The sequence below is a fragment of the Bufo gargarizans genome, chromosome 1 (assembly GCF_014858855.1).
Source record: "Bufo gargarizans isolate SCDJY-AF-19 chromosome 1, ASM1485885v1, whole genome shotgun sequence".
NCBI lineage: Eukaryota > Metazoa > Chordata > Amphibia > Anura > Bufonidae > Bufo > Bufo gargarizans.
Window position 1 is genome coordinate 408,873,049 of NC_058080.1, and position 72,089 is coordinate 408,945,137.

Below are 72,089 nucleotides of genomic sequence, written 5' to 3' on the forward strand. Positions count from 1 at the left end.
TTCCTTGAAACTGACTTTTTGTTGTCACTTTCCTTATGTGTGAATAAAACACTGAACTGTTAAAGTTAAAAACGTTGTCATTGCCTCTATACTTCGTCTACCAGAGCAAATCCCCACAATAGTTTCACGATAATAGTGCCATAGACTGCTCTAACAATGCCTGTTTAATAATGATGAAGATATCCCAAACAACAATGGCAAAGACCATCATACACTATGTTAGTGCTAAAGAATATTCAACTAATATTGTCAAATAATGCCCAAATAGCATTCCTGTATGGTGCTCGATATAACACTTTATCATTATCATCCATGATGCCAATTCATACAATTACCAGCCATAGTCGTTATACATTGGCCATACAGAAAGCATTATCTTACTGCCCACATAAAAATGTGCTCCTCTAGCAGAAGCAGAAAACTCCTACAAGTGGCTGGGGTAACCCCATGATTAATGTAAAAAATGAAAATCAGACAACATGTAGTACTCGACAATACCTTTCTAACCAACCCTGTACCTCATATGGACACAGAGATCTCCACATTCATTGCTCCAAGTGTTCTGCTAGATTTATTTTAGCTGTCTGTGTGCCCTTTCTCAGGATGTGTCCTTTCTGCAGCAGCGGGTGGCAGTTGGAGGATAGAACTGAGCATGTGCCTCTATCTTAGCGAGCAGGGCAGAGAAATTAGAAAAAGAGCAAACAGCAGGTGGCGCTATACAGAGAGATTTTATTGAATGACTCAGTGGCTATAATACATTTTTAATTACATGCAATTACAAAAGTATTCCGATCCAGGTGCTGGTTGGAAAAACATACTGTAGAATATTATTAGTGGCACAACCTCTTTGAACTTCATGTCACAATCCCTGTACTGAGCACAGTAATCAGGTTGTCAGATCCGTTTGATGCAATACAGTGACTATGAGCACTCCCCTGCTCTATGTACACAGTCCCATCCTTGTCGTATCCCACTCAATATGTGATTGCTGAACTTTCTGATATTGCAATAGGGGTTAATATGGATTCTAAAATAGATTTGAAAGCTATGAGCCTCTGATATGATTAGAAATGGTGAACAATGTTATTCCTCTCTGACCTTTCTGACTGATCTCCAGCGTGGCTGGAATTGTCAAAATTACTATGTAATATCAAAAAGAACCGAATACCATACTATTATAGCCTATTAAAATGATTGCAAAATATACATGAATTTCTAATGCATTCTGCTCCATTTTCAGGCAAAATACAGCCTGTTAATGTTTGCAGCATTTGCAGTCATAATACTTCAGCACCATGGGAGAAATTCAATACGTATTGAAAAACCATTTCATGTTATTCAGCAGTAAGTAGATAATCTCTGTAGAATAAAACAGAGACACTTTCTACTTTAATCCCTACTGCCATATGGTTTCCCCCTTGTGTTAAATTATTACTTATATAATAAGTGTGAGTGTGATATGTTTATTAGTAAGGGATGGCAAATGGCCAATAATAGCCGAAATAAAGGGAATACATTTTTTTTAGCAACACTTGAAAAATCTGTCTATCGTGTCTGCATTCTTATCAATAGCCACAACACATTGGCATGAGTAGAATAAGGGCTCATGCACACGACCGCTGCCTGTTTTGCGCTACGCAAATTACGTATCCGCAAAACACAGATGCGGAACGGATCGTCCGACCCATATTAGAACAGTCCTTTCCTTGTCCGTAATGCGGACAAGAATTGGACACATTCTGTATTTTTGTGGATACAACAAAACGGACATACGGATGCGGACAGTGAATGGGTCCTCATCCGACCTGCAAAAAGGATAGGATGCAGATAAAAAAAATTGTGTGCATGAGCCCTAAATCATACATATTATGTGCTCATATGAACATTGGGGGTCATTTATTATGACCCACTACACCAGAAACTGGGATAGAAAAGTTGCATTGCACTGGTTTGTGACTTTTTGAGTGTCTGTGCACCAAAATATAGGCACTGGCACACGCAATGTTTTGCGCTGCCTTCACCATTGGGGAGTGGCGGGGCAGGGTGTGGCGTGGCAGAGGTCAGGCTGCCAGCCCTGGCAAATTCACTTTAGTATACATGAGTTTCCTGGCGTAAATAATGATTGATAACTATTGTAGTCAGGAGTAGATTTCAGGTTAGGCTCATGGACTGCTGGAGGATGCACCTAATGTATGACAAGGCCTGCACCTTAAAGTAAACGCTGGTCTTTGATAAATGACCCACCAACAATAACATCCTACATCAACAGCTCAAAAGCTTAATGTGTCCCGAGTACTTTAGATACAAGTATATTGAATATATTTTGTCTGGATGAAATGTACAATATGCATTACAGGCCTATGACTCTGAAAAGTGCTTTCCTGGCCTACAATTTAATGACATGTCAGTCAGACATTTCATAAAAGTAATATCAGCCATCTTCAGGGAACCAAGACCTTGCTGATGTTAAGAAAGGACAGTTCTTAGCTCTGATTATAATGGAAAGATGTCAGAATATCCACAGCCACATTTCCATTTCCATCACTCTCTGCCTTCAGCCATCTCTTTGTTATAATCAGTGGTGGAACTTGTATGTTTTTAACATCAGTGGAATCCTATCTTCCAGCCCCCCCTCCCCATGAGACCTCTTAGCAGATGTCTGATTGATATATCATTACATTGTAAGACAGGGAACTTCATTTTGCTGCTTTACCAGGTTGAACAATGTATGCATGTAAGATACAAAGGTCATGTTGACATCACAGTTTATTTTTCAGTTCTTCTGATCCATCAGTAGAACAGAAAAATTTAGAAAAAAATGGATCCTGTATTTTAAGTTTTTGCAATTTCCTTCTGAAAAAAATAAATAAATCCCGTATACAGGACTTTGTTTTCCATCTAAAGCAGGGGTGCACAACCTTTTTTGGTCTCGGGGCCGCATTGTCACATTGCTCAGCTGTGTTTCTGTCCAGCAGGACGGGGGCCGCAAACCTTGGCTCTGGGGGCCACACGCCCTGATCAGGTTGTGCACCCCTGTTCTAAAGTAATGCATATCAGTGGAAAATTGCTAAAACAGATGCCAAATGTGCATAACGGATGCTTAAAATAGAGGATCAGTTTTTCCTTTATTTTTCTGCCAGATGAATGGAAAAATAAAAACTGTCTGTGGCAGGGCTTCATAGGAGCATAGCAGTGGCAGGCCTCAAATCCTTCCGAGGACCTGACGCTCTTACAGCAACTGAACGGCTGCCTCGATCTCAAGACCCTGGAGCGCAACGCTCCCCGGGTTTCACTGCTCAGATGTCCACAGCATCTGAGTGGTTAAATGTCCATGATCAGTGATAAAGCTGATCATGGACAATGCCACTGAGTGTCTGCTGTTTAAAAAACCTATGGACATTTTTATTTAATTGTTTTTGCAATATTTAAAATGACCTTCTGTCAGCAATGAAATCATAAAAGGTTTTCGGCATGCAGATTCATATGCTGCTATCCATCTTTCCTTTATTTCTGTAACATCAGATAACATTTAGTAATTCACAGTTCACAACCTAATACTTTTTATGCTGGTTTAAAACACTGTTTTTTTTTTTTTGTTTTTTTTTGTGAGGAGGAAAAGCAATTGCCTGGAGAATAATGCAGATGGAAGGACATGGCAAATACCAATAAATGATAATACATGCACCATTAACATTAACAGCTTTTTTTATTCTTGTTTTACTGAACACACCGAAATAAACTCTAATTAGACAGTGGCATTCTCACCATAGAGACAGACCACGCCACTGCATGTACATTTGTCAAAGTTCATGGGGGGGGGGGTACTAAGTTTGAGGCCCTATGATTTCTGTGTATACCCCTTCCTTCTACAGTTTAAACCAGAAGTTTACATACACTATATAAAAAGACACATATGCATGTTTTTCTCAATATCTGACATAAAATTCAGAATAAACCTTTCCTGCTTTTGGTCAATTAGGATTACCGTAATTATTATTATTTGCCAAATGCCAGAATAATGAGAGAGAGGGAGAATGTTTTATGGCATTTTTTTATTACTTTCTGCAAAGTCAAAAGTTTACATAGATTTCATTAATATTTAGTACCATTGCCCCTACACTGTATGACTTTGGTCAAACGTTTTGGATATCCTTCCACAAGCTTCATACAATATTTGGTTGGCATTTGGGCCCATTCCTCTTGAGAAAACTGGTGTAACTGAGCCATGGTTGTTGGTCGCCTTGCTCGCACCTGCCTCTTCAGCTTTGACCATACATTTTCAATAGGATTGAGATCAGGGCTTTGTGATGGCCACTCCAAAACATTGGCTTTGTTATCCTTAAGCCACTTTGTAACCAGTTCCACCCAAGCTTTAACTTCCTGGCTGATGTCTTGAGATGTTGCTTCAGTATTTCCACATAATCTTCTTTCCTCATGATGCCATCTATTTTGTGAAGTACACAAGTACCTCCTGCAGCAAAACAATTCAACATGATGTTGCCACCACTGTGTTTCACAGCTTCCGCCATCATTTTCACAAGGTCTTTTGCTTTTGTTCTTGGGTTGATATGCAGATGTAGGACCTGAGTGGTATGATGACTGGACATTCTCATCTTGTTTGTACTTGTGTATAATTGTTTGTACAGCTGAACGAGGCACCTTCAGGTATCTTGAAATTACATCCAAGGTTGAGCCAGATCTGTGCAAGTCCACAATAATCTTCCTGATATCTTGGCTGATTTCTTTAGACTTTCCCATGATGCTACACAAAGAAGCAGTGTGTTTCAGGTGTGCATTTAAATACATCCACAGGTGTTTCTCTAATTAACTCAGATGTTGCCTACAAACCTAACAGAAGCTTCCAAACACATGACATCATCATATGGGCAGTCCAGAATGGTTTAAAGGCATAGTAAATCTTAGTGCATGTAAACTTTTGACTTTGCAGAAAGTAATAAAAATACCTTAAAATGTCCTCTCTCTCATTATTCTGGCGTTTGGCAAATAATAATAATTATGGTAATCCTAATTGACCAAAAACAGGAAAGGTTTATTCTGATTTCATGTCAGATATTGAGAAAAACATGCATATGTGTCTTTTTTATACTGTAGTGTATGTAAACTTCTGGTTTCAACTGTATGTCTTAAATTGAGTAAATTATGCCTCTCCATTTTCTGGAACTAGGTGACAGTCTATCAAAAATGATAAAGGATTATATGGCTCTGATCTCCAGCAGATTTACCAGCCAGTATTTTTTTAGGTCTCACTTACTTTATCATCATCAGTCAAAAAGGGGTACAAATAATATTTTGTCTAACAAATGCCTTTTTTATACGTAAAAGGGTTTTCTGGGTTCAGGGACAATCTTGGTTTGCCCATTTCCTTGCTCCGATTCTTCCTCTTGTCACGCTGCAATTGCGCAGCACAAGGCTATGTTTTTATTGTGCTGGGGGCATATCGGGCTTCTCATTGCTATGTTAAGCCGAGATTATCAACCAGGACAAAGCCCGGTGATATCACTGCCACAGATCGGTGTTCTGTAGTGCTGCTGGATGCTACTTTGCATAGTACCTGCCTCCAAAACAGCCTTCTGCAGCACTAGAGAACACCCCTCCATGCCAAGATAACCAATTACATGTTGGTCATGCAAATGTGATCATATATGTACAAGCATCTAAATGACAGAGATTGAAGATGCATGCATGTTGGCACTTTACATTATGATTGAAAATTACATGAAGATGCTGGGGCACATTATTATATGGTGCCAGGTATCTACTTTCTAAAATAGATGTGCATGTTTTTTTATTTTATTTAGGTTTTATTTAGTTATGAAGTGTGAAGAGAAGCCTACCCTGGTGAACAACAAGAGATAGACCTCATGTAATTGTGTACTTACTTTATCCTGTAGGTACAGCTCTAAATCATATTTCGGCAGCATATAATATTAGATCTCATAGATCTCAGCTTTTTCCCTAAAATATTAGGCCATAATAATCTTAATTTGTGTTACTTTTCAGTTTGATCACTTCTGTAACCAAACTGACAATGCAAAGGCAAATGTTAAAATCAGGAACACTATGTGTTAACATAGTCTGGATGCTGTGAAGATCAAACAGAGAATACAATGAAGTATTTGTGAAGTCAGTGGCTTAGAGTACCTTTTATTAGTACTGATATTTCACCTCTTATATCCTGTGAACTGGTTTATTACAGGCATTTTCACCCTGACATGTGCTCAGTAGTAATTTATTATATAGGAGGCTTACTGGAACTGGAAATATTGATATGCTATGTTTGTAGAAAGGAAAGGAATAGCAAAAGAGAACTTCCAAATTCACATGTTGGTTTAGCATTGGTAAACCTTTATGAATATGTTATGGCACATTTATAAGTTCTAAAATAGTGTCTGAAAAGATCTCTTTGAAGGGCTTGTCTCATCAGAGACAACCCATTTCAAAATGAAAGTGTTGCAGTGATCAGTTGATGGCTATGGGCCCTCCTCTAGAAACCCCGGTAAAGCTGGAGGAAGCCGCAGTCAGACGGACATTTCCCCTACAATGACCACTGCAGGTTAAATTTAGATGACTAACGATCCATGGAATACTAGCATGGCTCACGTCCACCACAACAGTAGTCGATGTTCAAGAGTTCAGATTAGGCCCACCTTTCCTCAGTGCTTTGTGGCCAGGGAAGTACATAGCCTTAGTGCTGCCTGAGGCAAAAATTGAAAAGGCACCCCCCCATGTCAAATTATGACCTAACCCCTTACCTCGAGCCAGAGGTGCAACTAGACCAGCATGCAATTTCTAGAATACCAGTGTCTTCTTATGCGGCACAAGGGTCTTTGGGCCCCCTCAGGCTCCTGGACCCGGTAGCGACTGCTACCTCTGCACCTCTATAGCTACGCCCCTGACAGTAGACACTCTCACAGTTTGGTTCTCTGTTCCAGACCATGGAAGTACAACAACACCCCCTCTATGACATCCATGGAATACTAGCATGTCTCAGGTCTACCACAACAGTAGACATTCTCAGAGAGCAGTTCTCTGTTCCAGACCATGCAAAGTACAGCGAGCCCCCTTCATGACAGCTGCAGTACAGAGGGGGAAATAGCATCGCACAGAACTAGGCGCTGCATTAGACATCCTTATTGGTAGCTGACATCTAACAGCAGCCTATCTACTTTTTAATGTACCTCCAGTCCTGCAGCCTTCATTTATCAGGCGTAACTGGAGCACACCTCTAAGGCTGCTTTCACATCTGCTTTGGAGGCTTTATTCAGGACTGCATATAGGACTTTTTTCTCTGCTAAAAAAATTAACTCCCAAGACGGATCCGCACCGAAAGCAGGTGTGAAAGTTGCCTAAGGCTCACCATATTAATACTTATATTGGGATTAAGCTAACTCTTAAGCTTTGTCCATAAGTATGTCTTAAAGTGGTTATCCCATGACAATTAAACCTTTATCAGCTATCCACAGGATAGGTGATAAATGCTTGATTAATGAGGCTTCGACTGCTAGGGGTCTAACCCTTGGGACCCCCACTAGACCAGGAGTCCCCTATCCCCTGAAGCATTTGAATGGAGTAGTGATCATGCATGTGCTTTGCCAATCCATTTAAAATGTATAGGACTGATAAAAATAGCCAAATACAGTGCTTGACTACTGTATCTCTGTCAGTCCCAATCAGATACACATTGATCAAACATTTATCAGCTATCCACAAAATGTTTATAGTAGGTTAACCTTTAAAATGGTTGTCCGGTATCAAAGCTGAACCTGGACATACCCATATTTTCACCCAGGCAGCCCCCCTGACAAGAGCATCAGAGCATTTCATGCTCCAATGCGCTCCCTTGCACTGCGCTGGATCGCAAAGGGCAAGGGCTCTTTTATTTATAATAACACACTGTCGGGCGGAAGCCTGCCCATCAGTGCCAGTAACGTCACTGGGCTCACTGCTGGGCAAAATCCTCCGCCTGGCAGCCCTAAGGAGAGCCCGGTACGTCACCGGATCTCCAGAAAATGCCTTTGCCCTGCGTGATTCAGCGCAGGGCAAAGGAGAGCATCGGAGCATGAACTGCTCCGATGCTCAAGTCAGGGAGCCTGGGTGAAAATGGGGATATGTCCGGGTTCAGCTCTGAACCCAGACAGCCCCTTTAAGTCAGAAGAAATATATTATTAATACCATTTGAATAATATACATTGTTCCCCACATTTCAGACTATTTTCTAAGTCATTAAATATAAATAACTTCTGGGATGCTTTGATTTCTTCCTGACCTAGTTATAATAGACATACCATTCATTGTTATGTAGTTCACATTATGTATATCTGTGATGAAAGCTAAAAGAGGAATTGAATTTCTCATAGTTTGTTCTTTGATTTTTTCTTTATGCTTATCCTTGGTTACCCTGTTTTTAACAGTCATAGGCTAGTTTAAAATTAGCGACAGCCTTTTCCGTGCTGGCGCTAGTGCCCACGTGCCGCAGGAAGTCTGCTCCGGCCCCATTAAATATAATGGGGGAGGGCCAGAGGTCTGTCCGCAGCACGCTAAACATGCCAGAATAAAACAACGATATAGTGAATGGGGCCGGAGCGGACTTCAGGCGGCACACGTGCACTAGTGGCAGCACGGATTAGGCAGGCTGTTCCCCCTGCCGGAACAGCCTGCCAGAGAAGGCTGCCGCTAATGTGAAAGTAGCCTTACTCTCAGCCTTTAGTACAATTGGTTTTGATGAATGTGCAGTGTAGTAGTCTGCACAAACTGTAATTCTTTCAAAAGGAGAAACTGCAGTTGAAGACACGACCACAAGACCATATTCATATAGGAAACGTACATTCTAATCTAAAAGATTAACACATAAGTTAAGATTAGCGTCAAGCAAATCGAAGCATCCAAAGTGCAATTGAATCCAAAGTTTAGGAAAAATTTCATTTGCCACAAATCTGAAGTTAGTCACACTTTGTGGTAACTAATAGTTTTTTTTTCTAAAATGGCTTCTGCACATGTTACAAAGTAAAAATAAATAGCCTGGGAACACAAAATGGCCCATAATGCAGTGCAGCCAGCCAATCAGCAGACCCCCTGTGATGTCACAGCCCTATAAAAAACTCACCCGAGCAGTCTTCACAACTTTACTGTGAGCTGAGGTTAGGGAGAGACATGACAAGCACTTATGCGCTAGAGACAGTGTTGCAGAAAACCATTTTAAACAGAATATTGGATAGGCACAGTGCAGGGGTTCATGGGGAGAGTTTGTTTGCGACTGTAGGGAGAGTATAGGGAGAAAGTAGGGACAGTGCAGGTTGAGTGTAATTGCCGTTTGCATCTTGTTGAACTGCTGCCACAATGCCAGTTCATTTGTTAGTGTATACATAGATTTACTGTGCCTCACTATTAAAGGGCGGTCTAATATATCACTTTGTGCATCTTGTTCAACTGCTGCCACAATCCCAGTTAATTTGTTAGTTTATACATAGATTTACTGTGCCTCACTATTAAAGGGTGGTCTAATATATCACTTTGTGCATCTTGTTCAACTGCTGCCACAATCCCAGTTAATTTGTTAGTTTATACATAGATTTACTGTGCCTCACTATTAAAGGGCGGTCTAATTTGTACTTTTGGATAACCCCTTTAAGCCCACAATGATAAATTATACCTGATGGTAACAATGACCTTTAATACTGATGCACAGTAAATATACAGCTAACTGAAGGTATTAAAAAGCATGTGCTTGGACTGCCACAACATGCATTAAAAGAACGTGTTTTTTCTCCACTACTTTTTTGCGCTGCCTCCATTTCTTCTTGTTCCAAAAAGGAGCCATTTGGACACAGCTCCTGCAGGGGCATGCATGGGTTTTTGGCTTTACTGAAGGGTGCTGTATGTTTTTCTTTTTGTTTAACAGAAGTAATTAGCTATGAATCTAGGTGCACTGCGCAGTTATGTAGACAGCGATAAATTACACCTGTAATACTGACAGCACAGCACCTACAGAATGGATTACCTATGAGTGTGGGTGCACCACAACGTAATGCACATAGCGATACACTCTCCCTGCAATCTCTCTGATGTTAAACTTCCAAGCCTTCACACTGAGAGTGGCCTGGATATACAGTGGATATAAAAAGTCTACACACCCCTGTTAAAATGTCAGGTTTCTGTGATGCAAAAAAAATGAGACAAAGATAAATCATTTCAGAACTTTTTCCACCTTTAATGTGACCTATAAACTGTACCACTCAATTGAAAAACAAACTGAAATCTTTTAGGTGGAAGGAAGAAAACAAAAATAAACGAAAATAGTGTGGTTGCATAAGTGTGCACATCCTCTTATAACTGGGGATGTAGCTGTGCTCAGAATAAAGCGATCACATTCAAAATCATGTAAATAGGCGTCAGCATACACCTGGCATCATTTAAAGTGCCCCTGATTAACCCCAAATAAAGTTCAGCTGCTGTAGTTGGTCTTTCCTGAAATTTTCTTAGTCGCATTCCACAGCAAAAGCCATGGTCCACAGAGAGCTTCCATAGAATCAGAGGGATCTCATTGTTAAAAGGTATCAGTCAGGAGAAGGGTACGAAAGAATTTCCAAGGCATCAGCTATACCATGGAACACAGTGAAGTGGAGAAAATATGGCACAACAATGACATTACCAAGAACTGGACGTCCCTCCAAAATTGATTAAAAAAAAGGGGAGAAAACTGATCTGGGAGGCTACCAAGCAACATTAAAGGAGCTGAAAAACAAAACAACACTGCACGTCACCAAATGAACACCATACCCACAGTGAAGCATGGTGGTGGCAGCTTTCTTCAGCTGGAACTGGGGACTTAGTTAAGCTAGAGGGAATTATGAACAGTTCCAAATACCAGTCAATATTGGCACAAAACCTTCAGGCTTCTGCTAGAAAGCTGAACATGAAGAGGAACTTCATCTTTCAGCATGACAATGACCCAAAGCATACATCCAAATCAACAACGGAATGGCTTCACCAGAAGAAGAGTAAAGTTTTGGAATGGCCCAGCCAGAGCCCAGACCTGAATCCGATTGAAAATCTGTGGGGTGATCTGAAGAGGGCTGTACACAGGAGATGCCCTCGCAATCTGACAGATTTGGAGTGTTTTTGCAAAGAAGAGTGGGCAAATCTTACCAAGTCAGAATGTGCCATGCTGATAGATTCAAACCCAAAAAGACTGAGTGCTGTAATAAAATCAAAAGGTGCTTCAACAAAGTATTAGTTTAAGGGTCTGCACACTTATGCAACCATATTATTTCATTTTTTATATTTTTTTCTTTCCTCTTCCTAAAAGGTTTCCGTTTGTTTTTCGATTGAGTTGTACAGTTTATAGGTCCCATTAAAGGTGGAAAAAGTTCTAAAATTATTTATTTTTGTCAAAATCTGACATTTTAACAGGGGTGTGTAGACTTTTTATATCCCCAGTACCTGATGCATCTCAATTTGTGATTAATTCATAAAGAATCATATTTCTTGTCGAAGTTCAGCGAATGGGCCTTTCCTTTTTTTTCTGTATGGTTTTAACATCTATAGGGTCATTTATCAAACTGGTGTAAAGTACTATAGAACTGGCCTAGTTGCCCATAGCAACCAATAAGATTCTGCCTTTCATTTTTCACAGCTCCTTTGGAAAATGAAAGGTGGGATCTAATTGGTTGCTATGGGCAACTAGGCCAGTTCTACTTTACACCAGTTTGATAAAAGACCCAAATAGTTTTAATAGCTATCAATAAAAGGTGTTTGGATAGTTGCTTGATTAATTCATATAGTTTACACCCCCATTTTTCACAATTGCTTGTTTTGGTTACAGTAGCACTTCTATGTGTTTTATTAAAAGTTAGTATAAGTTAGTATTGAAATCCTAGACTAAATATATAAACTTCTGTGACAACTCAGGCAATTGTCAGCGGGGTTCCCCATCAGCCCTTGATGTCATTGCAGTATTTTACAGGGGCTAGAAAATCCTTTTTAAAAAGATTTACTGTAGCTGCAGTTCTCGAAGAAAACATATGCAGTGTAACACATCTTATCATTAACCTTAGGCCTCATGCACACAGAGCTGCGGTGCAGAACGGAGGCACGGAACCCCACTGAAGTACTACGGAGTGATTCCGTGGTGTTTTTATCCGTGCCTCCACACTGCAAAATAATAGAGCATGTTCTATTTTATTGCGGTGCGGACGGATCACGGACCCATTCAACTTGAATGGGTCTCGATCCGTTCCAGCCGGCACATGGACGTTGCCCGTGCATTGGGAACCGCAAACTGCAGTCCCCAATGTACGGAACAGCCGCACAACGGCCGTATGCATGAGGTCTTAGTACCAGATGACGCGCTGAGCCCTGCTACATCTCATGGATGACTTGTTATATACAGGTAGTGCCACAAATCAGATGACTTTTCAGATAATAAATAGCATCTCCAGTGAAACCAGCTCATCCATTCTGTCACTACACAGCTTACTTTTATAATATCACACTTGGTAAATAGCAAATTGCATGTTCAGCTCCGTTACTGAATACATTGAAATATAAATGTTTGAGCAGTTGTAGTCTGTGATATGTGTTATGTTGGTGCTTTCAATGTTTTTATACAAGTTTGGGGACGTGCTTTGAATTTATTTCTTGTACGCATCTGTAGTCTTTCAAATGTCATTTCATCTTCAATTATCATTTATGTAACAAAAAGAAAATGCCATCTCTGATTATTCTATAATAAGGCGATAACAATATCATCCGTGTTTTATAGCTTCATCATCCCTCCCAAGGGTTCCGCTTTGGCACAGTAAAAGAGAGCAGTGCTGAAGACTATGTAAAGAAGAGCTTTCCAGAGATGCATGAATACATGAGAAGATACAACACCCCATCCACATCTGAAGGAGTCACATTTCTGAAGTAATTGACATCTCTTTTATTTTACTGCTTCTTGCTCTCTGTAGGCTTATTGTGTTTTTCTCTCTTTTAAAGCCTTGCAATTACTTTACACCTGTTTAGTGCAAGCTACAACACATCTGAGGGATACGGGGGGAGAATTTTTAAAAACTGGTCTAAAGGAGTTGCCCATAGCAAGCAATCGGATTCCACCTTTGATTTTTCACAGCTCCTTTGGAAAATGAAAGGTGGAATCTGATTGGTTGCTAAGGGGAACTAAGCCAGGTCTACTTTACACCAATTTGAAAAATTAATGATTAAGAAAAGAATAAGTCATCCTAGCACAGTGTCCTTATAATGGAGGTTTGGGTATTGAATTTGCAGAACAGCAACAGGCTTGTCTTATCGAGTGGCCAGAGGTGCAGCATGAAGCTCCTTTGTGCATTTCCCTTTGTTTCTTGGTGGAGTAGCCTTTGGCCTCTTTTATGTATTAAGAATGACTGAACCCTCACCACTCTCTTAGACTACGTGTCTGCAAGTGGCTGCAAGGGAAAGTCTTTTTCCAGTGAGTTTGGTTGAAGCAGCCAATCACTTGGTCAAGCTTGGCTCTACAAGTTTCCTGCCCATGCCTCCATTTTTTTTTCTAGCCTCTGTGAATATAAAATGTTAAAGGAGTTTGTCACCTTTTGGAAGTTCTTTGGCAAACCCCATTTCTGGCCAGACTTTGCTCCCCGATGCTAGGTCCTAGCTCATGTCATTTGGTCACATGACGCAGGGGTGTGTGGGCAGGACACCACTAATGTCAGTCATTGGCTGCAGTGGCGGCAAAGTGGATGTTCACAATGTGAAACCAGCATTGGGGAGCAGGTAAGTATGCTTAGGAAGAAGGTTTGCCCCCCCCCCCAAAAAAAAACACCAAAAGATGACCAACCTCTACGCTGCTTCATGTGCTCACACTTTGTAATATGCCTTTAGATTCATAAAGGACACTTATAAAAGGTGCTTTTCCATGTTGTAAAGTAATGTCATATTGCTAGGATGTGAACCGGAGCCCTTCATTCTGATAAGAGCATAAGAGCATGGAGCACAGCTAATATACATAGCAGGTTTTCTCGTTTTTTATTGGCCATTTTATTGGACTATATACATTATGTTATGGTAGTTCTCAATGACTAGACAGAACCTCAGATTGAACGAGGAAAGTCATGAGGTCTTTAGTGTCGTGGCAGTATTATGTGCAGGGATGATAAACACATAGTTATTCAATGATGACTGGGAAAATAGAGGTGAGAGATGGTGACTTGCTGGAACACCTAAGCTTTCTAGACTCCTTTGAGCTTGACATTGACATCTACCTGTCTGCCTGCCTATTTTTATTTCAGATTTAAGGCTATGGACCCCTTTAACAATGAAAAAATATTTATATATGTTTCTAGTAAAAAAATAAAATAAAAACACACCAAGTTTTAGGCTGCACTCTTCATTCAGTTTTAGAAACACTGAGAAATTCAGTTTGCTGCATGCTAATAATTTCAGACATCTCTCATGAGTGTATTTCCATCCCAGTAGTACATACCTCATATAAATATTAGTGTATCCAGGATGCTTCTGCTTCACTAGCTGCCATGTATCAGCACAGCTTTATTCCTAGACTGATTTCTCCATCATGGTCACCTTTTTACTGATGCTGAGGATTGTGTAATCCCTCTACTACTTGTGCAGAGTCGACCAAGGGTGTGTAAGGGTGTAAGGAGCAATCCATGAAAGCTGTAGATGGGTGTAGTCAGCAAATCTCACAGTGGTCACACAAAGAATTGGAATGTGGCCCAGCCAAGCCTAGCAGGAGCTGAGCCGCTGCATCAATTGCAATTGCCAGGCACTGAGGTCACACAGAAAAGTATCCATACTGTGTGGGTTGTCCTGCCAACAGTGTGAGCAGAATCAAAGTGCTGTGCTTTACCCTTCCCTCCTTCCCACCTAAGTGCAGTACCTCAGGTCTGCTTAATAAGAACGTGTAAGTCATTTGGATGAATTAAATTCACCTGCATCCGCCTCTTCTTTTCTCAACTCATCTAAAAACCAGGCGCAGGTGCTAATCTTCAACTGTACACTTGTACATAGTCTACTTGATTGTTCCCCTGCAAACAGCATTGTGTATGTGTCCCCTATCTATAGCCTGTCTTAGCTGTCCTCCTTGGATGCTTTATTCCTTCTTCAGACTCTGATCTGCCATGTGCAACTTCATTCCCTCCCAGCAGTTATATATAAGGCCTCGTCCACATTTCCGTGTCAGTGACAAATCTGTGAAAAAAAAGTACATGTTTTATCCGTGAAGATGTCCATGAAGGATACGTAGTTGGTCCATGTATCCCTTTTTTCTACCATCTGTGTGTCATCTGTAACTCACTGACGTTGCTCAGCTGAAAATACATTTTCAAGAATCTCCTATCAGTGTTCAGTGAAAAATGGCTGCACCACAGATACCATCGGTTTTTATGTCCGTGATTTTAACGGACTCATAGACTTCTATGGGCGTGCTCTTTCCGCATAACGGATTGAAGTAGTGCATGTCTCAGTGATTTTTTTTCCTGACCCATGGTCAGTAAAAAAATACTGAAATGTGAACAGACACAGCACACGTCAGTGAAAAACGGAAATATGTGCGAGGCCTAAGGCGTCATGCACACGGTCTTTGCCCGGCTGTGGCCGTATTACAGCCCGCAAACAGGAGCTGCGGTGCGGAATGGAGGCACGGAACCCCCACGGAAGTACTACGGAGTGCTTCCGTGGTGTTTCTGTGTGAGCCTCCGCACCGCAAAAAAATAGAGCATGTTCTACTTTTTTGCGGTGCAGACGGATCACGGACCCATTCAAGTTGAATGGGTCTCAATCCTTTCCGGCCATCGCATGGACATTACCCGTGCATTGGGGACCGCACAACGGCCGTGTGCATGAGGCCTAAGTCTGCTGGTAAAACAGGGGAGGGAGGGGTGCCACCTTTTACTCACCATTGGCCCCTTTTTGCCCAACACTTTTAACACCCCATAACAAAAGACACCGACAACAGTGTTAACTTTTTGCTGGGTGGTGATCGGCCATAGCTTATTTATTAAAGCAGCAAACCTTCACAACTCCATAAACCTCAGAGCAGTATGCGAACCACTGGACTCCCAGCGGGCAAGTCTGCCATCTGCTAATGCATATCTCCGCTGTGCTCAAATGGCACTCGCTGTGACTTTGTGAACTTCGACCAGAATTTGCATCTCCTCAAGAAATAGAAAACAGAATAAACCGAGTATCTAAAATCCATTAAACATAACACTTAAATCGAGCTAACTCCCAAGGATAACCACAAATGGAGGGAGGGTGGGCCACTTCACTTCCACTTAGCAAGAGAAAGTGCCTGGGGAAGGGAGGGGTATATGTAACCTGCAGGGTTCCTGCACCGCCCCCCCCTAATACTGAAAGGAGGAACCTCATACATTTAACCCCTTATGACCCTAATAATCCACGCCTCCATACCCATAACTATGAAGGGGCCAAACTCCCCAAAACCCTAAGGGGAAAAGGTGGGGGAACACCAGTCCCTAAGCACCCTCCCTATATAGTCGGGCGCTTCCCACGCTGAGAGAAGCAATCGGAAACAGGAGCAGTGTTGTGAGAGATTCATGTCAGATACACCAACGGCTAAAAGAAGAACTTGCATGCACTCTGCAAAGTGGTAGGATATTTTTAATAAACCCTATTTCTACATTTGATTATTTTTACATTTAGGAAGCAAATTAACAGTAAAAACATCAGTGCTAAGGTGTCCGTAGCAGCGCATAATGCAAAACTAGCTTGTTAGAATGAATGTTCATATTACTGTTTGCACATAGCACCAGCACTTCATCCACAGGAGCTACTGTAAATGACATTTTATACTGTTGTCTTGTGCTATACACAGGAATGACCCTGAAACATTAGATGCTTTTATCATGGACAAAGCACTTTTGGACTATGAAGTGTCTATTGATGCTGAATGCAAGCTGCTGACAGTGGGCAAGCCATTTGCAATTGAAGGTATAAATTATCAAATTATATATAATTTTTTTCCCCCTTACTATTGTTGCATGTTTATAAACAGTTTTGTACAACATTTAGTTATTTTTGGACAATACTTTTTATATTAAATGTTATTATGTTATATTATTATATATTCCGCTCCAAGAGGGCACCACATTCTCTTCAGTGTCCTTGCTGTATTATTGGATCGGTTGAATTGAGTCTGCTGCTAAGAATTAGAATTCTGACAATGAAAATATACGGTAAAATTCCATTAACCTGCCTTTAAATGGATTATTAGTCTGCTCCTTTTCAAATTTACTATTGCACGATACTCTAGAGTGGTTCCTTTTGGTTAACCTTTTGATGCCAAGTACCCCCTGGTGACAAGAAGTTTGAATCAAGAACCCACAAGGAAGCAACAGTGATAAATGTAAACAATAGAAGGCTATTCTCACACTGCTGTCATAGACTCTGTTCTTAGCCTATGACTATGTCATCACTTCCTTTAGATTTGACAGAAAGAATAGCGCAGCATGCAGCACTAATCTTCCTGTCAAAATGATAGACATTACATTAAGACCCATGATGGATGACTATTACTTTTTTAATTAATATAGATATTATGGTTCCGCGCAATAATATCCCACACTCTTCAACACCATAGACAGAAATGACCGTTCATACATAGTATTGTCTAGTATAGTATATTGTATATATAATGGAAGAAAATACAAAACAGCGACTCTACCTATCAACCGAATGGATCAGGGTGCACACCTCTCGGTCCACCCAGACCGTATGAACAAAATAGAAAAAGCAATAGATAATGAGGGGCACTCCATGTTTGGGAAAAGAAAGCAGCAAGTGTTCAGTGGATATGTCAATAATACATATTTATTACATATTAATTATTGGGAGCCAATACATAAAACAGTAAAAACCATACATAAAATAAAACCATATAAACAATAAATAAGGACCTCAAATAATCGCCAGAAAATCGTGAATACTCATAAGCATATGTTTCATAAAAATCGTATTCTCGAATATATTGCAATTTCCACAGTGTTCCTTTGAGCGATTCTATTTGTAAATAATCGCAGGAGATACTTTATGAACTTGGAATGACAGTTCCTATCTCCAGCCTAATGGAAGGCTCCAAATGATTTGCATGGAAGATCTTAGTATGTAAGGTAGTATCACACCACACACTGTCCAGATTCGATCCTCTAGCTTATTCGGATAATCCGATATATTAATGGTTGTGAGGGAGATCTCTTACCATGTATCGTCACCAGCTCGATATTTCAATCAGATCGAAAATTCTGCCGATCTTACCATACAAGGCGTCCCACGTGGTATGGAGTCTCAAACGTGACGTCTCACGTGACTCCTCGGCTTGGCAGCTGTAGAGTATCGGACCCTTCTCACGATCCTGCCTCTAATTCGAGACAATTCGAGACAATGGCAATAGTCCATACGAGAGAATCCACAGGACTGTATCCTTCTTCTGTCGATAAATCCTGGTTATTGGGGAACGGTTCACTGTCCCAGCAGACACAGACGCGTTTCAGGGTATACACCCTGAGGAAAGGGTGTATAGCAGCAGAACCGCACACAACTGCCGCACAATATACAGTACAGACCAAAAGTTTGGACACACCTTCTCATTTAAAAAGTTTTCTTTTATTTTCATGACTATGAAAATTGTAGATTCACACTGAAGGCATCAAAACTATGAATTAACACATGTGGAATTATATACATAACAAAAAAGTGTGAAACAACTGAAAATATGTCATATTCTAGGTTCTTCAAAGTAGCCACCTTTTGCTTTGATTACTGCTTTGCACACTTGGCATTCTCTTGATGAGCTTCAAGAGGTAGTCACCTGAAATGGTTTTCACTTCACAGGTGTGCCCTGCCAGGTTTAATAAGTGGGATTTCTTGCCTTATAAATGGGGTTGGGACCATCAGTTGCATTGTGGAGAAGTCAGGTGGATACACAGCTGATAGTCCTACTGAATAGACTGTTAGAATTTGTATTATGGCAAGAAAAAAGCAGCTAAGTAAAGAAAAACGAGTGGCTATCATTACTTTAAGAAATAAAGGTCAGTCAGTCCGAAAAATTGGGAAAACTTTGAAAGTGTCCCCAAGTGCAGTCACAAAAACCATCAAGCGCTACAAAGAAACTGGCTCACATGCGGACTGCCCCAGGAAAAGAAGACCAAGAGTCACCTCTGCTGCGGAGGATAAGTTCATCCGAGTCACCAGCCTCAGAAATCGCAGGTTAACAGCAGCTCAGATTAGAGACCAGATCAATGCCACACAGAGTTCTAGCAGCAGATACATCTCTAGAACAACTGTTAAGTGGAGACTGTGTGAATCAGGCCTTCATGGTAGAGTATCTGCTAGGAAACCACTGCTAAGGACAGGCAACAAGCAGAAGAGACTTGTTTGGGCTAAAGAACACAAGGAATGGACATTAGACCAGTGGAAATCTGTGCTTTGGTCTGATGAGTCTAAATTTGAGATCTTTGGTTCCAACCACTGTGTCTTTGTGCAACGCAGAAAAGGTGAACGGATGGACTCTACATGCCTGGTTCCCACCGTGAAGCATGGAGGAGGAGGTGTGATGGTGTGGGGGTGCTTTGCTGGTGACACTGTTGGGGATTTATTCAAAATTGAAGGCATACTGAACCAGCATGGCTACCACAGCATCTTGAAGCGGCATGCTATTCCATCCGGTTTGCGTTTAGTTGGACCATCATTTATTTTTCAACAGGACAATGACCCCAAACACACCTCCAGGCTGTGTAAGGGCTATTTGACCATAAAGGAGAGTGATGGGGTGCTGCGCCAGGTGACCTGGCCTCCACAGTCACCGGACCTGATCTCAATCGAGATGGTTTGGGGTGAGTTGGACCGCAGAGTGAAGGCTAAAGGGCCAACAAGTGCTAAGCATCTCTGGGAACTCCTTCAAGACTGTTGGAAGACCATTTCAGGTGACTACCTCTTGAAGCTCATCAAGAGAATGCCAAGAGTGTGCAAAGCAGTAATCAAAGCAAAAGGTGGCTACTTTGAAGAACCTAGAATATGACATATTTTCAGTTGTCTCACACTTTTTTGTTATGTATATAATTCCACATGTGTTAATTCATAGTTTTGATGCCTTCAGTGTGAATCTACAATTTTCATAGTCATGAAAATAAAGAAAACTCTTAGAATGAGAAGGCGTGTCCAAACTTTTGGTCTGTACTGTACATAAAGATAAAATGTAACCTTTAATAATGTTACTATGAGGGTCCATTCACACCTCCGCAAATGTTTTGTGGATCCGCAAAACACAGACATCGGCAATGTGCATTCCGCAATTTGTGGACCGCACATCGCGGCACTATAAAAGAAAATGCTTAATCTTGTCTGAAATTGTGGACAAGAATAGGACATGTTCTATTTTTTTGCAGAAACAGAAAAGTACGGATGCGTAACTGTGAATCCGCAAATGCGGACAGCACATTCCGGCCCCATTGAAAATGAATGGGTCTGCACCTGTTCCGCAAAATTTCGGAACGGATGCGGACCCATTTTGCGTACATGTGAATAGAAAAGATATCCCTCAAAATGAAAATAAATTAAATTATTAAAGTTAAGCAAAAAAAGCATAGATGTGGTAGGCAATAACAAGTGCTTGGCGGCACTAGGTGCTCGGCGGCACCAAATCAGAAACCATATGTCCTACCACAATCCGGGGGGTTCCAGTGCACATCCATGAATAACGGAGGGAAAGCAAAAACCATCTATTCCCGGGCTAGATGATGATGTGGTATTGAAGGACAGGGTGGGCAAAGAACTGTCCCTGATATTGCCCTTCAGGGGAGTGCTATTCTGGCCCTGATAGCCTAACCACAGACCACTCGCCCTGATAAGAGCGACCCTGTCCTGAACCTTACCCTATATGAAAATGGCCCTAGTAAGCCCCTAGGTCTCTGACTACCAGGTAATCACTATATAGATCTATGTGTTTTTGACTCATATTAAAAGTATATTATAGGTATATTGCACCCCTCTGTGTATCACACCTATCGATAGCACACCTATACTAGTGCTTAAAAGGACTAAGGACTTTTGTGGCCTTATTAGCTAGCGTTTGGTGTCCCTAACAGCCTGTCCCTGCTCCACACAGCAACCTCTCCCTACACTGGCAAAACACTGAATGTAAAATGGCGGCCAGATCGGGTTTATTTATAAGGTAGGGGGTGTGTCCATGTGCTGAAACGTCTCAATTGGCTGTCCTGTACCACCTGATGGATGTGTCATGGGTCAAAATTCTTTACAATGTAAAAGAATATGTCAGACGCGAATTTCTCCATATGTTTGCATGTTCGGCGAATCTCGAGCACGCAAAGTTCGCCGCAAAACGACCATCGGGCGAACCGCAAGGCCATCTCTAGTCGTCATAGTTTATAATTTACTTACGGACGAAGGTCTATTAATTGGCGCAGGAACATAAGTTGTTCCTTTGAAGAGATAAGACACTTGATAAAGTGGAGCGAAACGCGTGTCGGGGTGCGCTCCCTAGAGGTCCAAGGTCTCTTCCCCTACCACACTCCATCAGGTATTGATCTGGTATTTGTTGTTATTAGGCTATATATGGGTCACATTATGCAATTGGTCTTCTATGCTATTATCCCTGTCACCCTTCTTTGGCCTTTGTAACTTCTGTGGTTTTTAACTGCACCATTTTTTACCTGTATTATTTGTAATACACTCCCTCCTCTGGTCTTTTCATGCAAGTTGCTGTCAAGCCATAATGAGCATTTCCAAGGGGGGATTGTTATCTTGTGTACCTACTGGGGAGCAGCAGATTCGCAGCGTTAACTGCATTGCTGCTATTTATTATTCATACATTTAACTATTTATTTACAGGGAGTGCAGAATTATTAGGCAAATGAGTATTTTGACCACATCATCCTCTTTATGCATGTTGTCTTACTCCAAGCTGTATAGGCTCGAAAGCCTTCTACCAATTAAGCATATTAGGTGATGTGCATCTCTGTAATGAGAAGGGGTGTGGTCTAATGACATTAACACCCTATATCAGGTGTGCATAATTATTAGGCAACTTCCTTTCCTTTGGCAAAATGGGTCAAAAGAAGGACTTGACAGGCTCAGAAAAGGCAAAAATAGTGAGATATCTTGCAGATGCAGCACTCTTAAAATTGCAAAGCTTCTGAAGCGTGATCATCGAACAATCAAGCGTTTCATTCAAAATAGTCAACAGGGTCGCAAGAAGCGTGTGGAAAAACCAAGGTGCAAAATAACTGCCCATGAACTGAGAAAAGTCAAGCGTGCAGCTGCCAAGATGCCACTTGCCACCAGTTTGGCCATATTTCAGAGCTGCAACATCAATGGACTGCCCAAAAGCACAAGGTGTGCAATACTCAGAGACATGGCCAAGGTAAGAAAGGCTGAAAGACGACCACCACTGAACAAGACACGCAAGCTGAAACGTCAAGACTGGGCCAAGAAATATCTCAAGACTGATTTTTCTAAGGTTTTATGGACTGATGAAATGAGAGTGAGTCTTGATGGGCCAGATGGATGGGTCCGTGGCTGGATTGGTAAAGGGCAGAGAGCTCCAGTCCGACTCAGACGCCAGCAAGGTGGAGGTGGAGTACTGGTTTGGGCTGGTATCATCAAAGATGAGCTTGTGGGGCCTTTTCGGGTTGAGGATGGAGTCAAGCTCAACTCCCAGTCCTACTGCCAGTTTCTGGAAGACACCTTCTTCAAGCAGTGGTACAGGAAGAAGTCTGCATCCTTCAAGAAAAACATGATTTTCATGCAGGACAATGCTCCATCACACGCGTCCAAGTACTCCACAGCGTGGCTGGCAAGAAAGGGTATAAAAGAAGAAAATCTAATGACATAGCCTCCTTGTTCACTTGATCTGAACCCCACTGGGAGGCTGTGGTTGCTGCTGCACGCAATGTTGATGGTGAACAGATCAAAACACTGACAGAATCCATGGATGGCAGGCTTTTGAGTGTCCTTGCAAAGAAAGGTGGCTATATTGGTCACTGATTTTGTTTTTGTTTTGTTTTTGAATGTCAGAAATGTATATTTGTGAATGTTGAGATGTTATATTGGTTTCACTGGTAAAAATAAATAATTGAAATGGGTATATATTTGTTTTTTGTTAAGTTGCCTAATAATTATGCACAGTAATAGTCACCTGCACACACAGATATTCCCCTAAAATAGCTAAAACTAAAAACAAACTAAAAACTACTTCCAAAAATATTCAGCTTTGATATTAATGATTTTTTTGGGTTCATTGAGAACATGGTTGTTGTTCAAAAATAAAATTAATCCTCAAAAATACAACTTGCCTAATAATTCTGCACTCCCTGTATATGTTGTCTTTTATGATGTCATCTAATAAAATCTATTATTATAATATATCAGTGTTTTTGGTCTTTTTATGATACCACAGCAGTAGTTGTTATGGAACGTATTGTATGCCAGATAGGCTGCAATGGTAATTCAAGAGATCTAATGATCACATGTTCAAGTCCTCTAAGAGGACTTAAAGGGGTTGTCTCACTTCAGCAAATGGCATTTGTCATGTAGAGAAAGTTAATACAAGCCACTTAGGCCTCATGCACACGACAGTGAGAAAAAACATCAGTCAAAAACACACACACTGTCAGTTTTTATGGCAATTTTGCATCAGTGTGTGCATCCATTTTCTGGCCGTGTGTCCGTTTTAAATGTCCATTTTTCATCAGTTTTTCATCAGTTTTTCATGTCAGTTAAAAACTGACATGAAAAATTTATGAATTTGACCCACCCTTTTGAGAACACCCACAGGACGGTAGGCACCCAGCTAAAATAATGTCCCCCATACAGTGTATATAATTTTTTATAGTGTCCCCAGCTTTTATAATGCCCCCAGCTAAATAAATGTCCCCCACATTGTATATGTTTTTTTTAACAGCCCCTACCTTTAATAATGCCCCCAATGTAGGGCCCCATCTTAAATAATGTCTCCCATAGTGTTTTTTTTTTTTTTTTAGGGCCCCCAGCTTTATAATGTCCCTCATGGTTTATATAATGCCCCCATAGTGTCCTGCAGCCCCCCCCCCCCCCCAAAAAAAAAAAAACTCCCCTTTTTCCACTTGCTCGCGGTGCAGCAGTCTCTTCTCCCTTCACAGAACGGGACCTGGCGAAGGTGCGCGATGACATCACTGCGCGCTCCCACGTGGTTACGTCACCATGCAGATCGCAGGTCCTTCGGCAGGTCCTGCTCAATGAAGAGAGAAGAGACTGCCGCACTGCGAGCAAGCTAATGACGTGATTTTTTATTTAAACCCCTAAATGGCCTGTGTACCCATTTTTAATGGCCGTTAGACGGGTGCACTCCTGTCAATCGCCCTAATCGCCCTTAAAAAACGGTACTATTGATTTCAATGGGGTCCGTCTGGCTGTGAAAATGGACAAAAATAGGACATGTCCTAATTTTGGACGGCTGCTATTCACTGGCCGTAAAAAGAACGGCCATGTGAATAGCCCCATAGACTTTCACTGGTGTGCATGTAGCCTTACTAATGTATAGTTATTATTCATATTGCTTCCATTTCTAGCTACACTCATTTTTTATGGTTACGACCACCATTCTTTTTAGTGTTGGTGGCCGTGCTTACACACTATACGAAAAAACGGTGGCCTTTGTGCACTCCTATGGTTCCGACCACCAGAGAGGCTGGTACTTTTTCCTATAGTATGAAAGCATGGCAACAGGTGCTGGATTGCAGGGTGGTTGTAACCATGGAATTGGGCAGTGTATAATGTGATGGAAAAATGAATCAAGCCAGCAAAGGAAGCAATATGGAAGCCAGCAATGGAAGCAATATATTACAATACATTAGTAAGTGCCTTGTATTATCTTTCTTTACATGATAAATGTCACTTGCCGAAGTTACACAACCCCTTTAATATAAGTATAAAAAATCGAATTACTCCCTTTTACCGATAATAGTAAAAAATAAACAACGAGAAAATAAGGATAATTTGCACAGCCACATCCCATAATGACCATACTATTAAAATATAAATTAATTTATCCAGTATGGTGAACGCCATAACAAAACAAAAAAAATTGGCTGATATGCCTTTTTTGTCATTTCACATCCCCAAAAAATGAATGTACACTCGAAAATGGTATCACTGAAAGCTACAGATTTCCCTAAAAAAAAAGAGCCCTCATAAAGCTCCATAGATAAATATAAAAAAGTAATTGTGGGAGGCAGAATAAGCAATAATTTGGCAAAGTCAGCAAAACAATTTTTTTTTTCAGAGTTTTAAAAAAATATATAAAATTTTAAAAAAAACACTAGATACCAGTAAATATGGTACTGCTGTAATCGTACTTACCCAAAGAATGAAGGGAACGTGTCAGTTTTACCAACCCTTTTATTCCCATAAAGTATGTACCTCTCGCAATGAAAATTTAGAATGCTTTAAAAAATATTCCATTTTTTGCCAGTATTTTTATTTTCTAGGACATTATCCCACTTTGGCTAATGGCCTCAATAAGTTGATCAAATTTTGCTTTTACAAAGGTCAGCATTTTTATGCCTCCCCAACAAAATATCCTTTTGAATGACAATTGGAAGGTTATTATTTTATGATAACTATTTTCCATGTGTCCCACAACCTGCACATCTGTTGTTCTGTCATGTCTATTGGTTAATACCAAGCCCAGTATGGCGGGCCCTCTAAACGGGTCCTGAACTTTGGTTATTGCCAAGAACCTGTTTCCTGTTTGAGATTTATAGCTTTCAGTTTCCCAGTCTATATCTGGGTAGTTGAAGTCCCCTATAATATTGACCTCATTATGATTTGCCGCCTCGCCTATCTCGCCTATCTCGCCTAACAAACTCCTATCAGTATTTTATTATTGTTTTTGCCTTCATGTATTTCTATCCACAGTAAACACACATGTTCATGTCCCTCACTTATATCTTCTCAGACTGTGGGCTTTAGACAGGACTTTACTGTTTTGACGATCCTTTCTAAACAGACTATAACCCTGAACTTTAACCGCCCAGTCATAGCTATCATCCAACCATGTCTAGGTCATAGTCCTCCTCACACTTCACTAATTGCAGTTTACCTGTTTTATTAGTTAGGTTTCTGGCATTAGTATACATACAATTGAGAGGTTTTTGTATATTTTTTTTACTCTACACCTTTTCTTTCGAACTGTTCTAGTCCCTCCCTCCATTACACATAGTATGGAATGTAATATAGGGGAAGATTTATCAAACTGGTGTAAAGTAGAACTGGCTTATTGCCCATAGAAACCAATCAGATTCCACCTTTCATTTTCCAGAGGAGTGGTGAAAAATGAAAGGTGGAATCTGATTGGTTGCTATGGACAACTAAGCCAGTTCTACTTTACACCAGTTTGATAAATCTCCCCCATAGTCTTTTACATTAATAAATGGAGTAATGTATTTTGTCCAGCATTTTTCTATGTGAAATGCAGTCAATGTTGCATTTCAATAAATGTATTATTCACATGCAATAATTTATCATCACTTGTTCATGCACAATGTAATAATTTGGAAGCTTTAAGTTGGGAATGATAATAAAGTGAGGCGATAGACCATTTGCAAGGTGAATGAACACCTTTTTATCAAAATACTTGTGTTCCTGAGTTAGAAAATTAGCTGGGATAATTTGCACATTCAATTTTGAAACTAATTTATTACCAGCCATTAAGTTTACACTTATTTTCTTGACAGCAATACATTTTTGATTTATTTTTATGGTTGTTATATTGTGCTCTAAGCTCAGTCTACTTAACCAATTAAACTAGCAAAACAGAAATGCTTATAAATCACAAAATATTGAAATACATTTATTAAAATGTTGTTTTGTCAGCAATGCATTTTCGCAGCACAGTTATGCGATTTGTTGTCAGTTTTTACATCCTAATTAGGGTGAGTTCACATCACCGTTATGGATTACGCTATTGTTTTCCATTATAACATGGTTATAACAGAAAATAACGGATTTCATAAGAAGGAAGTAAAAACGGAAGCTTTTAAGCCAGAAGCCTGTTGACAGGACCTTTTTTTCCGTTCTGCATAACGGAAACCAGATGGATCTGTTATGATTACCTATAGACTTCTATTATGACAGAAAGCAAAACAAAATGCCTTTGAAAAGCTTCCGTTTTGCGTTCTGTCATAATAGAAGTCTATGGGCAGCATAGCAGATCCATCCTAGTTTCTGTTATGCAGGACTGAACTCCATGATGGATCCATTATGCTGCCGATAGACATATTATGAAGGATAAAAACGGAATGCCTCTTAATGGCTTGCGTTTTGACTTCCGTCTTAGGCCTATTGCACACGGCTGTTTTTTTTTTCCGTTTACTGGCCGTTTTTTGGCGTTCCGTATACGGTCCGTATACGGAACCATTCATTTCAATGGTTCCGCAAAAAAAACGGAATGTACTCCGTATGCATTCCGTTTCCGTATTTCCGTTTTTCCGTTCCGTTTTAACATAGAACATGTCCTATTATTGCCCGCAAATCACAGTCCGTGGCTCCATTCAAGTCAATGGATCCGCAAAAAAAACGGAACACATACGGAAATGCATCCGTATGTCTTCCGTTTCCGTTCCGTTTTTTCCTGAACCATCTATTGAAAATGTTATGCCCAGCCCAATTTTATCTATGTAATTACTGTATACTGTATATGCCATACGGAAAAACGGAACGGAAAAACGGAACAGAAACGGAAACACAACGGAAACAAAAAACTGAACAACGGATCCATGAAAAACGGACCGCAAAACACTGAAAAAGCCATACGGTCGTGTGCAATAGGCCTTATGGATTTCTTTATTTTCCGTTATAACCATGTTATAACGGAATCCATAACAGTGATGTGAACTCACCCTTATACAGTGGATATAAAAAGTCTACACACCTCTGTTAAAATGTTAGGTTTATGTACTGTAAAAAAAATTAGACAAAGATAAATAATTTCAGTACTTTTTCCACCTTTAATGTGACCTATAAACTGTACCACTCAATTGAAAAACAAACTGAAATCTTTTAGGTGGAGGGAAGAAAACAAACAAAAAAAATAAAAAATAATGTGGTTGCATAAGTGTGCACACCCTCTTATAACTGAGGATGTAGCTGTGTTCATAATTAAGCAATCACATTCAAAATCAGTTAGGTTTATGTACTGTAAAAAAAATTAGACAAAGATAAATAATTTCAGAACTTTTTCCACCTTTAATGTGACCTATAAACTGTACCACTCAATTGAAAAACAAACTGAAATCTTTTAGGTGGAGGGAAGAAAACAAACAAAAAAAATAAAAAATAATGTGGTTGCATAAGTGTGCACACCCTCTTATAACTGAGGATGTAGCTGTGTTCATAATTAAGCAATCACATTCAAAATCATGTTAAATAGGACTCAGTATACACCTGCCATCATTTAAAATGCCACTGATTAACCCCAAATAAAGTTCAGCTGCTCTAGTTGGTCTTTCCTGAAATTTTCTTAGTCGTATCCCACAACAAAAGCCATGGTCCACAGAGACCTTCCAAAGCATCAGAAGGATCTCATTGTTAAAAGGTATCAGTCAGGAGAAAGGTACAAAATAATTTCCAAGGCATTAGATATACCATGGAACACAGTGAAGACAGTCATCATCAAGTGGTAAAAATATGGCACAACAGTGACATTACCAAGAACTTGATGTCCCTCCAAAATTGATGAAAAGACGAGAAGAAAACTGGTCTGGGAGGCTACCAAGAGGCTTACAGTAACATTAAAGGAGATACAGGAATATCTGGCAAGTACTGGCTGTGTGGTACATGTGACAACAATCTCCTGTATTCTTCATATGTCTGGGCTATGGGGTAGAGTGACAAGATGAAAGCCTTTTCTTATGAAGAAAAACATCCAGGCCAGGCTACATTTTGCAAAAACACACCTGAAGTTTTGCAAAAGCATGTGGGAAAAGTGTTATGGTCTGATGAAACCAAGGTTGAACTTTTTGGCCATAATTCCAAAAGATATGTTTGGCGCCAAAACAACACTGCACATCACAAAAAGTACACCATACCCACAGTGAAGCATGGTGGTGGCAGCTTTCTTCAGCTGGAACTGGGGCCTTAGTTAAGCTAGAGGGAATTCTGAACAGTTCCAAATACCAGTCAATATTGGCACAAAACCTTCAGGCTTCTGCTAGAAAGCTGAACATGAACATTTTTCAGCATGACAACGACCCAGAGCATACATCCAAATTAACAATGGATTCACCAGAAGAAGATTAAGGTTTTGGAGTGGCCCAGTCAGAGCCCAGACCTGAATTCGATTGAAAATCTGTGGGGTGATCTGAAGAGGGCTTTTCACAGGAGATGCCCCTGCAATCTGACAGATTTGGAGTGTTTTTGAAAAGAAGAGTGGGCAAATCTTGCCAAGTCAAAATGTGCCATGCTGATAAACTCATACCCAAAAAGTGTGAGTGCTGTAATAAAATCGAAAGGTGCTTCAACAAAGTATTAGTTTAAGGGTGTGCACACTTATGCAACCATATTTAATTTTTTCTTCCCTCTACCTAAAAGATTTCAGTTTGTTATTTAATTGAGTGGTACAGTTTATAGGTCACAATAAAGGTGGAAAAAGTTCTGAAATCATTTTTTTACATCACAGAAACCTGACATTTTAACAGGGGTGTGTATACTTTTTATATCCACTGTATGTCAACTATGGTATAGACACATAAAGTGATTTTTTTTTTTTTTTTTTTTTTATCAATCTTGCATTTGGCTACCAAAAAGTGAGTTCCAAATGCGCAACAAGAGAATTGTATCATACTTTTATCGTTTTATTTTAGAAAAAAAAGTATGCATCAAATGCCCCAAATTTTGAGTGAATTGGGCTTTAGTATGAATATACAAGTGGCAGATTTGTTGCAAAAATTTTCTACAACTGTCCCATTTATTTGAATGGGGCTTGCAGAAAATCATGTGCATCAATAAGACAATTTTTTTAGTCACAGAAAAAAACTAACTGTGTTTTGAGGGTGGTCTTAGGCCCCTTTCAGACGAGTGTGAGCGGATTAGGTCCCGATGCATTGGGAATGCGTTCAGTGAAAAATGTGTGATTTTGCAAATAAGTTAATTTAGTTTTGTATGTGATTGCGTTCAGTTCAGTTTTTATTGCGCAGGGGTACAATGCAATTTAATGCGTTTTGCACGCGCGTGATAAAAAACTGAAGGTATACAAACATCTCTTAGCAACCATCCGTGAAAAACGCATCACATCCGCACTTGCTTGCACTCAATGTCAAAAACGCAGAATATAGAACATGCTGCGATTTTCGCTCAACACACAAGTGATGTGTGAAAACCAACGCTCATGTACGTAGCGCCATTGAAATGAATGGCTCCGGATTCCGTGCGGGCGCAATTCGTTTGCATAATGCATTAAACCCGCGTGGAATACTCGCTCGTGTGAAAGGGGCCTTAGACTTTGTTCACTTAAACCTTTTTTTCTGCATTATAACTCCTTCTGGACATAGGACCGGCTTAATTTTGCAAGTCTTGAATGTGTCACTTTATGTACTAATAAAGTGGTGAGCTTTATCCCTTGTACTACTCATGAGCTGAAAACAATGACGATCGTGCTGCCGCCAGAGTTCAGGGCCAGGTGTAATAAAGTCTAACACGCCTGGTCCTATCTGTCAAAGAGGTGGGGGTGCAGCATGTAGAGAGTGGCTCATAATCACTGATGGAAATCACTGACCAAAACACTGACGTGTGAATGAGGCATAAGGGTTTTTTCACATTACCGTTATGCTTTCCATTATGGCTTTCGACAGGACTTTGTTTTCCGTCCAGCATAACGGAAACCAGACGGATCTATTAAGCTTTCCCATAGGCTTTTATTATGATGAATCAAAACACAATGCCTCTTAAAGGCATTTAAATTTACATATGATTAAAAAGCAGATTTATCTGCAATAAGGACACTGAGCAAGAACATTAAATTCAGATGGCATGGGTTCATCGGACATATAAACGGGTTTTAAAAGGATGGATTTGATGTCAGATTCCCTTAAAAAATTTGGGGGGGGATTTATCAAACTGGTGTAAAGTAGAGCTGGCTTAGTTTCCTAAAGCAACCAATCAGATTCCACCTTTAAATTTCCAAAGGAGCTGTGAAAAATCGAAGGTGAAATCTGATTGGTTGCTAGGGGCAACTAAGCCAGTTCTACTTTACAGCTGTTTCATAAATCTCCCCCTTCATTTTTTTGTGCACATTTTCCATTGTAATCCATGTTTTCCTGTAACTCAGCAAGGGTTAACAGCAAAACAAACCTCATTATTTATTACCCCGACTTTGTAGTTTACAGAAACAACCCAAATGTGGTTTTAAACTGCTGTATGGGCACACTGCAAGGCTCAGAAGGGAAGGAGCGCCATATGATTTTTGATTCCAAAGATATGGAATATTAGTGCCAAATATGCTGTGCCCAGCTGGTGCTATCTGAGACTTGAACCACACTAATTAAATTTAAAAGCAAATTCTACTGGGTATGGAAATGCCATAAATGTGGATGTAATCTGCCATATGGGCACATGGTAGAGTTCAGAAGGAAAGGAGCGCCATTTAAAGCACGGATTATGCTGGAATGGTTTTCTGGTGCTACCTCACATTTGCACAGAGCCTGAGAAAACCATAAAGTAAAAAAACACAATAAGTGACCTCATTTTGGAAACGACATTCCCTAAAGCCCCTTTCACACGGGCGAGAATTCTGCGTGGGTGCAATGCGTGAGGTGAATGCATTGCACCCGCACTGAATCCGGACCCATTCACTTTAATGGTGCTGTGCAGATGAGTGGTGATTTTCACGCATCATTTTAGTGTTGCGTGAAAATTGCATCAGGTTCTATATTCTGCGTTTTTCACGCAATGCAGGCGCCATAGGAATGATTAGGGCTGCGTGAATATCGCATAGCATCCGCAAGCAAGTGCGGATGCAATACAATTTTCACACATGGTTGCTAGGAGATGATGTTAGTAGATTGATAAAAGTATATTTACTGTATTATTTTCCCTTATAACTAGTGATGAGCGGCAGATACAATATTCAAATTCACGATATTTCGCTAATATTTAGTAGAATATTCGTCATATATTCGCAAATTCAAAAATCTGCTATGTATTATTTGCGTAATGCATGCGAAATACTGGCGTGGGTCACTTATGCTACATTTTTCAAGCTGGTATAAGTTTCCTGAGACTGGAGAAAATGGTTGGCCTGGCAGAACATTAGAATAGCTTTTTATGCAGATAGAGTATATATTTGCGCTTGCAAATTTCTGGCAATTAATGATGCGCATATTTTTTGCAATATGTGCAACTTGTGACATCACATGTCTGTAGCATGTATGTATGGGCAGCAGAACCTATTACACTGCCTAACACCCGGCACTGGAATCAGCTACACTATAGATCAATCTAACCTACACTGACTATCTCCCCTTATCTGAATTATATATATACACTCATCTAAAGAATTATTAGGAACACCTGTTCTATTTCTCATTAATGCAATTATCTAGTCAACCAATCACATGGCAGTTGCTTCAATGCATGTAGGGTTGTGGTCCTGGTCAAGATAATCTCCTGAACTCCAAACTGAATGTCAGAATGGGAAAGAAAGGTGATTTAAGCAATTTTGAGCGTAGCATGGTTGTTGGTGCCAGACGGGCCGGTCTGAGTATTTCACAATCTGCTCAGTTACTGGGATTTTCACGCACAACCATTTCTAGGGTTTACAAAGAATGGTGTGAAAAGGGAAAAACATCCAGTATGCGGCAGTCCTGTGGGTGAAAATGACTTGTTGATGCTGGAGGTCAGAGGAGAATGGGCTGACTGATTCAAGCTGATAGAAGAGCAATGTTGACTGAAATAACCACTCGTTACAACCGAGGTATGCAGCAAAGCATTGGTGAAGCCACAACACGCACAACCTTGAGGCGGATGGGCTACAACAGCAGAAGACCCCACTGGGTACCACTCATCTCCACTACAAATAGGAAAAAGAGGCTACAATTTGCACGAGCTCACCAAAATTGGACTGTTGAAGACTGGAAAAATGTCGAATTTAGCGTAAACAGAATGAGAACATGTATCCATCATGCCTTGTTACCACTGTGCAGGCTTGCGGTGGTGGTGTAATGGTGTTGGGGATGTTTTCTTGGCACACTTTAGGCCCCTTAGTGCCAATTGGCCATCATTTAAATGCCACGGGCTACCTGAGCATTGTTTCTGACCATGTCCATCGCTTCATGACCATCATGTACCCATCTTCTGATGGCTACTTCCAGTAGGATAATGCACCATGTCACAAAGCTCAAATCATTTCAAATTGGTTTCTTGAACATGACAATGAGTTCACTGTACTAAAATGGCCCCCACAGTCACCAGATCTCAACCCAATAGAGCATCTTTGGGATGTGGTGGAACGGGAGCTTCGTGCCCTGGATGTGCATCGCTCAAATCTCCATCAACTGCAAGAAGCTATCCTATCAATATGGGCCAACATTTCTAAAGAATGCTATCAGCACCTTGTTGAATCAATGCCATGTAGAATTAAGGCAGTTCTGAAGGCAAAAGGGGGTCCAACACTGTATTAGTATGATGTTCCTAATAATTCTTTAGGTGAGTGTATATATATAAGTTAACTGTCTAATGTAATAACACAAAGCACAGAGCACAGCAATGACACTGCTGTCTCTGTCATAACTGCAATAAACTTTAGAAAATAGCTGCAGGGGAGTTTCTTATATAGTAAGGGGAAGGCAACTTTTCTATTGGTTGCTAGGGATGTTGCTAAGCTGTGACAAAGCCTTCTCATTGGCCCACAAGCTAGAAGAAAAGAAGGATGATCACCTGATGTGTACTGTGTTAAAAAAATTAAATAATAATAATAATAATATTCGTCTTTACGAATATATAGCACTATATTCTAAATATTCTCAAATATTCGCGATAAAAATTTGCTTTTCGAATATTCACGCTCAACACTACTTATAACATGGTTAGAAAGGAAAATAATAGCATTCTTAATGCAGAATTTTTAGTAAAGTGTTGCTTGAGGGGTTAAAAAATTAAAAAATGAACTCACCTCATCCACTTGATCGCGCATTCGGCATCGTCTTCTTCTTTGAGGACCTAAAAAAGGAGCTTTGATGATGTAATCACGCTCTTCTTCTTTGAGGACCTGAAAAAGGAGCTTTGATGATGTGATGTCAGCGCAGGTCCTTCTGAATGAAGATAAAAAATAAATTAATTAAAAAAATAAAAAATTCTAATCACCCCCATTTTCCCAAAATGAAAATAAAAGAACTTAAAAAATAAAAATAAAAATCAACATCATGGGTGTCGCGATGTACGAAAACACCCATAGTATAAAAATATATTTTCCATACGGCAAACAGCAAAAACGAAAAAATCGCCCGTTTTTGGTCGCTTCATTTTCCACAAAAAAGTTATCAAAAAGTCATACACATCCCAGAATAGTATCAATGAAAAGTTCAGATCGCCCTGCAAAAAATTAGCCCCCATACAGCTCCATACACATAATTACAAAAAAGTTATAGAGGTCAAAACATGGCGACAAAAAATAAAACAGATTCTATCCCACTATACATATAAGGGGTCGCCGGATTCGTACTGACCTGTAGAATAAAAGTAACCAGTCAATTTTATCTCACATCAAACGTCGTAAATAAAAAAAAGTAAAACTGTGGTGGAATTGCTTTTTTTTTGCAATTTCACCCTATTTGGATTTTTTTTTTTACCGCTTCCCACTATATCATATGCAATATTAAATGGTGGCGTTGGAAAGTACAACTTGTCCCGCAAAAAACAAGCCTTCATATGGCTATATGAACAGAAAAATAAGTTATGGCTCTTGGAAGGCAGAAAGCGCAAAACGAAAACGCAAAAAATAAAATAAAATCCGGGCCTTAAAGGGTTAAGAAAAGGCAGCAATTTATTTGGGGTTTTGTTTTTGTGTTTCCAGTTTCTGAGACCCATATGTTTTTTGGCAATGGTGCTGGAGGGCTCATTTTTGGTAGGATGAGTTCACCTTTTTAATTGGTGCAATTTTGGGGTACAAAAGATTTTTTTCATCACACAATGATGTTTTTTTCAAAGTGAGGTGACAAAAAAAATGACCCCATGTTTTTTGTGGGATGAGGTGACATTTTTATTGGTATAATTTTAGCGTACATACGACTTTATAATGGTTTGATATAATTTTTGGCGGGGCAAGGTAATGGAAAAAATGGCAGCTCTGACATAGGTTTTACCAATTTTTTTATATGCCTGTCGCTTGACAAGGTTGATCATGTGATAAGTTTATACACCTGGTAATTACGGACATGGCAATACCTAATATATATTTATTTTTCACAATTGAAAATGGCTAGATTAGGGGAAAGTGGCAGATTTTACAGTTGAAACTTTTTTTTTATATGTATTTTACTCCCACTATGAGACTTCAACCTTTAAGTGTCTGATCCCTGTTTCAATGCAGTACCATAAATGCTGTATTGTACTCCATTGAAACTGCCTGGCTTCCATATATGGTAGGCACGGAGGCCTTTGTAATGCTTCTGGGTGCCATGACAACCATTGGCACACCGATAGTTAGAGAGGGAGCTCCCTCTGTCCGTATACCTCTTAGATGCTGACTGTGGCATCAGAGTTTTCAGTAGCAGACAGGCCCTTGTGCCTGCTGAATCAGAGCAACTAACATATTTTTGTACAGTACTTTTGTGTTATTTTGTACAGGCTTTTTTGCTGGTATTGTGGGTTTCTGTCACTAGGGTTTCTGTCACTAGAATTAACCCTATTACACTAGCTGACATAACCCTATTAAACAATCTCGCGCTGTTCAGTATTCAGCGCAGGTGCATTGAGTAGGCCGGCAGCCGGGGAGCTCCCGTCACTGTGCCTGCGCCAAATACTGAACGGGACAGCGCAGGCGCAATGTTTACACAGCAGACAGGGCCGGCAGTAGGTGACCAATGCTGCCTAGCCCTGTCAATCTAGTGTAGCAGGGCGTGGCCAGAGGTGGGAGAACGGAGCCTCTAGGAGTAGGTGCAACCCCCCCCCAGCCCCGCTCCTAGGGGCTAATTAGCATATTATAAAAGTTATATTTCTGGAGTAATGGCGGCATAGATAAAAGTAGGGCTAGGCTAGTTAGGTTCAGCTGACATTAGCACATCGCTAATGGCAGCTAGCTTAATAGGATTAATTCTGGTGACAGAAACCCCTTAAGTTCTATAGAGAAGCATGATTTTTTTTCTAGTCTCATACCTAGAGCAAACTGCATTTTGATTAAAAAAATAAAAAAATAAAAAACCTGCCAGAAAGGCAGGGAGTGAAAAATGTAAACGCAAAAACTAAAAAGTATTTCAAAATATTTAATGTTAGTGTTTTCTATATATTTTTTAAATGTTTTACAGCATTTTTACATTCTTTTTTAATTGCCCTAGGGGACTTCAATCTGCTATCCCTTGATTGCATGGGAAATACACTGCACGACTTCTGTATAGCACTTATTTGCAGCATTGAGGAAAATGCAGTGCAACAGTGAAATTGTTAGATATAGAGCAGGAGGAGCTGATCAGATTGATATATAATATACACGTATATGTATAAATTATGTGTTTTGCTGCATATTTTCCCACAAAACTATATATCAATCTGCTCAGCTCCTCCTGCTCTATAACATGCTGTCTTCAGATTATGCTGCATTGTGCGGTAATAGGTCCTCTTTAACTGGGCAGGATCTGAGTTAATTCCAATCCCAGCAGCATCAGAGTTAATTCCAATCCAAGGCCTGTGTCAGCTATATAACACAGCAGACACCTGGCAGTTATGGAGCACTCTAAGTTCCTCTTAGGGTACTTTCACACTAGCGTTAGAAGAATGCAGCAGGCAGTTCCATTGCCATCCAAATACCGTAAAAGGGACTGAACTGAAGACGCCCTGATGCATACTGAACATGCATGCATTAGGATAAAACTAATGCGTTTTTTTCTGGTATTGGGCAACAAAGACACTTTTAATTTAACACTGTTACCGGGTTTTGATCATTTTTTAACAGCATATTTAGTTGTGCATTTTTCCATTCATTTTTCTCCCTATACTTATATAGGTCTTTTAACCCCATTCTACACCATGGTTTATATGTATGCCACAGTGGTCACACAGGCCCAGAAGCTGTGCCCATGCAATCACCACTGGATTAGTAGCTGCTAGCATTAGAGTGCTTAAAGGGAATCTTATTTCCAGCAGTCTTTTTTACTTAATTTTGTTTTTGCAGTTTTTTTGTAGTTTTAGGGTCCAAGGTGCCCAGAGGGGTTTTTTTTTACTCTCCGGTGCCCAGTGACGCCCCCCTGCAGTGCCCAAGAACGCCTCCTGATCATCAAATAACTTCCCACAGCCCGGCAAACGGTTCCGCCCCTCCCCACTTCATAGTCTACCTTATAGAAATGCCCCGTCCTTCTTCCTGTCTGCGGCCAGAAAACTTGTGCAGGCGCAGTACCGCCTGCAGCCTGCGCCTGTGCGATCATGAACGTCCTGAGGGCAACAGCGCTCAGGTCACATCACTGGGCTCGGCGCATGCCCAGTGAGACTTTTGAGGCTGTTGCCCTCAAGAGGTTGATGATCGCGCAGGCCGTGCTGCGCCTGCGCGAGTTTTCTGGCCGCAGACAGGAAGAAGGACGGGGCATTTCTAGAAGGTAGACTATGACGTGGGGAGGGGGCGTAACCGTTTGCCGGGCTGTGGGAGCTTATTTGATGATCAGGAGACATTCTTGGGCACTGCAGGGGGGCGTCACTGGGCACCGGAGAGTGAGAAAAACGCCCCTCTGGGCACCTTGGACCCTAATTAGCATAACATAAAAATCACTTTTATATCAAAACTACAAAAACTAAATTAAGTAAAAAAGACTGCTGGAAATAAGGTACTTTAGTCAACATAGCGATGGTGCCAGCTTAAAATGGTAAAAGCAGGTGACAGATTCCCTTTTTTTTTTTTTTTTATTAACATTTTTTATTTTATAACGTAACAAGGTACATTCATTTGTGTAGACACACCTTGCAAGGCGTGCAACACCTGCATATGAAAGCCATAACATAGGACTCACATCAGATAAATTATAGCAGAAGAAGATAATCACAGGTATATAAGTATATAGGCCGACACTTACAGTAAAAGGAGTTTACACTAACACTAACACCAATGTTAGCCAAGCATAATACATTTACTTTAGGTTCGCTATCCTGGCAATTCAAGGAAAGAGATATTCCAAGATTTATATATGCTTTAATTCCTCTCTGTACTAACCGTAGACCAATAAAGCACACTTCCCATTACGGGGGTATACAGCCGACCTCTATGAATAGTTCGGGTGTCTAAATTTTTGCCATAAATGCCATTGACGAAGGAACTTAGAGTGGTTTCTAGCTTCCCAAGATGACAGTTCCTCAAAGCGGAAAATTTGATCAACTTTGAGTTTCCACTGCTCTATGGAAGGAAGGGTAGATGACAGCCAAAACTTTGGAATCAGTAGTCGGGCTGCAAGCAATAGCTGTCTGAAGAGAAAAGGCATATGGTGGGCCGTTTTATCAATATCAATGTTGAGTAAAGCCTTACTCGCAGACACTTGCACTTTAGTCCTACAAATGGAGTTGCTAACCTGGAATATCTCTTTCCACCAAGCTTCAATTATTGGGCAACCCCACCATATGTGGAAAAAAGTTCCTCTGTCAGTACCACATCGCCAACAAGTATCAGAGGCCGATGCTGAGTACAATGAGGTAACGTCTGGGGTTTTGTACCACCTGGTCAGAACTTTATATCCGTTCTCCTGTATACGGACACATCTGGATGAGTAATGTGAAGAGGAAAAGACATCTGGTAATATGGAGCATGAGAGCTCCTGTCCCAAATCCCGTTCCCAATGGCGGACAAACGCTGGCTTAGTAGAGGTCGATGGAATATTTATCCTTTTAAGAAGTTGCGAAATTAATCTCTTAGGGGGGGCCGGGTTTGAGATCAAGGCTTCTGACCAAAGTACAGGGCGATATAGATCCTTTATTGTTATGTGTTGGGAGATGAAGGCATGTATATAAGATGTAGAGGGGATATGCCGGCGATCAGAGGAGAATATCGCTTGGAACTCCTTAAGATTAACTAAGGCGCCATTGGAATCGAAAAAAGGTAGTATTGAGAGCGACGATTCCCTCAATATCCTTGGGGTACAATCTATAACCTCCGTCATAGCAGTTCCCAGGATATCCCTAATAGAGAGAAGAGGAGAAGGGAAGGGTATCGCACAATGGGATGACTGAAACCATTTCCACACATTCAGTGTGGCTTGAATTACTGGATAAGGTGAGGAGGGTGAGCGACATGTGCTTCAGTTGCCTAGTAATAGGGATCTAAAGGGTTTCTGTACTAAGTCCTGCTCCATTGCTACCCAAGGTTTGGAGCTAGTAGGTCTGAGCCATTCTATTACCCTTGACAACAGAACAGCCTTCCCATACAACTCCGGGTCCGGAAGGGCAATACCCCCGAGAGACTTAGGGCGTGAAAGAAGTTCATAAGACAGTCTCGGTTTCTTCCCTCTCCATATATATGTGCGAAAGAGTCTCCTTAAGGAACTATAATAAGTCTTGGGGACTGGGATGGGTAGGACCTGTTGTAAGTAGGTAAGACGAGGGAGTATCAAAGACGTAAGTAAATTTTTTCTTCCAAACCAGGAGACGGTTGGAATGTCCAATTTGTCTATACTAGAGGAAATATCCTTTAGTAGTGGGGTGTAGTTTAATGAAAATAGGTCCCTGGTATTTGGGCTAATTTTAACCCCTAGATAGGTAACGTATGGGGCAGTCCAATTGAAGGGAGAGTCTTTTTTTAAGCTATTTTGGGTCGATTGAGATATCGCTACACACATTACCAGCGATTTTTGCTTGTTAATTTTGAAATTAGAAAAAGAGCTATAGCAATCTAGATGTTTTTGTATAATGTGTAATGAGTCCTTGGGGTTAGACGTCATGATCATGATATCATCTGCGAATGCAGCAATTTTGTGATCCCTACCACCTATAACTACTCCTCGAATATCAGTGTCAGCTCTCAATCTCAGCAATAGCGGTTCCAATGCTAATACAAAAAGCAGAGGGGAGAGGGGGCATCCCTGTCTAGTGCCGTTTTGGATAAGGAAAGGGTCAGACAAATCGCCGTTCACCAGTACCGAGGCCGAGGCTTGAGCATACATTGCGAAGGTAGCATGTACAAACGGATCAGGCAGGCCAAATCGTATAAGGACATGTTTCAGAAAAAGCCAATTTATCCTATCGAATGCTTTTTCTGCATCCGTGCTCAGCAAGAGGAGAGGTCTAGACCTATTAGCAGAAAATTGCACTATGTTCAATACCCTGGTTGTATTATCTCTACCTTCTCTACCTTTGATAAAGCCTACCTGATCCCCATGCACTATTGAAGGAAGTATAACCGACAAACGGGTAGCTAGTAGCTTCGCAAGCAGCTTAAGGTCGATATTGAGGAGGGAGATGGGTCGATAGTTGGCACAATGTTTAGGGTCTTTTCCCTCTTTAGGGATCAGGGTAATATGGGCTTGTGTCATATCCCTAGACAATTTTTCTCCTTTAAGGGTCAGGTTACAAACCTCAAGTAGGTGAGGGAGTAAACATTGCTGGAACGTTCTGTAATATATTACCGGAAGGCCATCAGGGCCTGGGCTCTTGCCATTAGGTGACTGTTTCAATGCTGATTCGAGTTCTTCTATAGTAAACGGGGAGGCCAATTTCTGTTTCTGGTCCTCAGGGATGACCGGAAGTGGGATCGAATCTAGGAAGGCCGATAGGATTGATGTTTGAGTCTCAGGGGGGAATGTTTGAGGTAAATTGTATAGAGCCGCATAAAACTCTCTAAATTGAGCACCTATTTCTTTAGATGAATATAAGGGGGAGCCCCGGGAAGATGACAGTTGGCGGATGTAATTCACTGCTCTCCTATTTCTTAATCTGCTCATCATAAATTTTGAAGATTTGTCTCCATGAGCAAAGAATTTGTGCTGCGAATTTAAGGAAAAGCTTAGCAGAGGACTGCTGGAGTATAGATTTCAGTTCTGCCCTACACCCCGAAAGCTCCTGGAGTTGCAGTGCTGAGAATGTACGTTTGTGTGCAGATTCTAAGGACTGTATTTTTTGGCAAAGCGAGTCTAATTTTTTGGTTCTCTCCTTTTTTTGATGGGCTCCCATACTTATGAAATGTCCCCTAATAAAAGGTTTGTGGGCATCCCATAAGGATAGGGCAGAGATATCGGGGCTTTTATTTAAGGAAAAGTATTCCTCAAGGAGTTCTGTTATCTTATCTTTAGAGTGTTGATTTCCTAAAAGGGATTCATTAAGTCGCCATTTAAATTTGTACTGTTTGGGGGTCAGGGCAGAGAGAGATAATGAAACAGGGGCATGATCCGAAAGATGTATAGATCCTATCTGGGGGTTACGACAGTATTGAAGGTGCTCTTTAGATACAAATATGTAGTCCAGCCGTTGGTATGAGCCATGGACATTTGAATAAAAGGTGTAATCTGCGGTGGAGGGATGTAGGGTACGCCAGACGTCAATTAGGTGGAGGCTCCAGAAACCCTCTCTGATGTACCGTAGAGTTCTTAGAGCAAGGGCCGATTTTGAGGTTGAAGAGTCTAGTTGAGGGTTTAATGTAGCATTAAGATCTCCTCCTGCTATAGTCAAACCTTCTGCAAAGGAAGTGATAGCTGGGAAAACCTTGGTAAACCAAGCGTGTTGGCCAGTGTTTGGTGCATACAAATTAATGAAAGTATAGGTCTGAGGGCCTATTTTGCCCTTGACCATTAGGTACCGACCTTCAGGATCCTGCAAATGTGAAATAAATTGAAAAGGGACTCTCCTCTGGAACCCAATGCTTACCCCCCCTGAAGCAGAGGAGCCGCCCCCACAGTGGAACCATTGCGAATAATGGCCAAAAGAGAGATTGGGGTAGTGATTAAATTTGAAGTGGGTCTCCTGGAGGAGGAGGACAGTGGCTCCTAGTTTGCGTAACAATGAAAAAATCTGACTCCGTTTTGAGGGAGAATTGAAGCCTTTAACATTGTAGGACGCAAAAGATAGATCAGCCATTATGTCTTGTGTATTGCGTAGTACCTCGCTGACTGTTTCTCCTCCTCCAGAAGAGTCCAACTTTGTAGGGGCTGCCAGATGAGAGCCGGGCAAGCAAAACAGCATCCAAAGGGAACTCTTGCGTCTGACTGGTCCTTGTTGCAGTGGAGACATGTACCTTCATAACATGGTAAACAAAACAGCAATTAACCAAACAATAACCAAAAAGAAAAATCATCCATGAGCGAGACCTTAAAGGGCAGGTCATCACAGAATGGGGTTTAGAACGTAGGAGGGGAAAAGGGTATACAACCCACTTGTAATCCCCAAAGCACCATTTGATGCCTCACGAATGAGGTTCTCAGACATGCACACGAGAAAAATTATAGATGGCCTCTCGCTCGCACCACACACAATTTTGGGAGACAGACTGAGAGAGGCAAGCAAGAAGGAAGCAGGCTAGGCCAGTTGAAGAGTACCGGGAAAAGACATACAGCAAGAGTAAGTAAGTAAGAAAAAACTCAGACAGATGTGCTAATAAGCATACGATGTAAGTTCTATACGTCACGTCACCCAGTCTCTATGGGGAAAACTGTATGTTTCTTCGCTTAGACTTCTGTGATTTTGGAGTGCGAGGATGCTCGAATGGTGTGATCACAGGAATCTCCGGTAACTCAAGGATGTCTTGATATAGCTCCCAGTTTTCGATATTCATGCTTGGAATCTGAAGTTGGTTGAAAATTCCAGCCAGATCGGCGAACGATGAAATCGTGAGGCGGCGACCTTCGTGCGAGAAGGTGAGTCCAAATGGAAAGTTCCACCGGTACAGGATCTTGTTGGATCGGAGCCAGTCGGTTAGGGGCTTCAGGGACCTCCTTTTTCTTAAAGTTGACGGAGCAAGATCTTGAAAAACCGTGACAAGCGATCCCTCGCATAATATCTCATCCTGGTTCCTGGCCGCCTCCAGCACTGCTGCCTTTACTTGAAAGTTGAGAAAGCGTCATATGACATCCCTGGGGGGCTCAGCCGGCTTCGGTTTAGGCCTAAGTGCTCTGTGAGCACGCTCGATAGTGATCTCCACTTGCAGCTCCGGGCCTAGCAGGGACTTGCACAGCGCCACCATAGTGGCAGGTATATCAGCCGCCAGGATCGATTCAGGTATCCCCCTAAACCGCAGGTTGTTCCTCCTTCCTCGGTTCTCCTGATCCTCCATAGCGCTGTGGAGGTCGTTTAAGTGGACATGGCATTTCTGGAGGGAGGAAGCTGTAGCTGTCTGATGAGCTAGGATCACGGCCTGGTGCGTCTCCAAGGAGACTACTCTGTCCCCGACATGAAGCATATCCTGCCGCATCGCTGTAAGTTCGGTCAGAACTGGTTCCATCGCTTTACTAAGCGTCTGCTTAAGGAACTTGCGGGTGATCGGGAGAGCAGTTTTGCTGTGGGAGTCTTCGGTATCCGACTCCCCTTCAGAGAATTCCGCCGCTCGCTCACTAACCTTGAAGTGAAGGTGTCGGCGCCATCTTGGGCTCCCGGGCCGTGACTGTGGCGGCAGCTTTTCTGATAAATCTGTCCATTTCTCCGCTCGGGTTCGCCGTTTTGTTGGAGCCGGACGAGTCCCCACCTCTAGCTTGACCTATCTTGACCATTTCTCTGGCAGTCAGCCATGTATGCTGGTGCTTTGTTGGATTTATAGCGGAGAGCTCCTGACTATGCTGCCATCACAGTCTGGCGCTAGCTCCGCCCCTGACAGATTCCCTTTAAAGAGGACAAACGGTGGGTCATGGACTTAATATTGTACAGTCTTCCCCAGCCTTCTGATTTGTCACCGTGTCAAGTCAGATTTTTTCAGAAATTTCAGGTACGCTTTATACTTGGTAACACTATAATATTAAAAAAATTACAGTATTTTAAAATAGTTAAAAAAAATTTATACTTTTTGTTGACAGGTTACCAATCCGATCAAAAGTCTGTGAAAAACCCTCCTCTCTCTCTGCATCATCAAAGTGAAATACAGCTACATGGCAAAATGTTATTTGATAAAAATTTGTGAACCTGTCAAAATTCTGTTTGCCTGCAATTCTTTAAATTGGCTCATTCGGTTTAATCTTCAGAAATCATAATCAGCTTTAATTAAAACAGTAATTGCAGCAATTTTAAGCCTGGGCTACACTGTGACTTTTTGTAGCGCAACTGATTTTAACTATTGAGTGACAGCTGCAGTCCAAAAAATTGAGTTCAAAATCTGTATGCTGTCCGCATCTGTGTGTCCATTCCGCAAATTATAGAACATGTCCTATTGTCCTATTCTTGTCCATAATAACATTAATTTCTAGTAATGGGAGTAAGAATTTTGTGGATTGCCAAGGAAGGTGTCCGTATTTTATGAATCCGTGGTTTGCAGACCACAGTACAGACATTGTCATTTGCATGAGCCCTTACAAAAAGCCTCCATGCAAGACCACTATTATGTCTCCTTTCTTCCCAAAGACTCATCATAAAGTAGCCACCATGCAGTAATTCTTTTTAACAAACTACTAGTACTAAATAAGTTACCATATTTTCTTCTTTATAGGACACAATTTTTTGCCCAAAAAGTAAGAGGAAAATGGCAGTGATGACTGTACAGTAGTGCTGCAAGCCCTGGCTGTGCTCACTGATGTACTCAGAAGCAGATATGCCCCGTCAGGTGTTCTTTTTTATGTTTTTTTTACGTCTGCTTTGTTCTTTATCTCCATCAACACCCTCCTTGTCTGATGTCATCACCTCCTAGTCCCCCTGATTTGGTATACAACACACAATCATCATCTTCATCATCATCCACCACTTTTCTTAGTCTGTGATATGTCATGAGCTCCTTGTCCCCCTTATGATTGCCATCTATATTTTTACCCTGAGAGTCACTACTAGCATGGCTACCAGTGCCGCTACCACCACTATAGCTACAAATGTCACTACTTCCACCACCAACAAAGCTATGCATTCCAATCATGTCCTCCACCTCTGCCTGTTCATCCTATCTATTGTCCAAACACTGAATGTTCTCACACAACACATCAACAGGAATACTATCTCAAATACATTTCTTGCCACTTGGGTACTGCCTTATAGGAGAAAATATGTCACCCCATTGGGGGGGGGGAAGGGGGTTGAAGACAGAGATGAAAAAGAAAAGCTTCTATCTTGCCTCAAATTAAGGAGGTGTAGCAGTAGGAGGACTACACTGAAGACATGACTTCTGCTTTCTCCACCATATTACATTTGATTAGTTGAGAATTGATTTGCTCATCTCTACCACTGACTTCAATGTTGAAAATCTATCTCTCTATCTATTAACTATAAATCAATTTTCTTTCCTCATTGTGAAACACACTCACATACACAGTTTTTTTGTAATTTAAGATCTCTATCTGGCAAGTGTCCTATACCTCCTATGTATAAGCCCAGAAAACACATGCATTTCCTGGTTGGGATATTATTTAGTGCTATGACACGTCCACTGAGTCATTACTATTCACACCTATAGTTCCTCCTGATTGACTGTGGCTGACTGCAAAGCACTATGGGCAAGCCTGCCAGGCCAAGGGACCCTAGAGACTGTGCGATCCTCCGCCTTCATCTTCTCTGCCTTCTGATCTGTAAAATGGCAGTTGCAATTCTGAGCGATTTGTGTGGGATACATCCCAAAAGTTTGGATTATCTGAAAACCAAAGCTTTTGGGAAACTTTTATGTATTTGATTTGTTAGAATCGAGTTGCTCACACGTCTTCTGGCGGGTTCTCCCTGGGGTCCATGAGCTATGTTCTCTATCTGTTTATTTATGTTTGGGTATTTAAGCAATGTTGTTACTGAGTGAAAATAATAGAAGGTTTTCAAATGCAAAAACGGTTTAGAAATTGTGTTGTTTTAAGCAGTAAAGCAGAAACAACATTCATTGTACATGTTATAAAGAAAAAAATATTTTTTCCTTAGGTATAACTAGAAATCTTACTAAATTCAAATTACAGAGTGAGCAAAGCCGCTCAAGTTTAAAAAACTGGAGTTGATGGTGCTTGCACGTTACATGGGATTTGTATACTCATTTACGTGATGGATTATCCTGTCTAAAAGCTTTTCCACAAGAGAGTTTTGCAGAACACACCTGCAGTCAATGGAAGTAATGGTGACTGAATTCAAGCTGATTTTGTTGTGTCCTGTTGGATTTGAATGAATTTAGTGGACCAAACCAAATCATCCATACCTGCTGCACTGAATAATTGAAAAGAAGCTGTTTAAGAGATAAAGACTTGATAAAAAAAAGGTAACCATTTGTGGTTACATTTTAAAGCCCCTTTGTTAAATGCTTGAATAGCTTAATTATGGCTCATTTAAGTATAATTGTAAAACTGCCAAATTTCACAGCTTCTGGGTGTATCTGTTGTAAATCCAATGTAGTACTAAATGAATAAAATAAATGTGTACATCTGATAAATGTGCTAAATGCATCTCCTAAACAGAGGCAGACAGAGCAACTATTTGGGTAGTGGCACAGCTAGTCTGAATAGGCTACAAATAGGTCCTTTATTCCATTACTTCCCAAGTCCTCATGGCGTGTCATAACTTAAAGGAGTTGGCCATTTTTTGGGAACTGTGTTTGCAAGATATGGCACTTGCTAATATAATCTTTGGTATTCCTCCTTGTTTGCCAAGTATTTTGTGCTGTCTACACAGAGGTCTTGTCCAAAAAATAGCTGCTGTTGGAGAGTCATGTGACCAGGCAAATCCTGCCTCTATACTTGTACTGTTTGGAGATTAGTGCAGGTGCAGTGTTTGAATAGAGGAGTTTGAGTTACATGTCTAGTCACATGATCTTCCATCAGCAGCCATCTTATGGACCGGACCATGAAGACTGCACAGAAGGGGACATAACTTATGAAATATAGTAAACGGAACAGAATATCAACAAAGGCTATATTAGTAAGTGCCATATATTCATCCTACCTTCACAATGGTTATAAGTAGCAAGAAAGTGGCCAACGCATTTAACCTCAGAGTATTACCATATGCAGCTCACATGCCAGGACTTAATGACGCTCGCAAAAGCCCCATTACTGTTCCTCCAAGACTTCCCAAGGATAAGCTGTGCACTCCAACCCCTCGGTATCCTCTTCTGCGGTAAACGCTCCCACTGTGAACAAGAAAGGGCGTCCGCAATACCATTAAAAGTCCCACACACCATTGCTCTGTACGCCCCGAAACCTACACCCCAGCTGCATCAGAAAATAGCTCAAAATCAAAATTATTAACTTCTCCCATAACCAATGTCCCCCCATTGTAGTCCTCCAAAAATCCAGCCCAAACTTCTAAATCTCTCTAACTACCTTCTCAGCCGTACAAAATAATGTGGGGCCTTCACCCCAGCCGTCGCAGAAGCCAAACGCTGGCAAAAAATGCGCCCAATCGGCATAATCCTACATGCAAAATTAAGTTTTCCCAACAGGCACTGTAAATCCCTTAACCTAATTTTTGCCACACTTTTTGCCTTACTGACCTCTAACCACAAATTTACCAACTTGTCAAACGGCAACCTACATTCCATTTTTACTGTGTCAATCACAATCCCCCCAAAAAATAACTCGGTCGTAGGCCTTACGGTCTTCTCCACTGCCAACAGCACCTCAAACTCTTAAGAAACTGACTATACTGTATGCAACAATAATGAACACATCAGCGAACCTGTCGGGCCAAGCCATAAAAAATTGTCCAAGTAATGAATAACAGATGAACAACCGGAAACTTCAACTGTTACCCATTGCAGGAACGAACTAAATGTCTCAAATCAGGCACAAGACAACAAGCACCTCATTGGCAGACACCTGTCCACGAAATAACATCCATCCCAAAAACATCCCAACAAATGCAGACTCTCTGGATAAACTGGTAACAATCAAAATGCCGCCTCAATATTGGTCTTTGCTAATAACGTACCCAGACCCAACCTCCTTACCCAAGCCACAGCCACTTCAAATGACATATAAACCACCGAACATAATTCAGGATCAATACCATCATTGACCGACATCCCTTTGGGAAATGAGAGGTGATGAATGAGCCAAAATTTATTCAGCTCTTTCTTTGGAACTTCCCATTAAAGGAGATAACCTCAAATTTTCTAGAGGCAGCTCCGAAAACGGACCTGCCATGCACCCCTTCGCCACCTGCTTGGCCAATTTTTTTGGAAACCACCTCAGGATGAATTAGCACCAACCTCAGATTCTTATGTACAATGGCATCCGGCAATGAGACAAAGGGAATGTAAAAACCCAACTTAAAACCCCTCTCTAGCAACTTCGCCGCTTCCTGATTTGGTTACCTATTTAGGCACGGCGCCATCTTTTCCACCCGTATTGGCGTCCGACCCTTTTCCAGAATTGTCTTCTCCTTTTTGTCTACCCCCTTAAAGCATCTATTTGCTCCGTTGGATCTGCTGCATGTTGTGCATTCGTGTTTAAATGTACACTTTGCCCCAAATTTACAGTTTCCGATGTTAAATAGGAACCACAATCCTTTTGCTGATGCCGCCGCAATATTATCCTGTCCTGACCCGCCAGTTTCACCCCAAAAGGGCTGCCCCAATCTCGCTGAAGCGATGACCCTTAACCCTTAACATATGTTGGGCCGCAACACCTTCCTCTGCCTAAATTGCTTGTTGTACCGCAGCCAACCTGTACCCCCTATCGCGTCCATATAAAAAAACAGTGTCAAGCAACATTCCGGCGTCTTTTCCCCAAATTACGCTTGCCAAAATCACAAGCGCTTGCAACCAGTTTAAAAACGTGCGCAGTATCAATCGATACCGCCAATTTTCCTCTTCCACTTTTTTCCCTCATCCTTCTTTCCCCTATACAAATTAAATCTCTCCAAAGGGAGCAGGGAAACATTTTCCACATACTCCCCTTCCCAAATCCGCTCCCTAACCTCCTGTTTGCACTTCCAATGGACACTCAAAACACATGTACACTTCACCTTTTGCTGCATCATCCACCCTTGGCCTGTCATTCCCCCCCACCCCTAAACCCATCAACCACCCCACCAATCCGCCCAAAAGCTGCCCCAGACCCCTTCCCAATTTCCCTGTACGTCCCACTCCCCCGACACCCCCCGGTGTCACGCGGACGAGCACTCAGACACACAGATAAACCGACAACCAGGCTCTAGGCGAGAAGCAGGGGAAGGGTCACCTCCTAGCTAATCCCTGACTTCTCTACCTGCACTGCTCAGCCCACATTCAGACCTTGGTGGTAGGAATGATGTGTCCCCGTGCCTGGGCTAAAACACCCTAGATTCCCTGAGATGGTGAGAATGGGAAAAAGGAGCAGCCTGCTCGCACAGAACCTGGATGGGAGAGATGACACAAACACAACCTAGACAGCAAACAACAAAAACTGAAACCACACTTATCTTTTCTGAGCTGGAACAGACAACCTTCCTTCCTTGCTTCCAAGGCCAGACTGATTTCTATAACCCGCCTAGAGCACTGGAATTGAGAGCCATTTAATCTAATGACCCCACCCAGTGGGCTGCACGGGTGCTGTGAAACCCATAGCCGCTGTTCCTGTATCCTGCTGCTCCTTTTCACGGTCATCACAGTTGCTGGACGTACTTCCTATGCTGACCCTGTAGTCCGTAATCGCTGCCTCTTCTCCACTGGGTGAGCTCAGGCCACTCTCCAAGATGTTTCCCGCCATTTGGGGGTCGTGGCCTTCTCTTTCTTCATCCAGCAGCACTCGGGGCCTGTGCAAGTCTCTGGAAGTCTCTTACACAGCCCGTCCTCATGTTGAACTGCTCCCACACCGATTGGACCTCCCAGAGGCAGAAAGCCTGGGAGGATCCACAGAATTAATGGAAGGGAGACAAAAAGGATGGGTGCAGAAGGCTAGTGGTGACCACCTACTGAATACAACCTGCTCCGAACAACCCAAAGTACAGCACCAATTTAATGTTGATGGCTTAGTTCAGATCGTAGGGTCAGTTGTTTGATACCCGGACTAAGGAAACACCTCGTAGGTGGGGTATAGATGTACTTGTGCCCAAGGAATGTGCCCATAGAGAAAAGTCAGGCGGTAATAAATCACATGTGAGATTGTATTCAGTTGGTGGTCACCACTAGCCTTCTGCACCCATCCTTTTTGTCTCCCTTCCATTAATTCTGTGGATCCTCCCAGGCTTTCTGCCTCTGGGAGGTCCAATCGGTGTGGGAGCAAGTTAAATAGTTGACACAACATGGGGTAAAATAAATTATATTGTAGGCTTTTTCCTCACTTCACAGGGGGGGAAGGCGTTATCTGGATAAACTCAAGACACCAGTAAACCTTGAACCCCCCCCCCCAGCCTGGATCACCTGTCGGATGTATTAGAAGATGAAGGCAGCCAATACCAGTCAGGGTTTCTGTTCAAAATTATTTTATTTGGAATCAAAATCCAGCTCAACGCGTTTTGGGACAAGGAGGTCCCTTCCTCAGGAGCAGCGTACATAAAACATACATAGACAGGACATATATACATTATTAATCTTGAAAAAGTGTCTTTGGGTGGCCGAGGTGAGGACGCCATCTGCAATAATGAGCGCATGTCCGGAAGAGGAGCTAGTGAAGAACCGGAAAAAAGGCCACTGGCGATGCGTGTCACGGCCTGGAACACACCGACGCTAGTGTGCATGTCCGGAAGTTCAGGTGTGATGCGCTCCAGACTGGAGCGCACCAAAGACTAATGCGCATAACCGGAAATAAAGTTCAGATGCAATGCGCTCCAAGCTGGAGTGCATGCTAATGAGGTTGTCAGGGGACTTGCGAGGCTATTGTTGTGGTTATCAAGGCCTAGTGACACAACCTTTGGCCAGAAATGTAGTAATTTTGTAGGGTAAACTTTTATATGCTTACACAATAGGCTTGTTAAAGTGTAATTGCTTGAACCATCTATATATCAATATATTTATGTACTTGCATGTAAAACATATAATACATATAATATATACATGAAGAAATATGCATAAAAGGGGGTTGGTAAAAGATAATATTTAGAACCAATTCTATATTAATAATGGTGGAACCAAGGTATATAGTTTAATATATAAGGGATATATTTGTATATATACATGTATATACAGGGAGTGCAGAATTATTAGGCAAATAAGTATTTTGACCACATCATCCTCTTTATGCATGTTGTCTTACTCCAAGCTGTATAGGCTCGAAAGCCTACTACCAATTAAGCATATTAGGTGATGTGCATCTCTGTAATGAGAAGGGGTGTGGTCTAATGACATCAACACCCTATATCAGGTGTGCATAATTATTAAGCAACTTCCTTTCCTTTGGCAAAATGGGTCAAAAGAAGGACTTGACAGGCTCAGAAAAGTCAAAAATAGTGAGATATCTTGCAGAGGGATGCAGCACTCTTAAAATTGCAAAGCTTCTGAAGTGTGATCATTGAACAATCAAGCGTTTCGTTCAAAATAGTCAACAGGGTCGCAAGAAGCGTGTGGAAAAACCAAGGCGCAAAATAACTGCCCATGAACTGAGAAAAGTCAAGCATGCAGCTGCCAAGATGCCACTTGCCACCAGTTTGGCCATATTTCAGAGCTGCAACATCACTGGACTGCCCAAAAGCACAAGGTGTGCAATACTCAGAGACATGGCCAAGGTAAGAAAGGCTGAAAGACGACCACCACTGAACAAGACACACAAGCTGAAACGTCAAGACTGGGCCAAGAAATATCTCAAATATCTCATTTTTCTAAGGTTTTATGGACTGATGAAATGAGAGTGAGTCTTGATGGGCTAGATGGATGGGCCCGTGGCTGGATTGGTAAAGGGCAGAGAGTTCCAGTCCGACTCAGACGCCAGCAAGGTGGAGGTGGTGTACTGGTTTGGGCTGGTATCATCAAAGATGAGCTTGTGGGGCCTTTTCGGGTTGAGGATGGAGTCAAGCTCAACTCCCAGTCCTACTGCCAGTTTCTGGAAGACACCTTCTTCAAGTTGTTCCTGGAAGAAGTCTGCATCCTTCAAGAAAAACATGATTTTCATGCAGGACAATGCTCCATCACACGCGTCCAAGTACTCCACAGCGTGGCTGGCAAGAAAGGGTATAAAAGAAGAAAATCTAATGACATGGCCTCCTTGTTCACCTGATCTGAACCCCATTGAGAACCTGTGGTCCATCATCAAATGTGAGATTTACAAGGAGGGAAAACAGTACACCTCTCTGAACAGTGTCTGGGAGGCTGTGGTTGCTGCTGCACGCAATGTTGATGGTGAACAGATCAAAACACTGACAGAATCCATGGATGGCAGGCTTTTGAGTGTCCTTGCAAAGAAAGGTGGCTATATTGGTCACTGATTTGTTTTTGTTTTGTTTTTGAATGTCAGAAATGTATATTTGTGAATGTTGAGATGTTATATTGGTTTCACTGGTAAAAATAAATAATTGAAATGGGTATATATTTGTTTTGTGTTAAGTTGCCTAATAATTATGCACAGTAATAGTCACCTGCACACACAGATATCCCCCTAAAATAGCTAAAACTAAAAACAAACTAAAAACTACTTCCAAAAATATTCAGCTTTGATATTAATGAGTTTTTTGGGTTCATTGAGAACATGGTTGTTGTTCAATAGTAAAATTAATCCTCAAAAATACAACTTGCCTAATAATTCTGCACTCCCTGTATATGTACAAGGTATAAGGGATATAGTTGTAAAATCTTTAAAAGAACATCTAGAAAACAAATACATAGGTAAGGATATAAATAAAAATCTAAAAGTTTAATCAGTTAAAAGACAATATTCCATACATATGAAAAAATATGCATAAAAGGAGGTTGATAGAGAATAATATTTAAGACCAAACCTATGTTGATAGTGGTAGAACCTAGGATCTAATTGTAAAATCTTGAGAGGAACATCAAGAAGCAAATACATGGGTATAAATATAGGTATAAATACAAATCTACATATAAATCCATGAGTTTCTTACTTGGACCCTAAGAGGCTATATTCCATATTCTTTATTTGTATGCCCTAACGAATTGGAATAAAAGTATTAGTGATGGTGTGTATCGACTTAAGTGTGAAAATAAGAGGCATAGATTGTTATAAAATGTACAACATGCGAATCAGATGTAAATACAATTGATGGGTGGTGAGAAATATATTTGATTTTGAGATAAAGAGTGGGTTCTCTTAAACAGAAAAGGTGGATGGCAGATGAGTCATATATATTGGTTCATCTAGTAAAGATATCCTCTAAAACCACTAAAAGAATTATATAATAATAATGAACCACCGGAAAATACAATAAAATAACATCGCCCAAAGATAAAAATAGGGGCTTGAGATAATATTGGTATGTGTTTAATAATTGACGTGTTCCAATGTTTCGTTAAGGCTGTATGGTGTGAGGGTGTTCAACTGGTAAATCCAGAACATTTCCTTTCAACACAGTTGTTGGAAGGAGGATGAGATCTGTTCAAGCGGAGTTACCTTAAGGCCTATTGGATTTCCCTCATGTATTAGTGAAAAATGACGTGACACACTGTGAGTGATGACCTTTCTACTAATGTGAGACCGGTGCTCATTCATCCGTTCCCTGAGAGTTTGTGTGGTACGGCCTACATAATAGAGATTACAGGGACATTGTAGTAGATATATTATATTATTACTTCCACATGTCATATGTAGTTGGAATTGTTTTCTCCCTTGAAGGTGTGGTAAATAAATTTCTCCCTGGGCTGCATTAATCATCTTACAGCATTTACATTTTTGTGCGCTAAATTTAGAGGAACCCTTTGTCTCCGGTGTTTTTCTGGGGATTTGTTTTTGTGTTTGGGGGTGTTTAATTTTAGGACACGAGGGGTCCAACATGTTTTTGAGGGTTTGGGCTCTACGGAAAGTTAATTTGGGCTGTCTGGGTATATCTTTGCCCAGAATGGGATCTTTTAACAATACTGTCCAGTGTTTAGTTAAGATGTGTATAATTAATTTATGATTAGAGTTGTATCTTGTTATCAGGCCTGGTCTGAATAGGTTCTCTGAGTTTATTTTTTAAAATTTTTAGTTGGATGCTTTGTTTTTGATTAATATGTAGGGTTCTGTTCTTGGATTCGTTGATGAGCTGTGGGGGATATCCCTTATCAGTGAACCTTGTGCCGAGAATGTCTATTTGTTTTTTCATGGCATCATTATCTGTACAGTTGTGTCTGATCCGTTTCAACTGGCTAAATGGTATGTTTGTCTTCCATTTGTGGTAGTGGCAGCTTCTCAAATCTAAAAACCTTTTTGCGTCAACATTTTTAAAATGTGTACTGGTAAAGATCATATTATCAATACTGTTAAGATGTAGATCCGAGAAAATGGCTTCTCTGGGGTGGGACGCTAGAGTGAATGTAAATTCCAATCATTGTTGTTTATTATCTCAATGTATGCCCTTAGATCATCATTGTTCCCCTGCCAGATAAGGATAACATCATCGATGTACCTTTTGTAAAAGGCGACGTTAGGGTAATTGAGCAAGCAGATGTTGTTTTCAAAAGAGCCCATTAATAGGTTTGCGCGTGACGACGCAAATTTTGTACCCATTGCCGTTCCTTTTATTGAATGTAAAATGTGTCATTATAAGAGAAGTAGTTGTTACGTAGAATAAAATATATAGATTTAAGGATGAAATCTTTCTGTGTGGAAGTCATGGCGGTATCCGCATCTAGGAATTCTTTGTGGGCTTTTAGACCTATTGAGTGTACTATATAACTATATAGTTACGTAACATCTAGGGTTGCCCATATATAGTCAATTTGCCAGACCTCATCTTCCAGGTTTTGGATCAGATGTGCCGAGTCTCTTGGGTAAGAAAGTAATGTATTGACATATCTTTGGAGGATGCCGTTGATGTATTCTGATAGATTTGAAGTGAGAGAGTCTATACCAGAGATCATGGGTCTTCCGGGCGGGTTTGTTAGGGACTTATGTATTTTGGGGAGAAAATAAAAGCGTGCAACGGTGGGGTGTGATACTTTAAAAAAAATATATTTTTTTTTTGTCAAGGAGCCCTGTAAGAGACCCATGGTCAATTAGTTCATGGAGTTGGGTCTTAAAATCTTTGGTGGGGTCATTGACAAGGGAGAATTCTCAGGGCTTCATTTTCATAGTAACTGGCATCTAGAATAACTATTTCACCACCTTTGTCTGCATTTTTTATAACTATATTTTTATTTTGTTTGAGGTTTTTGGATTCTGGTTTGAATAATGTTCATTTTCTCATCTTAATGGCGGTTACTCTACCACACACACCCTTTTTAAAGCCTCCCATCATGCCCCCTACTTACCCTAGCAACTCCCTCCTCCTAGCAGTTACTGGGATGTTAACCCCTTAAGTGCCGACCCTCGCCAACCAAACCAGTGTCATGCTGGCCTCCCCTCAGCCCTGCCCCTGTCCGACCTCACTGTCAGGCACCCGGGTAAACATGGCAAACTGCATGCTTGTTTGCTTAAATGCTGACAAGCATATTGTTAAGATCCAGCAAACGGATGACTATGGGATCACAATGCTTTTAGATCCTGTAAGCAAAAGAAAAATAGAGGAATTTTAACCTTCAAAAAGGGATGTAATATTATTACCAGGATACTCTCTGTACCCAACTTGTTGCCCATGCTGGACATCACTGCCCACTCCCCACTGAGTCACCACTGCACTCTGTCTGCCAGTGCTACCACTGCAGCAGGTGGCAGAAGCAGCACTAGCAGTAACTAATACAGTTTGTTGAACATGATGGAACAGTTTTTTTAGCTACTGTGCTAACCTGACGCATATTTGCAAATGGATATGCACTGCATGAATGAGCAGGTTCATTCATACCTGGACTGTGTTCTTTATTTCACAAATGCTGTGATGCATGAGCCCATAGACTTCATGATCAAATGATTGGAACAGTAGCAAGAATTGGCCCGTTGTGACACTAAACTGTTTTGTCCACCCTCCATTGTACTGTCAGGGTATTCACTGTGGCAAGTGCCGTTGTTGCATGAAATGGACAAAGTTGTCCTTAACAAGCATGGAAATCATTATATTTGTCAAAATGAATCAGGCATGGATCCGTAAGGATTTTCACAGGCTTCCACCTGATGCCACTAAATAGCTGCCATAGCTATTGCTGACTAGTGTTGATCACGAATATTCAATTTGCTAATTTTTATTGCGAATATCGGCACTTCGAGAATTTGCGAATATTTAGAATATAGTAATATATATTCGTAATTTAGAATATTCAAAAAATTTTTAAAATCAGTACAGATGATCCCTCCCTGCTTCTTGCTTGTGGGCCAAAAGGAAGGCTGCAATATCTTTGACTTTAGGAGTAGTGTGTTATGCAAGCGGGTGTGGACCCACTGCGCCACTGACTGGGTATACTCCGGAGGGGCGTAACTAAGCAGCTACCTGGTATTCACTAGAGCCCCTGATGGTGGGGATAGGCTTGGGCCGTAGGGTAGCTGCCAGGTAGCACTCCAGAGTAGTCCCCAAGTCAGTGACAGCTGACCAGGGGGTCAGAGTGCTTGGTGCAAGCACCGAGGGGACGTACAAGGCCAGGAGGTACAGGTCAGGACAGGCGGCAATCAGGCAAAATCAGCAAGCAAGATCCGAGGTCAGGGGCAGGCGGCAAACAGTCAATGTCCATAAACGAAGTCCAAGGTCAGAGGCAGGCAGCAGAAAGCAAAGTCCAGGAGTATAATAGCCGAATTCGGTACACAGGAAGGCAGACAAGATAAACACCTTTGCACAGGGACTAGACAGGCTAGACACTGAGGGGAAAGAGGGAGCCCGGCGCCCGTGCCTGCTGATAGGCCGCTGGGCTAACATAGTGTTGATTGTGAATTTTCGTAATGCAAATTTTCGTAATGCAAATTTTCGTAATGAGAATCAATAAGATCGTGAAAACTCAGATCCGATGGTATATTCTAACCCCCAGATGTTCCCATGGTGACGGGGATGCTTGTCTGGGAGGAGTATGCCAAAGTGGAACAACTGTACAGATAAAAAAAAAAAAAAAGATGAATATTCTAAAAAACGAATATATTAATTTTTTAGAATATTCGTAATATTCTAAAACAAGAATATATAGCAATATAGCGAATATTCGAAAAATAACGAATGTAGAACAATTTAGCTAATATAGTGCTATAATAATTTTTTTTTATAGTTGTAATTTTTTTCCAATCTGGACTTCAGATGAGAAAAAAATTACAACTATTAGACAAAGAAGATTATGGCATACTCCTCCCAGACAAGCGTCCGTCACCATGGGAACGCCTGGGGATTAAGAATATACCATTGGATCTGCGTTTTCACAATCTCATTGAATCTCATTACGAAAATTTGCATTGCAAAAATTAGCATTACGAAAATTCGCAATCAACACAACTCCTAACGAATATTCGAATTTGCCAATATTCTACGAATATTCAACGAAATATTTGTGAAATATCGCAAATTCGAATATGACCCCTGCAGCTCATCACTATTGCTGACAATGGGGACTGGCTGTTTATGACTGGCCCAATTATGTCGTTGCCACTGTCTGTCTGCCCATCATGTTCCATACTGCACTGCTGCAGCTGTAGCTACTACCCCTGCTGTGACTACTAGTACCGCTGCACTGCCGCACATCTCCTGCCATGTCCATCATGTTTCTTACTGTACTGCTGTTGATGCTGCTACTACCCCTTCACAACTAAACATCTCCTGCCTTGTCCATCATGTCCCATACTGTACTGCTGCCAATGCTTCTACTACCCATACACAACTAAACATCTCCTGCCTTGTCCATCATGTCCCATACTGTACTGCTGCCGATGCTGCTACTACCCCTACACAGCCGTACATCTCCTACTTTGTCCATCATGTTCCTTACTGTACTATTGCTGCTGATGCTGCTACTACCCCTACACAGCTAAACATCTCCTGCCATGTCCATCATGTCCCATACCATACTGCTGCTGATGCTGCTACTACCCCTACAAGGCCAAAAATCTCCTGCCTTGTCCACCATGTTCCATACTGTACTGCTGATGATCCTACTTCTACTTCTACATAGCTGCACATCTTCTGCCTTGTCCATCATGTTCCATACTGTACTGCTGCAGATGCTGCTACTACCCCTAAACAGTCAAACATCTCCTGCCCTATCCATCATGTTCCATACTATGCTCCTGGGAACTTTACCTTGCACAAAATAACAAACCTGAAAGTTCTCTCAAAAAAGGGATTATTTTTTGACAGTTTTTGTAAAAAGGCATTGCTTCGTCACTTTTATGGAATATTTTTATTTTCTTTAAAATATTACCACACTTATTGCTACTCCCCAAAAAGGAAAACAATTTTTGGACCGCTTATTAAAAGTAAACCATTACTTTTTACAATACCACAGTATGTGTATGTGTGTGCGTACAGTATGTGTATGTGTATATAAACACCAGCATGTATCTGCCCCGAAAAGGGATAATTTTTTAACTGTGTATTATTATTAAAAAGCATAACAATCTAACAGTGCAGTGTGTTTTTAGAAAGTATTTTTTTTACCATCTGCTACCATCTGTTTGCCTATAATTATTCTGTATATGTTGCAGTCACTTTGACATTATTGAAGGGTTTATGTGACCAGAATTAACCCTATTAAACTAGCTAATATTAGCGATGTGCTAATGTCAGCTGAACCTAACTAGTCTATTCCTACTTTTATCTATGCCCCCATTACTACAGAAATATAACGTTTATAATATGCTAATTAGCCTCTAGGTGTCGCGATCAGTGTGGGGGGAAACTTTACACTGAACACAGGAGGGAAGGGGAACAGTAACTGGCCTGGAAACTAGAAAGAAACAGTCACCTCTTAGACAACCCTAATCCGGGCCCTAACTATCTATCAATATGAATAGACCCTGAAGGTAGGAATATTCATATGCAGGATACCTAGGCCTTTATATCCCTATTAGGCCCTGGAAAAGGTTAGGACCAGAGACAACCCATTCCTCCCCAGATGGATGAATGGAAGTCTCTGTCTCAGGCCCAGATACAAACAACAGGAAATATAACAAACACAAACAAACAAGACACTTAACTTCTGTACAGACAGACGAGCAGGAACACCAGAGACAAACTCACACCAGCTCAGCCAAACCCAAATTAAGCTATCAACCGCATAGTCAGAATTGTGGGGTGAAACTATAAACGGTAGAAGTGATGACCACTGAGCAACAGCTGAGAAAAGGGAAGTGGTCATTAACCCTATCAACACTGAATCAAGAGAAATCAAGGAGGCTTTTAGATTCCTCCACGCTAAGCCAATCTTCTTGATTTCCTGACATCAGTCACCTAAGGGACTGTGACACTAGGTGCAGAGGGGGCATTGCCCCTGCTCCTAGAGGCTACGTTCTCCCACCTCTGGCCATGCCCTGCAACACTAAATTGACAGGGCTAGGCAGCCTTCACCTCCAACTGCCGGCCCTGTGCGCTGGGGAAATCTCGGCGAGCGCCCTTCACTCACTACGCCTGCGTCGTATACTGAACAGGGCGGCGCAGGCGCAAGATTTACATGGCAGACAGGGCTGGCGGTAGGAGACCAACCCTGTCTGGCTCTGTCAATCTAGTGTAGCAGGGCGTAGCCAGAGGTGGGAGAAGGGAGCCTCTAGGAAAAGGGGAAATGCCCCCCCCCCCCTGCAGCTCGATGCTAATTAGCATATTATAAACGTTATATTTCTGGAGTAACGAGGGCATAGATTAAAGTAGGAATTGGCTAGGTAGGTTCAGCTGACATTAGCACATCGCTAATGTCAGCTAGTTTAATAGGGTTAATTCTGGTGACCCTTTAATGCTGTCTTGGAGGTAAAGAGACTATTATTTTTCAGGACAATTAGGGTCTTTTGATGCAGTCTGAATGAAGTCTTAAAACTGAAAGGATAGAATCAGAACCATAAATGAATTTAGAAAATTCATTTTATCAGTGTAAAGCCCCCTCTTCATCTTCAACTTCAAAACCAGCCAAGAAAAACACCAAAGTATCCAAAGAAGTTCATATATAACTAAGAAGAGCAATTTCTTAAAAGCTAATATACATTAGAATTCAAGACTATAATAGGCCAATGATACAGTATTTAAAACTTTTTGCCAACAAAAAAAATTGGTTAATTTTAATTTTTATGTACCGTATATATTCTTTGAATAGCACTTTGCAAAAAACATGTCAAATAGTTGTTTAGAATAGACCAACAACGAGCAGTAGAGAAGATAGTCAACGTGACTGTAATAACATACAGTATATGAATAAGTGTAATCTGAAATCAATATATATAGGTCAACAACTAACCAATGCATCCTACTAAATACAAAAGCACAAATGCCCAAACTGTATAAAAATTTATACTTTATTGAAACATCACAAACATCACAGTTTAGAATGTTTATGATTTTATTGGTGTCAGGAACCCAACGTATGAGGAGACTTACTTCTTTATCTAAATGTATTTACATTAACTTTAGGCCAGGTTCATATCCCCGTTTAGTTTTCCAATTTTCTGATGCACATTTTGCATCTGTTTAAGCCATTTCCATCTGAGATCTGTTATTTTAGACAGAAAAAAAAACAACTTAATATAGGACTTCTAAAATAACAGATCAATGCTTAAAATACAGTATACATTTTTTATTTATTTTACTGATTTTCTAACTGATCAGAAAAACGGAAAAGTGAACAGTGATGTGAACCTGGCCTTATTTGTCTGAATGCAGATCATCTCCATTTGACTACTTATCACTGGGCCCACACACTTTTAGCATTTTTTTTCTTCTCTGTTAAGTGATTAAAAAACTGATGACACATTTATATCAGTCTGAATCAATTTTAGTTGCTGTCTACATCTTCCTTGCATTGACTTCAGTGTTTAAGGCTAGGGCTACACAGTGATCTTGCCCCTGACACCCATTGCACGACCAAAGGACTCACAACTTGCCAAGACTGTGACCTCGGAATCACGAAAAATCCAACAAAAACTCTGATTGCAGCAACTTGCAATTCTTGATATGACCCTTTTCAATTTACTGACTTCATTATTCATTACGTACTGGTCTTTGGTCGCACAACAATGAATTTAGCTAGGAATACCTGAGTCATGTGTATCATTAGAATCTTCGTATAATAGCTGCTTCACAACATAGCCTATAAATAGCAAATGGTTTCTCTAATTTGCATAACAACTTAAGCAAATCTGAATTTTAAAAGCCAATCGTTAAAGGTCACTTTTGCACGAAGAATTGCTAAATTGCTGTGTCAAATTAACAGGCTGTTTTCTAATCACTTTCATATATTACCAGAATCACTTACATACTTTTTATGGCTGAGTAACCTCAAATAGCTGTCAGAGGTTGTATGCTCAATAACCCTAATATGTTATGTAAAGAAAATGTGCTAGATATGTAAAAAAAAATGTGTTAGATATGCATAGAAAATGTGCTGTAGCAGTACTACAGCTGACAGGAAGATTCTACATTTTTTATATACCTGTAGGGACGCAGTATTCATGAGGTGATGTGAGGTTTTTGTCTGTCATGCTGCTGTCACTGTGTTTTGTCACATACCAATCAATCTTTCCAAACTCTAATTTGGTATGCAAACAACTAATAGGACCTGCAATATAAATTACTAGGGCCACATCTATAAAAAGTAAATCCACAAAGAATGCATTAGCTCAGAATATAATTAAAAACATTTCTTTATTGGGGAAATTCATAAAATATATTCAAACAACATGTAAGAGTGACACACCAACACAAATACTGTGATACAAAGGTACTACAATGAACTTTAGCAGGTATGGTATCATGCTAGAAATGCCTATTATAAATATTGAAATAAAGTGCATAAGCTACTATTGGGGCAGCAAAACCATGTACCAAAATGGTATGAAAATAAAAAAGTATAGCGAACAAAGTAGAGCACCAGCCACCCAACATACATTTCATACCCAAGCTTTTTGGACTAACCTCAGAAAAATCTTGGGGGTCGTTCAAGGCGTACACTTCATCATAAATTACGAGCAGCATTCAGAAGTCCATGAGCTTGAACTGAAATCTGGAGCCCCTGGCTGGCACAGATTTCAGTGTTCTTGTACACCAGAAAACTAGAGTAGAAGATGATCACTGTGGCTGGGCCACTGGCCTCGCCCCCTCTCTTAACATGCCCCCTTTGGAGAAAGTGGCGACGAAGCCAGAGAAACAGAACTTGCTCAAAACTTTTTGCACAACTGCCAGGGTCATCACTCATCCTTCCTACAGTCAGTTACTGGTGCACTAGAACTTACATGATATAGATGGGGACTTAGAACCAGCTTCACCATAGCAAATGTCTCTTTCCAACTTGCTATCTCAATTTCCTGAGGCACCTTAAGCCACTCATTAGCCTTGTCAGTCAGTCTATTGTGAAGTAGCCAAATTCTTTCTCTGCTTACCAGTCTTAGTCATACCAGCCCTTAGGGACGGACTGGCCATAGATCCTACAGGGAAATTTCCTGGTGGGACGATGCCCAGTGGGTCACCCAAGCCCTCCTCTGAGTACATAGTGATCTGATGCGCTCAGCATTAATTATGTAAATAATTGTGTAAATATCAGTATTTTGGGCTAGCCTTGCCTACTTATGTTGGCCCTACCTTCTGTCAATTTTAACCTGCCTACAACATTGGGACACTTTTAGATTTTTTTTTTTCCAGGGCCACTTTAAATTGCCAGTCCGCCACTGCCAGCCCTCCTGAACATTTTCTCAATATTCTTGACAGTCCACCAACCACTCCTGGAAAACCAGACTCCACTACCATTTGTCCCTAGTCCACAGAACCATGGCTTTATCCATAACCCATAGCAACGTCTTGAACAGTCATTCCCAGTATGTAATTTATGTCTGGTCGGTGCCAAACTCTGACTGGCAGAGTTCCCTGACTCAATTTTTATAGTCTGTTCTCTATACCATGTGGCTAGGTGGCTGTCCTTTCACCACAGTAAAAGAAGGAACTAAACACAAGCAGTTATGTTTGAGTCTAAGTTTAGTATCTTCTCTAATAGCTTGCATCCTGTTTATATTATGAAAACATTATACAAAAGTAACCAATCATCGTTTTACATGTCATTTTTAGAAATGCTTTGTTAACCACAATAATATGATTAATTTAACATGCACATATTTCAGCTACATATGAATGTTTTAGCTATGTAAGAATACATTAAGTATGCAAATATTTGGGAATATAAGTCCATTATATGTTTATCTGAGCTCTTTAGTAGTGATGAGCGGCAGGGGCAATATTTTGTGAATATTTGGTAGATTATTAGTCATATAGTCGCGAATTCACAAATTTGAGATTATTATCTTGATCGCAAAAAATCTGCAATGTAATATTTGCGTAATGCGTGTGAAATACAGGCGTGGGTCACTATAGCTACATTTTTCAAGCTGCTAGAAGTTTCCTGAGACTGGAGAAAATAGTTGGCACGGCAGCTTTATATGCAGATGTGTGATCCAATATATTCGTGATTGCGAAATCGGCACTAATGATGCAAATATTTTGGCCCAATACATGCAACCTCACATTTTAACAGGTCTGACTACTTATTAGTGATTGGTGCACTAAGTATTGTCGTGAACTTGTGACATCACAGCACTATGTATGTATGTAGTTGTAACGGATCTCCTAGCACCCCGACCGGGTACCTCCGTCGATGGATGCTCCTAGTGCTTCCCGAGGACTCCAAGCACTCCACTTGACACCGAACGCACTGCAGACCCCACGAACCGCCGCAGCTTGGTTGGGGTCTCACCGTCCTCCACCCACGCTGGACCCAAGACCGGGCTTCAGCTTCCAGTGGGTGAACCTCTCCTACAGCCAGAGAGCAGGAACAGCTCTTACAAGAGCTAGTAGTTATGCCAGGGGAGTATAGCAAATCTTCACAGTATAGCAATCCCCCAGTTTTGATCAGTTATCCAAACACCAGTCTCAACATGATGAAGGATAAAACAGGAACTCTTTATTGAGGGCTACCCACCTGTATTTATGCAGGTCCCCATCTGGTAGCCACGCCCCTAGGGGACCAGAAGGGAGACTGTGACACAGGACAGATATGCAGCAATTCAGGATACACAGACACAACACATCCCCACAATGCATCATGGTTTTCTCTGCCCTGGCGACACCCGAGGAGCAATTCAATTATCCCTCAGGACAAAGGGAAATCGCCAATGCACATCTGGGGACAACAGGACAGTATTCACCATTTAAACATACAATGTCACACCCTTACAGTAAACACAGACATTTAACACATCCCCAGATAGCTCAAGTCTGAGTGCATATTATTAGGTGAATGGCACTCAGACTACACGAATACACTAAAATTAGCTATCTGGGTACCATCACATAACATAAAATACAATTCCAAAGACAGATTTAAGCTGTGCGGCCGGTCTGTCTTCTCCTTTAAAGTTAGTATGGGCCATAATCCTGAGGCAAGAGGCTGGTATCCAGGCCCCTCCAAAATCCAGTGGCGAGGTTGGTTTCGCCACAGTAGTATACATACATACAGCACTATGTATGTAGCATGTATATATGGACAGCAGAACTACATCACTAACCTACACTGACTATCTCCCACTAACTATCTGTATGTAATGACACAGGAAAGCAGAGAGCACAGCAATAACACTGCTGTCTTTCTCAGATCTGCAAAATACTGCATACAAGGACTGCTGGAGAGGTTCTTATATAGTAAGGGGTAGGCAACTTTCCTATTGATTGCTAGGGATGTTGCTAAGCTCAGACAAAGACATTGCAGCCTTCTCATTGGCCCACAAGCATGATGAAAAAAAATCTAGAATATTCAATATTACGAATATATATCACTATATTCTAAATATTTGTAAATTCTCTAAGTGACAATATTCGCGATTAACATTCTCTATTCGAATATTCGCGCCCAACACTACTCTTTAGATCTTGCTACTAGAATCTGGTACAGACTGGCATATTCTGGCCTAAGCTACTCTTTTGCAGGAGATGATGTACGCAAGTGACTTTCTGTGTTACAAATACTATAGTTACATAGTTCATACGCTTGAAAAAAGACATAAGTCTATCAAGTTTAACCAAGGGATAGGTTGGGATGTGAAACCCAGAATGCAATTTAATTTTAAGAATTCATCTAAACCCTTTTTAAAACTGTCCACTGTTCCTGCTGTCACCACGTGCGAAACTAGTCTATTCCACAGATTTACAGTTCTTACAGTAAAGAAGCTTTGACTCTTCTGAAGACTGAACTTTTTCCTTCTCTAGTCGGAGGCAGTGCCCCCTTGTCTTTTGAGTGCATTTTACATGGAACAGTTTTTCACCATATTTTCTGTATGACCCTTTTATATATTTGTATACTTTAATCATGTCCCCTCTTAGACGTCTCTTCTCAAGACTGAATACATGTAATTCTATTAATATTTCTTCACAACTAAGACCCTCCATTCCCCTTATCAGTTTAGTCGCTTTCCTCTGTACTTTGTCCAGCTCCAGGGAATCCTTTCTATGTACTGGTGCCCAGAACTGAACTGTATATTCTAGATAAGGCCACACCAAAGCTTTGTAAAGTGGTAATATTACATCCCTGTCCCGCGAGTCCATGCTTCGTTTAATACAGTACATGACAATATCCTGCCAGCCTTAGAAGCAGTCGATTGACATTGTATGCTGTGATTTAATCTCCGATCTGCTTTAGAAGTACATCCAAATCCTTCTGTACAATGACTCTTTCAGTGCTGTTACAAATATATATATATATATATATATATATATATATATATATAACCATTATACCATATACTGTACATATATAAACAGTATATAGTGTACTAAGCTAAATTTACCATTTTACCATATATACACTGTATATAGTGTCTTAGATAAAGTCTGTATACTGTGTATTATACCATTGTACTGTATATATATATTCTCTGTATATGTAATAGATAACGTACATGTACTATATATTTTGCCATATACATATAAGCACTATAAATATATAAATATATATATATATATATATATATATACAGAACAGACCAAACGTTTGGACACACCTTCTCATTCAAAGAGCTTTCTTTATTTTCATGACTATGAAAATTGTAGATTCACACTGAAGGCATCAAAACTATGAATTAACACATGTGGAATTATATACTTATCAAAAAAGTATGAAACAACTGAAAATATGTCATATTCTAGGTTCTTCAAAGTAGCCACCTTTGGCTTTGATTACTGCTTTGCACACTCTTGGCATTCTCTTGATGTGCTTCAAGAGGTAGTCACCTGAAATGGTTTTCACTTCACAGGTGTGTCCTGTCAGGTTTAATCAGCGGGATTTCTTGGCTTATAAATGGGGTTGGGACCATTAGTTGCGTTGTGGAGAAGTCAGGTGGATACACAGCTGATAGTCCTACTGAATAGACTGTTATAATTTGTATTATGGCAAGAAAAAAGCAGCTAAGTAAAGAAAAACGAGTGGCCATCATTACTTTAAGAAATAAAGGTCAGTTAGTCCGAAAAATTGGGAAAACTTTGAAAGTGTCCCCAAGTGCAGTCACAAAAACCATCAAGCGCTACAAAGAATCTGGCTCACATACGGACAGCCCCAGGAAAGGAAGATCAAGAGTCACCTCTGCTGCGGAGGATAAGTTCATCTGAGTCACCAGCCTCAGAAATTGCAGGTTAACAGCAGCTCAGATTAGAGACCAGGTCAAAACCACACAGAGTTCTGGCAGCAGACACGTCTCTAGAACAACTGTTAAGAGGAGACTGTGTGAATCAGGCCTTCATGGTAAAATATCTGCTAGGAAACCACTGCTAAGAACAGGCAACAAGCGGAAGAGACTTGTTTGGGCTAAAGAACACAAGGAATGGACATTAGACCAGTGGAAATCTATGCTTTGGTCTGATGAGTCCAAATTTGAGATCTTTGTGTCTTTGTGCAACGCAGAAAAGGTGAACGGATGGACTCTACATGCCTGGTTCCCACCGTGAAGCATGGAGGAGGAGGTGTGATGGTGTGGAGGTGCTTTGCTGGTGACACTGTTGGGGATTTATTCAAAATTGAAGGCATACTGAACCAGCATGGCTACCACAGCATCTTGCAGCGGCATGCTATTCCATCCGGTTTGCATTTAGTTGGACCATCATTTATTTTTCAACAGGACAATGACCCCAAACATACCTCCAGGCTGTGTAAGGGCTATTTGACCATGAAGGAGAGTGATGGGGTGCTGCGCCAGATGACCTGGCCTCCACAGTCACCGGACCTGAACCCAATTGAGATGGTTTTGGTGAGCTGGACCGCAGAGTGAAGGCAAAAGGGCCAACAAGTGCTAAGCATCTCTGGGAACTCCTTCAAGACTGTTGGAAGACCATTTCAGGTGACTACCTCTTGAAGCTCATCAAGAGAATGCCAAGAGTGTGCAAAGCAGTAATCAAAGCAAAAGGTGGCTACTTTGAAGAACCTAGAATATGACATGTTTTCAGTTGTTTCACACTTTTTTTGATAAGTATATAATTCCACATGTGTTAATTCATAGTTTTGATGCCTTCATTTTGAATCTAAAATTCTCATAGTCATGAAAATGAAGAAAAGTCTTTGAATAAGAAGGTGTGTCCAAACTTTTGGTCGTATATAGTGTAATATAGTACATTTACCATTATACCATATAAACACTGTATATAATGTCATAGATAAAGTCCATATGCTGTTTTTATACCATATATATATATATATATATATATATATATATATATAGATAAAGTGCATTTACAGTATATTATATTTCTCAGCGTACATTATATATATATGTAATAGATAAAGTACTATATATTATAATATACAATATACATTGTGTATGGTGTAAATGGGTTATACCTTGTATATGTATACACTGCTGGATATAGTGTAATAGATAAGGAACATAAACCATTATATCATACATATACACTGTACATACCTAAAGTGCATATACTGTATATTAAAAGTAATATGTACCTTGTGAATAACTGGACTGTAGTTGCTGATCACTGCAGTAAGTTATAAAAGTCATTTGAAAGCACCTTCTACTATCTAGGAATGGGTGAGATGAGAAACCGGATGACAGAAATGATTGTTTGGTCAGGCAGTACTTTAACTTTGTATTAAGGAAACCTTCCGAAAGCCCTCAGAAACGCTCTGCAGCTGATGGTGAGTGGGCTTAAATGACACTTACAGAAATATATTTAAGAACAAAGGCAATTTTCCAGAATAATAGTTTGTTGGAAACCTCTTCTACAATTTCCTTACAATGTTTACAGTAGGTGGAAATAGCTGTAATTTGTAAATGTACTGAATGTCTATTCATTCTACTAAGGACCTTTCCAGTGACTCAGTAAGACAGTATTAAAGAGCATTTATTGTAAACATCTAAAATAATAGCTATGTCCAGGTTATAAGCACTGACTTGTAATAGAAATTAAAATGTGCTTACAATTTGAATACAAAGGTCTTTGTCATTGTACATATATGAATATTCAGATTTAGAATTAGCATGTCAAGACTGTGTACAAGAAGGAAAACTGTATTTTGTTTCTATTTACTGTTACTGATGTATTCATCTCTTTAATTTCAAAATATTAATTTTGCCCAAAAAGATTTGTTTTGTCAAAAAAAAGTACCATAATCATACTATTCTGTCTTCCCCAGCGAATGTTGACTTCATTGTTTACCCACCACTGTCCATGGTTATAGCCACTACTATGCTCCAGTGGATGCGCTTACGCAATCCTATCGCATCATTTTACAGGGGGATCTTGGTAGCATAGATATTGGAGCGTGCACAGTAGCTCCCTACCTGACCATCTCCCTGAAGCCCTATTCAAATCTACAGGACGCCTCCTGGGCAAGTAGCACTGGGGTTTTTCTTTACATGGCACTTAACTGCCAAGCTCATGGCACACATTGTAGTATGCAGTGCTTTGAAGTTGTCATAACAGTGCTTAATTGATAGGGGGATCATACTGTCCTCAAATGGTCAGAATAATGGAAACTTGAAAACTAGAAACAGGTTCTGACTGACCCACCAGATAACTAGAGGATCCTCTGGTGGGCTCAGTTTCCGATACCAAATTAGGTCCCAAAGGTTCAGTAAAAAAAAAAAATAGATCCATTAGACTATACTGATGATATAGTGGTTAGGCTTCAATAATAGTTTCCTCTGGTGAGCCCAAGAAAGCTCAGTCTTACACTGGCTAGAAACACTTATATCCAGTAAAGAAAATGGAATTGACCACCCAAGTATGGTTCACTTGTTTTATGGTTTCCAGTTAGTAAAAAAATAACTGCAGTATAAACTTTTAAATATCAATTGAATGCATTAGAATATCTAGAATTTAAGTAATATGTGAACTCAGATGGTTCGTTAATTGTAGACCATTTCATTTATATCATAGTAGTTATAGACATGTAGGCTGCAGATTTCAGACTAGCCTACCCCATGCCATCTTTTTTTGTTTCCATGTTTTAGGGGGTCATTTACTAACAGAAATACATCTATGTTAGGCATATTTCTGGCGCAGATGTGGCACAAAGGTTCTTTGCTCTGCAATCTGCAACTTTTCCCCACTCACTTCAGGTTTACAAAAGTGGGCACAGAGTGGGAGAGGAAAGGGCATAGAAAAGGTGTAGAAAATGGTCTAAATCTGCGCCAGTAAGGGAGCTGGTTAAGATCTGGTTAAGATCTAGAAGCGGCTGTGGCCGACACCTCTACATAACTTTGGCGGATCCACCTCCAGAATAGGGGGCTTATTAAGACTGGCGTCTAAAACGCCGGTCTTACTAAATGACCCCCTTAGTTTTTTCATATATATTTATATCTCACAGGTCTTGTGATAGGAAGGAAGCATTGCTCTGGTTTTAATTTCTGAATACCCTGCTGTTTTTTTTCCCCATCTTTACAGCTACTCTTTACAACTCATGCGAGATAGATTCCCCGTAATCATGTAAAGAAAATTGAATAAAGATAAAAAAAATTTTTTTAAAACAGCTGATAAAAGAATATGTTTTAGTATATATTTTTTATTAGTAAAAGAGCAGTCTTTGGGTCTTCTATACTTTTGTAAACATTTGATAAACAGATTTTAAAGAATCATATGCAATCTGACATAAAAAAGAAAGGTTTCATCTTCCATAGCATGCCGTGTAACGGAAATATTCTTCACCAGAAGCACTGTTTGTGGGGGAAAAAACAGCTAATCTTCTATCAACCATAATAAAATGGGCGGATAAAATGAGTCAAACATAGAAATGTGTAAACTGGATGTACATGATAGTGATGTAATTTATGTTAAAGGAATTTTGCCTAATTTTCACTCTAAGGTTTATATTCATCAATTACTATAGCTCCTATTCCTCACTGGATTTTTTTTTTCCAATTATTTTCAAAATTACCTTATTTGCAGTTTTCTCTTATCCCCCATACTTTAATCCTACTTCCCACTTTGTCATGTGTCTGCTGTCCCATCATGCCGTAGGGCAGTGAGATGTGTCCTGACATCAGCAGGACATGTGACACTAACTAGTTCATTTTCTACCACCCAAGGGCGGATTGGCCATAGACCTTACAAGGATATTTCCTGGTGGGTGTCATGGAACCATGAACCAGACGTACAACAGAGATAGGTGGAATAAGAAGGCTTTATTGAAAATCAAGCCGTAGATAAAGTCCAAACGGATGGCTAAACTGAAGCAGGGTCTTGCGTAGACGGAGGTCAGGAACCAGGAGGGTAGTCAGACGTAGCCAGGATCAGGAACCAACGGGGTAGTCAGACGAAGCCAGGATCGGGAACCAACGGGGTAGTCAGACGAGGCCAGGATCAGGAACCAGAAGCAGCAGCAGTCTTGAAGCATGTGCACACAGGAGGACCAAGCAAGGAACTGAAGCCACAGACCTTCTATATATATGAGCTAGGCATCCAGCTCCTCCCAGTGGGAAGGAGGAGCCGCAGGGTGGGAGGCTACAAGAAACCCAGAAACCAAGATGGCCGCCAGCACATGTCAAACGAAGGAGAACAGTGAGAAGGTAAGACCATGACAGTACCTCCCCCTCAAGGGCCCCTCCTCCGCGGAGTAAGGAACGGTTTCAGAGGGAAGCATGCGTGGAAGGCTCGGAGCAACGCAGGAGCATGGACATCTGTGGAGGGAACCCAGGAACGCTCCTCTGGACCATAACCACGCCAATGGACCAAAAACTGCAACCGACCGCGGACCAGGCGTGAGTCCAGGATATTGCTCACCTCATATTCCTCACGATTGCCCACTTGGACCGGACGGGGCCGAGGAACCGAGGAAGTGAAACGATTACACACCAATGGCTTCAACAGGGAGACATGAAACACGTTGGAGATCCGCATGCCAGGAGGAAGCGCAAGGGCATAGGCTACCGGGTTTACCCTGTGAAGCACTCGGAAGGGACCAACAAAGCGAGGCGCCAGCTTGGGAGTGGGCACTCGAAGGTTGAGGTTGCGGGTGGACAACCATACACGGTCTCCGACCTGGTAGGAAGGAGCGGGCGCTCGTCTGCGATTAGCCTGGAGTCTCTGGCGTTGCGCAGAGACCTCAAGGGACCTCTGGATCTGTACCCAAGAAGTACGTAGGACGGAAAGGTGATCCTCCACAGCCGGAGTATCCTGGGGAGAGAATACCTCTGGTAACACGGCAGGTTGGA